General features: G+C 34.5%; 2 protein-coding genes across 4 annotated transcripts; one reads left to right on the top strand and one right to left on the bottom strand.

Annotated features, from left to right (window-relative positions):
- Positions 1–20,369: 20,369 nt before the first annotated feature.
- Positions 20,370–46,555, top strand: LOC109159515 (MADS-box transcription factor 6-like). 3 transcript variants are annotated; one of them, XM_019307619.1, is made up of 8 exons: positions 20,370–20,721; positions 23,756–23,834; positions 24,728–24,789; positions 31,564–31,663; positions 33,855–33,896; positions 35,896–35,937; positions 39,917–39,996; positions 46,371–46,555. In XM_019307619.1, the coding sequence occupies exons 1-8, from the start codon at positions 20,540–20,542 to the stop codon at positions 46,378–46,380; spliced, it is 597 nt and encodes a 198-aa protein (XP_019163164.1). In that variant the 5' UTR covers positions 20,370–20,539; the 3' UTR covers positions 46,381–46,555. The 3 variants fall into 3 exon arrangements, with proteins under 3 accessions (XP_019163164.1, XP_019163165.1, XP_019163163.1); XM_019307618.1 differs by having other exon boundaries at positions 20,377–20,724; XM_019307620.1 differs by lacking the exon at positions 35,896–35,937 and having other exon boundaries at positions 20,375–20,724.
- Positions 46,556–67,778: 21,223 nt separating this feature from the next.
- On the bottom strand, positions 67,779–68,588 carry LOC109159564. Its single transcript, XM_019307660.1, has 3 exons — positions 68,406–68,588; positions 68,056–68,285; positions 67,779–67,963 (listed from the first exon to the last, which is right to left on the bottom strand). The coding sequence occupies exons 1-3, from the start codon at positions 68,563–68,565 to the stop codon at positions 67,817–67,819; spliced, it is 537 nt and encodes a 178-aa protein (XP_019163205.1). The 5' UTR covers positions 68,566–68,588; the 3' UTR covers positions 67,779–67,816.
- Positions 68,589–72,089: the final 3,501 nt, after the last annotated feature.

Below are 72,089 nucleotides of genomic sequence, written 5' to 3'. Positions count from 1 at the left end.
TCTCTATATGTATTGTATTTCAACGCGTTGGAGTGGGTTACCAGCATCTCTCGCTGAACAGATATATTTGGCTTTCAGGCACAGAGGACTAGAGCACTGGAGCGCGCTAGAACTGGAGCGTAGAAGTAGAGTAGTTTCCCTTTCGGCCTGCGTGCCATGTTATGCATTGTGTTTCAATGGATATTAGTTAGACAGCCTGTGCACCTGGGTTCTCTAGTCCAGGTGTGGCATAGCACCCCGTACACTTATGATATATTTTGGGATGTAATGAGATATTACCTTTATTATATAAGCTTAAAATGTCTTGAAAATCTGGGGTGTTGCAGTTGGTATCAGAGCCTAAGTTTGACCCTAGGAAAAGACTCTTAAGACCGGACTTTAGGACGTTAGGCTTGAACTCTAAGTACCTAGGAACATAGGACTCAGGAATCTTAGGACGCGCGGTGAGATTGTGAAACCTACACATAACTTCCCTACACGTTGCCCTTCCCCATTCTAAAACCCTTCCCCACTTATCACTTCACCAGAAGTGCGTCGAACTCTGACTTAACATTCTTATAAACACTGACCAGAAAGACGATAGCATGGCACCGAACAGAAGGCAATCAAGGACTCCGGAACCCGCCACCGACGACCCCTTGACCCAAACCCTACAGCAACTAACACAAGTCGCGCAGGCATTAAGCGACGCGGCCCTTCGCAACGCCAGGCCCCCACCGCCTCCGGTGAATGCAAACTCTGACGTCGCTCGACAAGTCTCGAATCATCGACCACCCACGTTCTTCGGAGAGGAGGACCCCGCAGTCCTGGAGGAATGGATTCGGACTCTTGACAAGATTCTAGGGGTAGTAGAATGCCCCGAGGAGCGTCGTGTAGAAATAGCCTCGTTCTACTTCGGACACGAGGCCGACCTCTGGTGGATCCACGAAGGACCCACCCACCGACAAGAACCAGGGTTCAACTGGGAAAGCCTCAAGGCACGATTACGTGAACGGTTCTACCCAACCCACATAAAAGCATCCATGTATGAAGAGTTCCTTCATCTAAAGCAAGGGACGGCCACCGTCATGGAGTACCATAAACGATTCCTCGAACTGGCGCGCTTCGCACCCGAACCTGTCCCCACCGAGGTGACCAAGGTAGAAAGGTTCGTATCGGGCCTCAACTTCGAAGCCCGGAAGGCACTAGTAATAAGTAGGCCCCGGACCCTCAACGAGGCTTACGTCAGTGCCGCGAACCTCTATCGGATCCAACTACTTCAACGCGGAGCTCAGGAACAAATGCGAAGAAGGAACACCGGAAGTGGGGCACCACCGGTGAAAAGAACAAGGATCGACATCGGCACGAGGTCAAACAACCCGACTAACCCAAGACCGCCCCCGGGAAGCAACGAAGCGAACCCAAGAAACTTTCCTTGCCCGAAATGCAACAAAAGTCACAGAGGCAAGGACTGCGCAGGCAACCCCTGGCGATGCTTCAACTGCGGGGAGGAAGGACACAAGGCCTTCCAATGCACTCGGCCCCAAAGACCGCGTCCCACCACCACAGGCCAACACGGGGGTACCGGTCACCAAGGGGGCTACGGCACTCCCGGAAAAGTATTCGTCATGAGCCAAACGCAAGCCGACCTCGGAAACGAAGAAGACCTAGAAGGGGAAAACCCAATCCCTGAAGACGAGGACCATACGGACCCCGCCAAAGAAAATCCCGAAAGCGAATTCTGTCTAGGATAAGCCATCACCCCCTTGTAACCGCCCCCTGTATCGTATAAACCACTTATTCAGTTTAATTACTTCGGGAGCATTATGTCTACTTAGCTTAGCTACTTAGAAAGTATTATGAATAAAGATTCCTTTTCGTTCAAATTCCGATTCCACTACGAGAGTAAAACACAAGTTATGCCATCCACCCAACCCTTCCTCACTAAAAGACGAAACAAGGGAAAGGACAAAAAAATCACCTCATCAAGGAATGCCTTATGTCACCACTAGAGATTGAACCTTAAACCTCCCATTTATAAGTCCAAGTCCCAACCACCAAGCCATGAGTGTTTCTTGAAACCTCAAGGGGACACTCCCTTATTAAACCCCTCTAAATCCCTAAAACCCACAAAATCCCCAAATCAAAAACCCTTCTTCTTCTTCTTCTTCTTCTTCTTCTTCTCTCTCTCCCTCCCCACACCCTCTCCTCCTCCCTCTCGCATACCCCACTGCCCCACCACAGCCACCATCTCCCACCGACGCCGCCACCGCCCGGACGCACCCCGGCAGAGTCGCTCGCCTCGCCGCCGTCCAGACCAAGCCGCCGGAGACCACCCGCCATCCGCCCGGAGTCCGCCCAGCCAAGACCCGCTGCCGCCTCCACCCGAACGCCAATCCCACGCCACCTCCTCCTCATCGTGAACCCCGCCTCGCCGCCGCCTCCCTCGCAACCGGAAGACGCCCGCCGGAAAAACACGCCGGAGCGCTGCCCACCTCGCCGGAGACTCGCCGGAAATCTCGCCGGAAGCCTCGCCGGAAAACCCACCGGAAAAGTACCACCTATCGCGATGCCAAAGAAACCCCTCGGAATCCGCACCCCGGAGTGGAACAATGCCGATTACACCGTGATCGGAGGTAAAGCACTTGAACCCGACCAATTCTCTCCGGAATTGGTTGATATGCTTAAACACCAAGGACTTTTAGATACGTATCTCACCATCAAAGGGGATACGTACCCCGAATTGGTGAAGGAGTTCTATCAACACCTTGTAGCCACCAAACGGGGTGACAAGGTAGAAATCACCACCAAAGTCCGCGGCAAGGAAATTGTGCTTTCCGAAGGCCGTTTGGCCAAGCTCTTGAAATTGACCACCACGGGTGTGTCCGACTACGACCGGAAGGGGTTGATTGACACCCAAACTACGGGATACAAGGACTATCTCGGGTACTTACTCGGGAAAGAGGATGGGTTCACCTCGGCCACCCGACCAAACCGGAAATGGCTATCGGCGGAGCAAAAGATATTGGTTATGATTGTAACCGATAGCCTCTTGCCCACCAATAACAAGAGCAAGGATGTGGGAAGCTTGGAGTGCACCTTTGCGTATCTCCTAAAACATAAAATCAAGTTCAACCTGCCGGCACTCATGCTAAAGCACATAGAGTTCTGCAAAACAAACAACCGGCTTAGCCTACCATACGGGATGATCCTAAGTTGGATCATGGAGAAAAAGGGGGTAGACCTAAGCCACACCGAGGTCAAAACCGCCAATGGCATGGTTTTCAATGCCCAAAACCTCCGCCGCAACGACATCTACTTCATCGAAGGAGGACACTATCTCACCCTCGAAGAAATTTGCCAAAAACCCGATGAGGAACGTAGGGAATTGGTTGATCGGTTGGACATCTCCAACAAAAAGCTCAAGCGGGCCATGCAAGATTGCGGAGGCACGGAAGAAAATGAAGGACAAGAGGAGGAAGACGGGCCTAACCCGTCAGTGCACCCACGGCCAGGAGGGAACCCGAGGGGGCAAGACGAGGGTTCGGTCAACGAACGCATACTCGCACAGCTCGACCGACAGAATCAAATCATGGAAGAAGGGTTCTCATCCCTGATCCGCACCACACACGCACTCGATCAAAGGGTAGCAGCGATCGAGGCCGCCTTGGGCACTCGCGGTGCACCCAGTTCCAGCGCAGGAAACCGAGGTACAACCGAAAACTTCCCTATCACAACACCATCAAAAGTCCAGCCTACCCCAAGCCAAGACAAACGTAAGGCCGCAACCCTAATCAGGAGGCCGAGCTACGAGGTGTCTAGGGGTGAAAGGATGGACTATAACACCGGGCTTCGGGGACGAAGCCCCTTGTAAAGGGGGGGAGAGTGTAACACCCCGTGTTACGGCCCCTAAAACCATTTAATTAATCAATCAATAAGCCCAAGAGAAGGAATAAATCATAATGATTAATTAGGGAAAAAGGCCCACCATAGTCCATGGGCCCTCATATATAAACCCAACCCCTAAACCCAATCCTTAGTTCCGAAAGGAATAGAATTAGCAAGCCTATAATATTAGTTCCTAATTAGGACTCCTAAATATATAAATAAGGGACTTAGGAGACACCTAGAACTTCCCACACGCCTAAACGCCCCACCACCCCCAAAAAGAGCTCCAAGAATCCCCTTAGGAGAAATCAAGAAAGCAAGGAAGCTTAAAGAAAGATCCTTCATAGCCAAGGAATTAATTAAGGCTAAGAGGTAACCCATGTCTCAACAAAACCTATTTTCATAGTTATGATTCCCCCTTAGGGTTTCCCCATATTGTTGTGTATTAATGATTGGTGATGATTATTATTAATGATTGATGTAATGATTCCATGAGGAATCTTGATAATCTTGATATTGGGAGATTCTTGATAATTATGGTGTTCTTGGTAATTATATGGAGTTCTTGATAATTACGTGATGCTCTTGATGATTATGTGTTATTCTTACCGAATCTTGCAATTAGAAGACGAACCGTATACTTGTTGATATAAAAGTGATTAGAACCCTAGGTTGTATCGTATGATCTTATTCTTGGATTATCGGGTGGGGAAATCACATGTTTGGGTGTTGATTATATTTAGAAAAGCATGATAGGTTATGTGTCGTTCGTTTCTCGTAATTAATCCGTTAATCATCTACGTGTTGTCGTTAATTGCGTTGTAAAGTGTCTAAGCATGGTTTCGGGTTCCACAACGGTTCCCGGGGCGCAATTGATGAAAAAGAGTCAGTGGGGGGTAGGTGGGGGTTAGGGGACCCGCCACCTACCCACGGCCGAGATTTCACTTCCGGCAGCGGGCAGCCGGCGGGTGGCCCCCCACCCACCGGCTACCCGCTGGAAAATTCCCCCACTCTGGAGTTCGGCTTCCCCGTTTGATGTTCCCTCAATCCCCGTGGTGTCCCAATGGACCCCGTTTATCGTGCCTATGTCTAGTTTGATGTTTCGGGTACCGTTCGTAGGTTTATGAGTCTATTATATTGCATGCTAGTTGAATTGGTATCCCGTTGACCTAGGTGGAAGAAAGTATGAACCCCTTAGGACTATTCTTAGTAAGTGATGGATCACGCATAGGTTTTGTTATACGTTTTCTCCCCCTTCCTAATGTGTAATGTGGGTTGCATGTGCTTGCTATGTGTTATGTGTGTGTTACCCCAATTCGGTTGCGATCGGATTGGTTATCCTGAGCTGTAGTTCAGAAGCTGGCTGCGGTCAGACTGATACTCTTGGGCTGCGGTCCACCGTTTGGTTGCGATCAAACGTTTCTATACGAGCTGCGGTTCGTCCTTTTTCCTGGCTGCGGTCAGATGACATTCTCTTGGGCTGCGGTCCACTGTTTGGTTGCGATCAAACACTATGATGAGCTGCGGTTCATCGGTCGGTTGCGATCGACCCCTCCGTGTTGCGATACGGGGCAGGGTGCTGCGGGGCCGTGTCAGAGCTATATGCGCTGACCCTCATGTATGGCCATGCGATTGGTCCTGTGGCGCCAACAAAGTGTGTTATGTGTTGTGATATGGATGAGTTGTGATTATGAGTGTCTTGGGGGATGTGACTATGGGATTTATGTTGGGGATTGTTTATGTTGGGTTGTGGCTATTGTTTATGCTTTGCCTTATCTGCCTTATCTGTTGTGAACAGCATATGTTTGTTATAACTGTTGCTCGTGTCTGGCCTTATCTGTCGAGTCGTCCCCGGTTTTAAAAGCTAGAGTTCGTAGGATATAACTTCATGCTCAAAATGGTTTTTGTATATCTATATATATCTCTATATGTATTGTATTTCAACGCGTTGGAGTGGGTTACCAGCATCTCTCGCTGAACAGATATATTTGGCTTTCAGGCACAGAGGACTAGAGCACTGGAGCGCGCTAGAACTAGAGCGTAGAAGTAGAGTAGTTTCCCTTTCGGCCTGCGTGCCATGTTATGCATTGTGTTTCAATGGATATTAGTTAGACAGCCTGTGTACCTGGGTTCTCTAGTCCAGGTGTGGCATAGCACCCCGTACACTTATGATATATTTTGGGATGTAATGAGATATTACCTTTATTATATAAGCTTAAAATGTCTTGAAAATCTGGGGTGTTGCAGACCGCTTCCAATATTGGTATCTCTTCGGTCACATCGACCATGAATTCTTTGTCCACCGCTCACAACTTTATCAGTATCAAACTAACCTACAAGAACTTCCTGTTTTGAAGAACCCAGGTTGTTTGTTTTCTTGATGTCATGATTTAATGGGGTTCATTGATGGTACGAACCCATGTTCACCGGCTTTGCTTTCCGGTGGTGAAGATGGTACGCCGACGCAACCCAATCCCGCACATTGAGCTTGGGTTCAATAGGATCAGGCCCTCTTGTCCATGCTTATGTCATCATTATCCGATGAGGTGATGCTGTTGGCCATCGGTCATCACACTAGCCAGGCGGTTTGGACTATCATCGTCGTCTCGCTCTCGCAGCTTGAACCTACTCGGCCAGCTGCAGTCTCTGCACCAGGGCGATGCGTCCGTCGTTGATTACATCGGAAAAGCAAGGGTTTTGGTTGAAGAAATTACCCTCGTCGGCCGGCCATTATCTCTCGAGGAGCAGAACCTTTATGTCCTCCGAGGGTTACAGCTTGAGTTTCGGGGGCTCACATCCTCCCTCAGTGTTCGCGGCCAACCCTTCACGCTCTAGGAGATCGCTGATCTTCTTGGTGTGGAGGAATTTATGACGAGTGGTGGTCTAGGCGGTGGCTCACCGGCAGCGTGGAGGGCAGTAGTGCGGACGATGCTCCCAGTCTCGTGGTGGAGGCAGCCACAACTCCCGCCAAAACAACGGCCACTCCGGTCAGTCGCGCGGTGGTGGCGATGGCAGGAATCGTGGCGGTGGACGATGTGGCGGCTGCAGGAATAATAATTGGCAGCCTAAATGAAAATTGTGTGGGTGGTTGGTCATACTACGGTCACATGTCATCTCCGATAAGCCAAAGATCCTCAGGCTAATATAATATATCAAGAACCTCCTTCAGATTCTCAAAGGTGTCATACTTGGTTTCCAGACACAGGTGCAACCAATTGTGCTACCCCAGACATAGCTGCTCTTTCTATCTCAGAGGAGTACAATGGTAATGACACATTACGTGTCGATGACGTTATGGGCTTACCTATTAGTCGTGTTGGTCATGCTACTTTTAATACCCCTTCTAGGTCATTTCAATTGTCTAATATCCTTCATGTTCCGCGTTTGTCTACACCTTTATTATCAGTTCAAAAATTTTTGTTAATAAAGTGTTTTTTGAGTTTCACCCGTTTTTTCTTTTCTTTTTTTTTTTTTTTTTTTTTTTTTTGTGTGTGAAGGATATCAACACCAACGAAACTCTTCTACGGGGCAATAGCTCTGGGGGGGTCTTTACAAACTTCCTATTCCTAATTCATCTCCTACTATGTTTCCTTCAGCTCGAACCTCCGCGTTAGTATGACATGATCGTTTGGGTCATCCACACCATCGTGTTCTTAGTCAAATTCTTTCGTCTTGTACGGTTAGTGGGTCTAGAAATATTATTCGTTGGGCTATGTAATGCATGTCAACTAGGAAAATCTGCACGTTTTTCCGTACCGCTGTTGAGTCTTCTAGTTCATGTATTCTTGATTTAGTTTATACCGACATTTGGAGAACCAGCTCCCATGCTCTTTAATAATGGCTATCGTTACTTCGTTATTTTCGTTGATGACTACTATGGTTACACTTGGTATTTCCTTATGGCACAAAAATCTGATCTGTATGCAATTTTTGATAAGTTTCGTGCTATGGTTGAGCGATCCTTCAATCGTAAGATTAAATCCATTCAATCTGATCTAGGAGCTTAATATAAAAAGTTACATTCCACCTTAGCTCAAAGAGGAATTATTCATAGACAATCTTGTGCATTACACTCATGAACAAAATGGTCGTGATGAAAGAAAGCATAGACACATTGTTGAAAAAGGTTTAGCTCTCTTAAGTCCTGTTGTTGTTCCTTCTAAATTCTGGGATTATGCATTTGGGACTACGATTTATTTAATTAACAGGATGTCATCTACTGTGTTAAATAAATCAAGTCCCCATCACTTGTTGCATAAATTCCCTCGGCCATATTCTTTTCTTCGTGTCTTTGGGTGTCTATGTTATCCTTATCTTCGTCCCTACAAATGTCTTACAGATCTTCTCCTTGTGTCTTCCTAGGCTATCATGAGTATTTTAGGGGTATAGGTGCATGGACTTATAGACTAACAAGATATTTGTATGCAGGCAAGTTCAGTTTGATGAAAGAGTTTTTCATTTCAGTGCTAAAAATGTTGTGCAGGCACCCCTGGTTCAGAAAAATCAACCCTGGGTAGAATCTGTGCTTGTTCCAGTCCTGCCCACAGCTACGGTTCAACCTGCACTAACTAAACCAGCCCCGGCTGACACTGACCAGCCGAAACCGGCCCAGGCCGAGCATGCTGAACCCACTTAAGCAGTGGCTGCCACTCGACCCCGAGGCCGGCCTAGGGGGCGGTCTACGAAGTCCACAGTCCGATCGCACACCATGGCTACTCGGAGTCGTTCTCAGACTCCACTATTGGCTATCTCTGCTCAGGTTTGTCTTACTGAACCCACTTGTTATACACAGGCAGTAAAACACAGTAAATGGCGCAAGGCAATGGACGAAGAGTTTAATGCACTTCTTCAAAATGAGACTTGGTGTCTTGTTCCATCACAGACAAATATGAATGTTATTGGGTGCAAATGAGTTTTTCACACAAAAAGGAAAGCTGATGGATCAATTGAACGGCACAAAGCGCAAGGTTAGTAGCCAAAGAATTTAATAAAGTACCTGGACAAGATTTTTTCGTCACATTCAACCCAGTGGTCAAACCCACAACTGTTAGGTTACTTCTATCTTTAGATGTATCCTCCGGTTGGGTTGTTAAGCAGCTAGATGTGCACAATGCCTTTTTGAATGGGAAATTATTTGAAACTGTTTATATGAAGCACCCACCTTGGTATATTGATAAATAGTTTCCCAATCATGTTTTCCTGTTGAAACGTTCTCTATATGGATTAAAATAGGCTCCTAGAGTTTGGTTTAATCGCTTGCATGCGTTTCTTATGTCAGTCGGGTTTAAAGCCTCAAAAACAGATGTATCTTTATTTCACTAGTTGCAAGATTCGGCTTTCATTTATGTTCTAGTATATGTTGATGATATCCTTGTAATGGGCAGTTATCATAATATTGTCAGTACTCTACTAGCAAAATTATCAACTGAATTCAAGATTAGGGATCTTGGAACTTGGTTTCTTTCTTGGAATTGAAATTATTAAGTGTGGTTATGGAATTTTGCTTTCTCAACAAAGATACATGACAGATATTTTAAAACGTGCTGCCATGAAAAACTGTAAATCATTAGGTACTCCTATATCTGTTTTGAAACCCACTATCTTTGATGCAGATCTATATGATGATACTACACAGTATATGAGCTTGGTTAGAGCCTTACAGTACCTTACGGCTACACGTCCAGATTTGTTATTTCCGGTTAATCAACTCTGTCAACATATGCATGCTCTTACGGTCTATCATTAGGTGCAATTGAAACGTGTACTGAGATATGTCAAGGCAACTATTACTTATGGTCTGCAAATAAGAAAGTCAGTGTCTAGAGAGTTGCATGCCTTTTCTGATTCTGATTAGGCTGGCTGTCCTGAGGATCGTAAGTCAACTAGTGGTTATGCTGTTTTTCTTGGATCCAATCTTATATCATGGGTATGTAAGAAACAAAGAAGTATTGCTAGATCCTCTACCGAGGTTTAATATAAAGCTCTAGCAGATGTCTTTGCTGAGGTCATTTGGATTCTCTCTTTGCTGTGTGAAATTGGCGTGACTGGTGTGTCTATTCCTAAGTTGTGGTATGATAATCTTGGTGCTATATACATGTGTGCAAATCCCATTTTTCATGCTGGGGCAATAAACATGTGGAAATTGATTATCACTTTGTTAGAGACAGAGTTGCAAATTGAGATATATAGTTTAACTTTATTTCAACAAAAGATCAACTGGCAGATATCTTTAGTCTTTACTAAAGCTCTACCTGGTTCTAGATTTTCTTTTCTTAGAGACAAGCTACAAGTCACTACTGTACCTTGTGCTTGAGGGTAAGTATTAGGACTCTATGGATTTGAGTTAGATTATGACTCCATATCCTAGTCTCACTGAGACTCTCTCTTTATATATACCTGTAATCTATACATTTGTAATTACATTCATAAATACAATTCTATCCGTTCTCATCCAACGAACAGTGGATGACCGAAAACCTACCAAATACAGTGCGAGTGTGAGAGGAAAAAATTAAACCTAGAGAGAAAAAACCATCCATCAATATATATATATATATATATATATATATATATATATATATATATATATACACACACACACACTCGCTCATATGGTAGACTCATTCATTAAAATATTTCTATATTCACTTTTTTTCCCCTTTAAATATCTACAAAGTCACCGTTTTAACTAGGTCATTAAAAAGATTAGTCGCATTTGATAAAAAAAAAATTTATATTATAGAAATTGTTATAAAAAATTCTCCATTTTTTCTCCTGCAAATCGCCACATATATCACCCATTACATTATAAATTCAAGGAATAAGGGTCAAAGAAATCATTCAACAACACATAAAACTACAATTGAGTTATCAAACTCAAAAAAATATATATACATTATAATTTGGTCTTTGAACAATGCAAAATCATGCAATTTAACATAATGACATGTTGACTTGGTAGTAATTAAGCTGATGTGGCGGTTACCAAATTCAAAAAAAAAAAATTTAAATTTATTTTAATACATTTAAATAAAATAATTATTTCAAAATTAAAAAAGAAAAAAATCCACCCCACCCCTATTCGCCAGTCATCGTCGAATCAACAGAGAAGGCAACCGCGCCTTCATTCTCACTGGACAAGGCGACCTAGTGGATGTGGGTTTTTTATTTTTAATAATTATTGTATTTAAATTTATTAAAATATAATTTAAAAATATTTTTAAATTTGGTAACCGTCACATCAACATATTACGATGTCAACAGGTCATTTTAGGTTAAATTGTATTATTTTACGTTCTTCTAAAATTTAATTATAATTTTTTTTAGTTCAATGACCCAATTACAATTTGTTATGTAATTGGATAATCTATTTTACCTTTATTCCTAAATCCAATGAAACATCAACTTGCCTACAACAAGGATAAAAGGAACAATTTATGATAAATTTACATATTTGACTTACACTCTAGTGTGTCTTTAATCGTAAGTAATGTTCTACTTCTCATTTTGCTTCTAAAATTAGATTCATCTTCAATTATGATATACAACCATTTAGAGTTCTGTGATTTGGGAAAGAATATTTAGTAATTTTGTTGATTTATTATATAAATATATTTGGCAATTTGTGGGAGAGAAATGGAGAAAATTTTATAAAAGGGAAAATGGCATTTTTTTCCCCTGAGTTGTATACTTATAGCATTTTTTCCCCCTCAATTATTTAAGTGGCTATTTTTCCCCTTGAAATGTTAAATGGACATATTTACCCTTAAAATAAATATTTCATTTATTTTTCTTCTCCAACAAATTATTACTATAATTTGGTTCAAACCAAACAGATACTATAGCAACCAAACCAAAATATTCCAATTACAATTTAGTATCAAAACACGGTATTTAGAGTTTATTAAAATCGCGAACCGGAATGGCCGGTTCATGTTCCGAACTGAAAAAATAAAATACATTTATTATTAAATTTAAACTATTTTAAAATAAAAAATAAAATTTTAAAATAAAGACGGTTCAAAATCGCGAACCGGATCCGGAACCGTCGGTTCACGATTCAGGATCCAGTTTTTTTAATTCATAAATTTAATAAATTGAAATTCAAATATTGGGTTCTAGATCTGAATCATAACCGAAAATTTTTAATTCGATTGCTATAGTGTCCGGTTCAGTATGAACCGAACCATGGTCATCGCTACATATACGCAATGATTTGTTGGAGAAGTAAAATAAATAAAATGTTTACTTTAAGGGTAAAAATGTCAATTTAATATATCAGGGGGAAAAACCACCACTTTTAAAATAATTGAAGGGGCTAGTGTGCTTACATAAATAATTGAGGGGGAAAAAGTACTATAATGATATAACTTAGGGGGAAAAAGTGTCATTTTCCCTTTATAAAATTACTTAGCTTCCTTTTACAATTTATATAGTATAACATTTCCATTAAATATGATGGATTTTATTAGTTGTGTCAGGATCCAACACTTACCATTATGTTAAAAGTTATAAGTAGTAACGAAGTTGTAATTTTACTTCATTATACTTGTGTAGTAATTAGTGTCAATTTTTTATAGCAAAATTTTGAACTTAGCCTTCCAAACTTCCATCCAACAATCCTACACTCTGTAATGTTTTCTTTTATATTACTCCCTCTGTCCCATTTTGCATGTCTTACTTTCCTTTTTAGTTTGTCCCAAAATGTTGTCCTCTTTCTAAAATTGAACATCACCATCATTCTACTTTTTCCCAAATTACCCTTATGACTTTTGCTTTTATTCCCAAAAGTGAAAAAGTGAAGGGCATAATTGGAAAATACATAACATTTACTTTAATTCCTTAAAAAGCGTGCAAAAAGCAAATGAGACAACCAATTCGGGACGGAGGGAGTATTATTATTATTATTAGGATTATAATAATAATAATAATAATAATAATAATAATAATAATAATAATAAAAATAATAATAATAATAATAAGTATAATTTATGTGTTGCAAAGTATTTAGGCTGATTAAGTATTAGAACTTGTCAGGGTTAGGTAATTGGTTACCTACATTTATGGGATGTAGGTACTTAGACTTCGAAGTCCTCTCAGTTGACAACTCATACACTATCTAGAGTACTGAGAGAAGTAAGAGAAACGCTTCTTTGTTTATGGTGATTTCACAGCAACCCGAGGACCTCATCTTCAACAGACAACAGACTCAAGCAATCAAGAACACAAGCTATGGCTGGAGGTTACGTTAGTGAGTTTATGTTTATTGCCACGTATTAAATGTTTAACGTGGATTATGGGCTTACACACTCAGCACCTACCAGCCTCAAGGATTCAAACACGTGACATGCTTTGATACCAATTGTTAGGATCAAACACTTATGACTAAACTAAATGTTATAGCTAATAGTGAAAGCAAAATTTTATTTCCATATACTTGCATAGTAATTAACGTAATATTTCAATGACAGAATATTAGATTCGATCATCAAGTCTCGACCCAACAAGTTGAATAATTAAAGCTACTACTTTACAAATAATTAAATGAAAAAAGTCAATAAGGTAATAATATATTCAAAGAAAAAGCTACAATATAATATGGATATAAATAAGACTAAAATCAACTATTTTTTCTATATTTAGCATTAACATACATATATACATATTGAGTCTTCGCATTCACAGGACGTTTGGTTGGAGAAGGGGAATTATGTGGGAAAGGAATTGCAATTCCATGGGAGATAAATTACTGGGAATAGAGTGGGAATTTAAATTTCAGTGTTTGGTTTACAGGAATAGAATTGCTGGGAATTTCAATTCCAATGTTTGGTATACATGGGAATTAAAGGGAATAAGTAGTATAAAGTCAAAAATGTCCATGGTTGTTGTTAGGCATTAATTTTAGGTTAAAAAATGAATGGGTAATTTTGACTCATCACTATCTTTTTTTCTTCCTAAAATTCGAGGAATTAAAATCCTAAGGGGGACATGGGATTTTAATTCCATGAAAATGGGGGAATTGCAATTCCATGGAATTGCAATTCCTTTTAACCAAACAAGGGAATTTTGTGACTTTTGGAATTAGGTGGGAATTAAGTGGGAAGGAATTTAAATTCCCATCAACCAAACGCCCTGTCAGTGTGTTATTGCTTACAAATAAGGAAAGAGTTAATTCTATTTTTGGTTTTAAATTTATAGGTATTAGTGTACTTTTAATCTTCTTTTTTTTTTAACATTTCATTTGGTCTAGTATTATTGTGACATGACCATTTTTTATCCTCTGTCAACAAAATTGTTTAAATAACGTTGAATACAATGAAATTTTGGTCTATTCAGTTTTAAGTGTTAAGTCATTTTCCTTTTATGGTCCTAGATTTATATGTGTCATTACACTTTTAGTCATTTTTTCTTCAAAACAACCATATTGGTCCTAGCATTATTGTGGCATGACTTCTTTTGTGTCCTCTGTCAATAAATATATTTAAATGACATTTAAAATGATGTTATTAACCACTCAAAATCCTCACTGTCTCTTCTTGGTAATAAAATTATTATCAATACATAAGTCTACTGCAAAATCCAAAAAAGTGCAATTAAAAAAATCAGAAGTTTACTTCATTGCAAACCATAAGTCTAGTGCATAAGTCTACTTCATAAAAATCTACAATACTTGTGGTTCTATTACGAAGAAGAAAAAATGAGAACTTTAAGTGATTAATAATGTCATTTTTAATGTCCTAAACATATTTGTTGACGCAGGACAAAAAATTGTCATGCCACAATAATATTAGGACTAACAAAGATGTTTTACAAAAATTACTAAAAATTGAATGACACATATAAACCTAGGACGAAAAAAAGAAAAATGACTTAACACTTAGCTGAGAACTGAATAGACCAAAATGTCAATGTATTTAACGTCATTTAAATGGTTTTGTTGACAGAGGACAAAAAATGATCATGCCACAATAATACTAGGACCAAATGGGGATGTTTTTTTTTAAAGGCTAAAAGTTGACTGACACTTATAAATCTAGGGAAAAATGGAGTTAACTCAATAATGAAACTAACGGGGGTGTATTCAATCAAGACTTTTAAATACTTTCAAAGACTTTTAAAGAGATAATTTTAAATGACTTTTGTAGAATTTTTTCTGAACTTCCCTATAATCTTTTAAACTTCCATCAACTTTGTACAAGTCTATAAAAATTCGTAGGACAAACATTTATAGACTTTTAAAAACTTTTTCATATTAAAAAGTCTACAAAAGTCATTAAAAGTCTAAATTGAATACTCCATTACAAACATTCCATAACTTCTATTAATACATTATTTATAATTTTCTTACAAAAATATATTTTTATAAATCATAAATAAATTAATTATTGCATAAAAAATTAAAAAATAAATATTGATTGTCAAAAAAAAAAAAAAATAGTGTATTAGATAATTTATCTAACACATTAGATTGATTTGTTTCCTCAGTTGAACTACTATTTCCTTCATATTCAGATCTGTTTCTTTTTCTCTTATAATACTTTGTTGAACTTGCTTCCACATGTATCTCTTGTCATAACAAAGTATTAGATAATTTATCTATCACACCCAAATCTTATCTTATCTTATCTTATCTTACTCTATATAATAGCAAAATGTTTTTGCCATGTCATTTTCCCGCCTAAATCAAATGACATCGTTCCATGGTATAACCTGAATTATTAATCACAATGAGTTTTAAATGTCTTGGGAAATTCGAATTATTAATCACATTGAATTTTAAATGTCTTGACATATGAAAAGTAGCTTGCATATCAGAATTGTTCTTTAATATCACATTTAAGACATTCAATAACATTGAGAATGCAAAATAAATTTAAATGGAAGACAATTATTGCAATCTTCAAGACTAAACATTAATTTTAAAATTAATTTGCATATACATATGATTATATTCTACAAACATACAGCACTATAAATACATCTTCACGATTAAGTAAAAAAAGGCTGAAATGGTGTGGCGAACTAAGCTGTGCAGGACAGCAGTACCTGTCTGTCGTTTGTTGAGCTTTCAAAGAAGCTTTGCAGGGCAACATGGTGAAGCTGTATTGGGCATGTTGGGTAAGTGTCCAAGAAGAGGATGAATACACTTTCACCTTCAAAGATTGCACTTCAGAGAGCTGTGTTGCACTAAAAGAATCCACAATCATAAGAAGCAAGAGGAAGGCCATATCACTAATTCAGGTGCTTAGTCTACCATCATTTCAATCTTACTCCATAATAATATAGTTTATATTATTAATAATGAACAGTATGTATTTATATAATATTTTAAATTAGTTTTCAAGAAAAAATCTAAAATGTATTCAGCCAGAAAAGAAAAAAAACATTTACCATACAAAATACAGAGCACAAAATATATAGACATATTATATGATGTTTTCTGTGGAGTGTGGACAATTTCTAGACAAAAGATACTTAAATTTTATACCGTGTATCGAACGGGACAAATACTAGTTTTTCATTAAGAGCAGGAAGTATCCTCTTCTCCACAATTAACTTACTTAAACCTCCACTATTATCACGCCATCCATTTTTATCGCATCAAACATAAGTTGTAACAACTCGTTACTCTCCTTAGGTGCCCACAATGCATAATTTTCTTTAACTGTATTTTTATCTTTACTACTTTCTCAATAAACATCTCCCATTTATAATTACTATAAACTAAATGAGAATCACTCAAAAAAAATAACTTAACACAAATACATATATTAATAATCAATAAACAGATTAAGGATCAAATGAGAACACTTTCCCCCATGAGAATTGTGGACTAATCTTGGGCATTGATTTGTTCTTGATGAGTGATTTAGATTTTTTCGGTTATTTAATTTTTTTTAATTATAATATATTTAGGTAGGGAGTGTTTAGTAATTGTGTCTTTAATTGGAATCATGTTATTATTATTTTTGGATTTTATGCATGATTGTAGGAGGAGTAATTTTTGCAGGATTCTTGATCATTGTTTTTCTTTATGTGTAGCCATTTTCAAATCTCTGTGTGTGTTATTGTGAATTTGTAGACAACACATTTTGTGCTCCACAAAACGCTCGTGCGCATTGTTTTGTCGTCCATGTGTGCATTCTTTTGTTGCGTATCTATGCATTTTTTGTCACACATATGTGCAATCTTTATGCGTAGCCATATACATATCTTTGTGTGTGCATGTTAGGCATCCCTGTGTGCACTTCTACGTCCGCTACTAATGTAAGTCGTTCTCTATTTTTCTAAGTGCACATTTGTGCATTCGTATGTTTTATACTGGTGCACATGCACCTATATGCATATTTGGCAAATATAATCTCGGATCTAAAAGATATTACTATGAGCCAATGCTTAGGTTACCATTATAGGTTACAATATATTTGGGAAGAATATAATCTCAGATCATATGACAATGCACATCAAATTACCTTAAAGCCCCTCATTCCTTAATTCAATTGCCACATCACCGCACTAATTATGCTTAATTTCTCTAACCTCAGAAAATAATCCAGCCGTAGATCCCACTTAATCAAAGGTAGAGAATAGTCCACAGTTCTCATGGGAGGTAGTGTTCTCACCTGAACCTAACCCTTAATGAAATTATGTTAATTATATAAAATTAAGTTAAAAATTTAAGTCAATTCTGCAACGAACAACATCAAGCAGCAAAAACCTACTGCAAACAGCAGCAAGCAGCAAAAACTGCTGTGAACAGCAGTAGCTTATTGTTGTTGGCAACAGATCTTTGCTGCAAACAGCAAGTTGCTATTCGCAATAACTTTTTTTTGTTACTACGATCAGCAACAAGAAATTCTTATTGTTGTTTGCAACAAAAAATTTTGTTGTGAACAGCATTAAATAATAATTTTTTGTAATAATTTTTTTTTATTATTTCTTTATAAATATGTATGAAAATAAAGAATATATGAGTATTTATGAAAGGTTTGAAACGTACCATAAAATTTGATAGAAATCGATGAAAAGTTTGACTGGTGTACATAGAGGAAAAAAAATTTGTAGAGAAAGTTGAAAAGTTTAGAGTTGGAGGGTTGGATTTTATCTATTTATATTAATGAAGAAAAAGTCTACAAAAATCTTATTCTGATAGAGTCTAAGAAAGTTAATAAATTTTTGAATATCAGTAGATCGACTTTTAAAGATTCTATAAAAGTTTGAATCGGATACCAATATACTTTTAGAACTTTTGAAAAGTCTAGACTGAATATCGGTAGACTTTTAAAGAGTTTTTAAAAGTCTACCACCAAACTTTTAAAGTTATTAAAAGTCTTTAAAGTTTTTGATTGAATACACCCGATATATATATACCACATGCAAGAAATTATTCTCATTAGGAATCAAGCTAAATTCTTAAGGCAAAAATGTCAAATAGGCCCATATACTAACATTGATTGTTCATCTAGCACCATGAATTAAAATATGGTCCATCTAAGCTATTATACTCCCAATTACTTTTCATATAGCATTTATAGCAAGTTTCTAACAAGTAACCCATCTAATTTGCTTACATGAAAAAAGTAAAATAAAAATAAAATGCCGACATGTTATTTTTTTAATCTAACTTGCTATTTTTGTCACTTTTTCGGTAGAAAAAATCAAATTTTTTTACGTATTTTCATATTATGTTGATTTCTTCTACGAATTCTCCAGAAAAAAAAGTTAATCTATTTTTCACGTCGGCTGTGAAATAAGTATGTTACCACTTTTGTGGTTTTTTAACCCATTTAATGGCATTGGTTTTTATTTTGATTTTGGATAATGGTGCATTTATGAGGCTCTTCGGTACACACCTGAGATTGAGGAGCTTGGAAAAAAGATGGTTCCTTTGAGTGTAGATACGAAAAGGACATGTTTGCGTTTACTGGCTGCAGCCACAATCTGACTGAAGTAAAAGTTAAGGAACTTTGCATTATGAAGTATAATGTGCTGCACTAGAAAGAGAAAGAGATAGACATCGAAGATAGGAGACTGTCATATGTCCCCATGGGAAGCGGTCATGTTTCTAAAGGCGATGGGATACACCTCCACGACAAAAATATACATTTTTCAAGGCAACTTTATGCTAACAAAAGCATGGATGCATTCCGCTTAGAATACCCCTACGTGTTTTCACACTCAACACTCGCAACAAAGGAGGAGTTGGAATCTTTCAAGCCATATCAAAAATCAACGTAATTCAGAAATACGTAAAAAAAAAAAATTGAACTTTTCTGCAGAAAAAATGTGATAAAAACAGCAAGTTGTATGAAAAAATAACATGTCAGCATTTTATTTTTATTTTATTTTTTCATGTAAGCAAATTAAATTAGATGGGTTACTTGTTTAAAACTTGCTAAAAATGCTAGATAAAAAATAATTGGAATATAATAGCCTAGATGAGTCATATTTTAATTTAGAATGCTAGATTAACAATCAATATTAATACACCGACCTATTTCACCATTTTACGAATTCATAATAAACTATTTTTTGTTAAAAGTATCACTGGGGTCTCAAATTTAACTACTGCCTCATTCATCTTTTTGTTTTTTTTTTTCTTGGGGTGGGGGCGGGGGGGGGGGGGGGGGTTCTCAAAATGCATGCTAGACCTTAGGTTGACACCATGTTGGAAAAAAATAGCTTAAAATGGCATGTTAAGTGGCTATTTTGTGGTACAATTATCAGGGTTGCAAATCAAATTCCAACTAGCAGAGATTGGAAAAGGCTTGATTCAAGCCCGAGCTCGTGCGCGCCGTCCGAAAATTGGCTGGCCTTGCGGACATAAGTTATGCCAAACTTGTTTCTGTTTGGGAACCGAAACTGAACAAGGCCGAACTTGGCCGAAACATGGTAGTTTCGGCCATGTGGGCACCATGTTTCGGCCTTGTGCCGAAAGAGGGCCGAAACTTTCGGCCTACACGAACCTGTGCAGTCTGTGACCGTTGGGTGTTCAATTCTTACTGTTACAAGAATTAATTCTTTGAATTAAATCCAATCTTAAATTTTGAATTGAAAGCCATGGTAATGGCTGCTGTTACCAGGTGTAGTGGGGGTGCCTTAAAGTGTCCTATTAAGAGCTATTTAATCCTTCAACCCTATACAAAGAGGAGCTGGGCAGTAGAGATTTACACACAGAAATATAGAACACGAAAGTTCAATTTTTTAGCCTCAAAACCTCTCTGCTTCTACTCCTTCTTTAGCCTCCTGTGTTCATAGCCGTGTCTTGCTCGCCGGATTCCTTGTTTGAGTGCTCAAACATTGAATCACTAGCAAGTTTTATCCTGGGAAGCCTAGGCCACAACGCTCCTAACATCTTTGGGATGTGGCAAATAAGGTTTTAAAGAAAGAGTGCTCACTTGACTCTTGCAAAAACCCAACACCAAACACTAGCCAATTTTCTCCATCTTTCTTTCCCTTTGTTTTCCAGAAAATAATAATCTTATTTTTTATTATTATTTGTTTATTCTACCAACGGTTCCTACACACCATTATATAAATGCAGGTAGATAGGATGTATGTGCACCTTCATCCACTCATAGAAACTAGCTAGAATAAGCCTTAGAGAGAATCCAAGTTAAAATAAAAGAAAAGCACAAAGAATAAGAGAAAGAAGCAAAGGAAACAGGGCGGAATGGGGAGAGGGAAAGTAGAACTGAAGAGAATAGAGAATCCAAGTAGCAGGCAAGTGACCTTCTCCAAGAGAAGAAATGGGTTGCTGAAGAAAGCCTATGAGCTCTCTGTACTTTGTGATGCACAAGTTGCCCTTCTCATTTTCTCTCCCACTGGAAAGTCATACCACTTTGGCAGCCATGATGAGTGAGTTTTCTCTATTCATCTCTGCAATTTTAATTTATATATATATGAATGATTTTCTAGGAGTAATTTTTTGAACCAAGTATTCAATATATACTCTTTCTTTTATATCCTCTAACAATATTTTCATCTTCGATAACAAACTGATAATAATTTTAGCTTGAATTAAAAAGAATAACACTACCTGCAGAGAAGGGGCAATGGGCAGTTGCCCTCTAACCACGAGGTGTTCTGGACCTTTTTTATCGGTTTTATAGTTTGGATTCACCTTACTAATTCCCGTTCGCTCCGAGAGGCATATGAGCTGACCTAAGGGTAATTGTCACTTGTGGAAATTGAATTCGGGTTATACCTAAGATCATCTCCACTAAGAAGCTAAGCTCATTTGTCACTTGAGCTACCCGAATTCTACTACATGTACTCCCAAATTTTACTCTCTTAAATTTACTCCTTATGTGGCGGACACTGATAAACTATTTTCTTTATGTGGGCCTATAAAGTGTCTATATTAAAATTTTAAGTATGTAATAGTAAAAATTGAGAATAGAGAATGAGAGGAGATAATATTTTCCAAGCTACCCCTTTAGGTCATATATGCGTGTATGTCCTTTCTTTTCTATGCTTTATATGTTCCTCCAACAATATTTTCATCTGCTGATGATTTTAGTTTGAATTAAAAAGAATAACATTACTTGGACCAAAATCACTTCTGTTTGACTAACTCAAAATGAGGCGGGCCAATAATTCACTTGTAATTAATGAATATAAAATTTTGTAAAATAATATCTATTACAAGTTATGAATAACTACGTGAATATAAATTTATTTGGAGTTAATATCCAAAATCGTCCTCGACTATAGTGGTTTTTCTCAATTTCGTCCTAAATGACTTTGGTGACCTAATATCGTCCCAGACTTTTCTGTTTCGCTCAATTTAGTCATCCATTTGTTATTCCGTTAAATTGGTGTTAAATAAATGGACAATTCAGTAACGTCAATATTGATCTCTCTTTACTTTCAACTTGTGAAGTGCAAAATTCCTCTTTCTTGTACGAATTACACCCAGAATTACTCCCGGACCTACAAAATCAAATTTTATATTCGCAGTTTTAGGAGTAATTCTGGGAGTAATTCGTAAAAAAAAAAAAAGGATTTCGCAGTTCACATGTCTATGAGTAAAGAGATGCCAATATTAAAATTACTGAATTGTCTATTTATTTAACACCAAATGGACAGAATAACAAATGGGGGACTAAATTGAGCAAAAACACAAAAGTCTGGGACTAAATTGAACGAAACACAAAAGTCTGGAACGATATTAGGTCACCAAAGTCGTTTAGGACGAAATTGAGAAAAACCACTATAGTCGAGGATGATTTTGGGTATTAAGTTTTAGTCCAGATTTTTGGTGTAAATTGTAAATTTTTTTTTTTTTTTTGACAAAAAGTAACATATATGAACTTATTTGTAGCATAACTCAAATGGTGTCTAAGTAGCCAAAAGTATCGGCATAATTTAAGCTCGTTCAAGTATCATTTTAACATATTATTCTCTATTTTTTAGTATAAACAAATTCAACATATTAAAAAATATATTGTTAAAATGATCTCGTTGAAAATTTTTAAATAACACTACTATATTGATATAATTTTTCAATATAGCATATAATTATGTGATAAACCTATAATAGTGATTTAATGGACTTCTATTAATGACTTAATCAACCTGCAATATTAACTTATTGAACATAATAGTGACTTGATGAACCTTTAGTAGTAAATTGATAAACGCATAGTAGTGATTTAATGAACATACAGTAGTAACTTATTGAACATGGAATAGTAGTGACTTAATAACATGCAATAGTGCCTTAATGAACATAAAATAATGAATCAATAGTATTGAGTTAATTAACATATATACACTATTTACTTAACAAATCTAGAGTGATGAACGCTAGTAGTAACTTAATGAATTTGTAGTAGTAATATAATGAACCTTTAGTATGACTTAATGAACATGCATTAATACCTTAATGGACTTGTAGGTTCATTAAATAAAAATTAAAATAAAAAAATTAAGCAATATAGATGTCATTTAAAATATTTCAGTTATAGCTTTTTAATGATAAATTTTTTTATATATTAAATTTTATTTGTACAAAGAAAATATAAAAAAATAAATTGTGATATATTTTGATTATAATTGTGATATGATAAGTTTATCTTTATAGAAAATTAATTTATTAAACTTTACATTTAAATTCTAAATAATTTTAATAATCTCTCAACCATACATTTCTCAACTAATTATATATAATAGGTTTATAATACCCGTGGTGATTTGGATTACTATTCTTATTTACTACCAAGCAAAGTATTTTGGGTTTTGGTTTATTAAAATTGTGAATTGGAAAAACAAGATATTGAATTGTTAACCAACGGTTTGAAATCAGACAACTACTAGTATTAGTTTAAAATTAGAATTATAATATTAACAAATTGTGTATGCGCTTTTCCATATTTATTCTTATTCTTATTCTTACATATAAGTATATATGACCACAACTCAATTCTGATTTCGAATCACCAGTTCACAGTTCTAGATCTAGTTCAAATTTTTTTAATTCTATTTTTTATTTTTAAAATAGTTTAAATTCAACAATTAATGTTTGTTTTTTCAATTTCGAACCGGAGTCGACAGTTTCGGTTCACGATTTTGAACCAAACTATTGTCCTCTCTACATATAAGCAATAATTTGTTGAAAAAAAATAAATGAAATATTTATTTTAAGAATAAAGAAGTCTATTTGACATATCGGGAGAAAAGCTGCCACTTTTATAATAATTAGAGGACTAACGTGAATACATTCCAAAAAAAAAAAAAAAAAGTGCTATATAATTCAGGGAAAAAAAAAGTGTCACTTTTCCTATTATAAATATAGTAAATACAACTAATATATGATTTGATATAGAAACATATACTCCGTACAATATATGAATTGATAATATAGCAATTGATACGATGAATGCAGCATTGATGGGACGATTGCAAGATACAAGAGAGAAGTAGGGCTTTCTATATCCAATGAACGAGGCTTACGGCAAACCCAGGTATTCTAAAACACTCTCCCTGACCTATATCTCTCATTTGGCACATCAATTTAATAGTACGAATATACCAAGTGGTTTGTAGTCCATTGGTATCGGATTGCTCCCCTAAGTGGAAGGTGTAAGGTTTGAACTTCAGTTGAGGCAAATAGTGTGTATATTTAGTGTATCTCCTTCCTTATAATAAAATAAAATTTAATAGTAAATTATGCATTTGTACTCGGGTGAAACCAAAAAATTTTATTAGATTTTTTAAAGGAGGAGCATTTTGGCTCCACAATGCTTGCCCATCAACCGATGGGCAAAATATAAGTATTCGGAGTCTTGAGGCTCCTTTTATAGGAGTCTCAAGGCTCTCATATCACTTTTACCACCGATGTGGGAAAAATGAAAAAATTAAGGGAAGTCGCGTTGGCTGCTCTTATGGGTCATTTTATATGTTAATTGCTAATCTTAAAAAGCTAATTTTATATTACAAAATATCTTTTTACAAATCGCTAATATAATTCACTGGTCAAATCCGTTACCACAATCTGCTATTCGCTAATCGCTAACCGCTGATCCGAAACATGGCCAAATGAATTAATAGGTTGATCTTACATGTCAATTCCTTCTTGAATTATTAAATAATACTCCCAGTTTTATTAAATTTAATTATGCTTAATAAGATACTTTGATATTTAAACTTTTGTAGCATTTACATAGCTCAAAAGTCCTTTAATTAGAAAATTGATTGGGTTTGATTCGTACTAAGAATGTTAGTGAGTAGAATTTTTTTCTTATTATTTGATGTAATTAAATTTATTTTTTAATTTATATACTCATGTTTTTAAATAAGAAAAATGTAAAATTCAAAGAGTAAAAAACTTTAACTTCTTGCATTCAAATGGCCTCAGGTAGGGAGGAATGAGATTGAGGACATGAAAAGAACGGTGGAAAGCCTAGAAGAAAGAGATAAGTGTGTAAATTTCACTTTAATATACATACATTATGTGAATATACTGCTCAATTTTTATTTTTATAAATTCTTTTATCATAAGGTTTTGGGTTTAGGTCTACTGTACTTTGAAACCATACTAATAATATTTTAAAATTATATTATTGTATATAAAAATATGGATGCAGTAATGATAAAGTCCTTCACAATTTTTTTTATTTTTTTTTGTTAAATGGACAGAAATCAAACATAAAAAGGTAGATAAATGTCTAAGGCAGTCCACCTGTATGTTGTCCCATCATTATTAGCTGTGTAAATCAATACTATCGAATAATGTATATTCAGTGCACAAATAATATACTTTTAGTCTAATGAAAACATATTATATTAACGGAAGATATATTATTTGAGTACTGAAAGTACATTATTTTAATGTACATTATTTTATATAATGTACATTCAGTACACGAATAATATATTATTAATATATTAAAAATATACTTTTTGTACGTTATGGTTCATACAACACTATATGGACCATGGCCCACACAATAATGTCATTGTTGTCAATGGCAAATTATGCTGTGCATCCGTATGCACCATGCATGGTGCATACGGATGCAAAAACGACGTCGTTTTAATAAAACGCGCATCTCCCCTTAAAAAAAAAAAAATCAGGTTCGATTCCCAGCAACAACATATGAACTAAAATTCCATAATCGATGAACTATAATTCCATAATCGATGAACTATAATTCCATAATCTAATCTATGAACTAAAAATTCCAGAATGAATGAACTAAAATTCCATAATCTATAAACTAAAATTTCAGAATCGATGAACTACAATTCCATAATCGATGAACTATAATTCCATAATCAATGAACTATAATTCCATAATCTATGAACTAAAATTCCAGAATGAATGAACAATATAATGTTGTTGCTGGGAATCGAACCTGAATTTTTTTTAAATGGGAGACGCGCGTTTTTTAATAAAACGACGTCGCTTTGGCATCCGTATGCACCATGCATGGTGCATACGGATGCACAACATAACGATTGGTTGTCAATACATCTCGTGTATAATTCAATTTTATTTAAAGTTGGAATCCATGACCCATGGCAAATTATATTGTGAGCACGTACCCACCATACACATGATGCGCACGAATCTATATCCATAATTTTTATACTGTAGATTCATAATTTTTATATTGTAGATCCATAATTTCTAGAATTTCGATGAGCTAAAATTTATACTTTAGATTCCAATTGTTAAACCATTTTTCACAAATTAGTGTAGTATAGAAATTATGTATCTACTGTATAAAAATTATGGATCTACTGTATTTAAATTATGGATCCTATGATTTTAGAAATTATGAATCTAAAGTATAAATTTTAGCTCATTGAGACTTTAGAAATTATGAATCTAAAGTATAAAAATTATGGATATAGATTCGTGTGCAATATGCAAGGTGAGCACGTGCTCACAGCACCACGATTGCATGACCATTGAACCTCACCTTTAGACTTTAGAGGCATCTTAGCCCAATGGACATAGTTAAGTCAAACCCATCATCCTAACTAGGGCAAATTATGTTGTGCATCCGTATGCACCATGTATGGTGCATACGGATGCAAAAACGACATCGTTTTATTAAAAACGCGCGTCTCACTTAAGAAAAAAAAACCAGTTTCGATTCCCAACAACAATATTATATTGTGCATAATTTGAATTATATATTCAAAATCAATGAACTAAAATTCCAGAATCGATGAACTAAAATTCCAGAATTGATGAACTAAAATTCCAGAATCTATGAACTAAAATTCCAGAATGAATGAACTAAATATCCATAATGAATGAACTAAATATCCAGCATGAATGAAAAAAAAAAACAGTTTCGATTCACGTCTAAATATCCATAACCAATGAACTAAAATTCCAGAATCTAAGAACTAAAATTCCAAAATCTATGAACTAAAATTTCAGAATGAATAAACAACATAATGCTGTTGAGGGGAATCGAAACTGAATTTTTATTTTAAGTGGGATGCGTGTTTTTAATAAAACGACGTCGTTTTTGCATCTGTATGCACCATGCATAGTGCATACGGATGCACACCATAACGATCCCCTAACTAGTAACACGCAGAGTTGAAGTTCACTTTTTCTCACCTTAAGGGACATATTGAAATGTAAAGTTTCCAAGTGTTAGCCCATCATATTTAAAATAAGAAAATCAAATCATTTTAAACTAAGCATAGTCTCCTACATTTTCCAAGTGTTATCCCATCATATTTAAAATAAGAAAATCAAATCATTTTAAACTAGCATAGTCTCCTTAGGTTGATATAGTTGATACCGTGCTAGAAAAGTACTACTCCCTCCGTCCCATTTTATCTGTCTTACTTTCCTTTTTCATCCGTCCCAAAATATTGTCCACTTTCCAAAAATGAACATCATTAGGTTTCTATTTTTCCTATTTTACCCTTTTAATTTAAACTACAACTACTCCATGCTCTGAAACTCATTAATGCCAACAACTGCTATCCACTCAAATAACATCAAAAGCCGTGCCCAACTAGTAAATGTGAAGAACCTATCTCTACATTTGTCATCTGGGTTTCTTCCTTCCATTTCGCAAACAGAGAAGAAATGAAGAACATATTGTTCATTTTTCTTCCCATTTCTCTTCTTCTTCTTCTTCTTCTTCTTCTTTTTTTTTTTTTTTTTTTTTTGAAAAAGAAACGCAATGGAAGGCTTAGCTCTAATCTGGCTTTACTCTCTTCCGCAGCGATGTCACGAAACCTTCAGCTGTTTCTTTAGTTTAGTCTCTACGATTGGAGGAGGCAGTTTTCTTCATTTCCATTTTGCAAAAAAGGGGCTTCAACTCGATGCTTGTAATCCTTTTATGTCTTTTAATTCTATAAACATTACTACTCTCTGATTATTTTTTTTTCAATCTTTTTATCAATTTTATAGTCAAATGTAGATCCGATGATTTTTAGAAGAAACAAACTTGTGTATTTTTTTTTTAATGATTATTTGGTGTATAAAGAATAATAGAATACAAGTTATGGAGTATTAAATGATTGAATTATTTGCAAACGAGATGAAAAAATATACAGAGTAGTAAAGTTTTCAAATGAGACGAAGAAAGAAGAAGAAATGTACTGTAGCAAGTATCCAAACTGCCAGATAGTACAAGGGCATAAATGGAAATAGAGTTAGCTTTCTTTATTTACCTTAAAATGCGTGCCAAAACAAAGTAAGACAGGCATTTCGGGACAGAGGGAGTATATTTTTTATAATGGTAAAGAGTCACGATTATATAATTTCAACTCATGAGGTCTAACCGCTTACAATTTAATATTTTAATATATGAAACTTTTAAAAATTATTTCACTTTACTCATGCAACATATTCACATATCTCATACATAAAGTATATGAGTAGTAAATTCAAGAGTAAATACTCAAAATGGTCCCTCAACTATAGCTAAATTTATAAATTGGTCCTCGATTTTCAATTTCAACCAATTAAGTCCTTAATTTTGCAATTTTGACACGATTTGGTCATCGATCTATTTGACCGTTTGTTGACCGCGATCTTTGAGGATATATATGTAGTTTCACGTGCAAAGCTCAAGAGAACGCTCTTGGAGGTGACATCGTTGTTTCGGAGGGGGGAAGTGCTTCTCCGCTTGCTGCTTGGGGATCACGAGCCGGTTCAGCTTAGAGAACGCTCTTGGAGGTGACAGCGCCGTTTCGGAGGGGGGAAGTTCTTCTCCGCTTGCTGCTTGGGGATCTTGAGCCGGTTCAGCTTGCCTACATCGCTTGGAGTCATGGCTTTCTCGAAGAGCCACTCCAGAGATTTCGGCGATCTATTTATCAAAAGCTATAATCTCTCCGGCATAGGGTGCAGTGCTGGCAGTGGATTCAAATGTAACAGTGCAGTCTAGAAATGCAACCAGAACCTTAAAAACCGACGATGGACCATGAAATTACATATATATCCTAAAAAAACGCAGTCAACCGACGATGGACCATGAAATTACATATATATCCTAAAAAAACGCAGTCAACAAACGGTCAAATAGACAAAGGACCAAATTGTGTTAAAATTGCAAAGTTAAGAACTTAATTGGTTGAAATTAAAAATCGAAGACCAATTTGTGAATTTTGCTATAATTGAGGGACCATTTTGGGTATTTACTCTAAATTCAATATCTATCATTGACTTCTAAATGGGCAAAATTTGAGCTAGTGACTTTTGACTATGCACAATAATTTGGGAAAATTAAATCTTATCTATTACATATATAAGATTCCATCATACATATCCTTCGGGTCTTCAACTCTTGAAGGCTTCAGAATCTTTTTACATCCATTTTCTGTTTACCATAAATGGAGCACATATTTCGGGGGAGGGATTTGCATTAAAATAATAGAAAAAGAGGCATGCAGACCCCAATTTTAATTAATCACAAAAATAGTGCAGTACCCAAAATAAATCACATTCGGACATTCATTTGAGGGTTCTAAGTCAATGACCAAATCCACATGCTAGGCAATCCATAAATAGCAAAAACTAATTAATAAGTAATGCATTAATTAGTGACTTTATAAGAAAAATGATTTCTTGACTATATCAAAATTATCAATTTAGTCCTTGATTTTTTTTTTGATCAATTAAGTTCATCAATTTTAAAAATCTTAACCAATTTAGTCATCAGTTTGTTTTGCTATTAGGGTTCTGTTAACTCGGGACCAAATTGGTAATTTCGCAATAGTCAAGAGAACATTTCAGTAATTAACTTTTGAATTAATTTTATTTTTGGCCCCACGACTTTTGAGGCTTATCACTTTTGGTGCACAACATTAAATTTTTTTATTTTTTTTTTTAGTTTTTGGTGCCTAACTTTGTTAGTTATTTTTATCAGTTTTGGTCCTTCCGGCCAAATTGACTGCGAAATGTTGCCAGATTTTATATTTTAGGGACAAAATCATTATTCAAAGGAAATATCTTCAATATCTAAACAAAAGAAAAATCATATTAAGAGAAAAAAAAAAGAGTTTGTCAATCGTCGACGCTATAAATTCCATGGATCTATGGCTAGTTTATGCTCGTCTTTCCCATTATTCTCATCGATCGAACACCTATAAATATGATTTTACAGTGGTTTTGTTTAGATATTGAAGACGTTTCCTTTTTATGGCAATTTTACTCCTAAAAATATAAAATCCAGCAACATTTTGCTGTCAATTTGATCAAAGGACCAAAACTAATAAAAATAACAAAGTTAGACACCAAAATTGAAAAATTTTTAAGTTGTGCACCAAAAGTGATAGAACCTCAAAAGTTGTGGACCAAAAGTGAAATTAATTCTTAACTTTTCTAAGAAATAGTGCATGTGATGACCGAAATGGTCCCTTGACTATAACAAAATTACTAATTTGGTCCCTAATTAACGGATGTCTAACGCCAAAACAAACGGAATACCAAATTGGTTAAGATTTTTAAAGTTGAGGGACTTAATTTGTCAAAAAAATAGTCAATGACCAAATTGATAATTTCGTTATAGTCAAGGGACCATTTCGGTAATTAACTCTATAATCAAATTATACCAAAACTTAGGTTAATCTAATTAAACTTTCATTGAAAACAAATTCACATATAATAAATCAAAATTTTCCATTAATCAATTAATTCCATACCAAAATTAAATTTGTATAAAACCAACCAATTATTATTATAATACTATCTTAAATTAAACACTTCGTCTGGTTGGAGGGATTTTAAATTCCCTTCCCACTTAATTCCCACATAATTCCAAAGACCATTAAATTCCGTAGTTTGGTTGGAGGGAATTGCAATTCCATGGAATTGCAATTCTCTCATTTTCATGGAATTAAAATCCTATGTCCCCCCTGGTATTTTAATTCCTGGGAAAAAAAGATAATGATGAGTCAAAATTACCCCTGCCTTTTTTTATCCTAAAATTAATGTCTAACAACAATAATGGACATTTTTGACTTTATACTACTTATTCCCTTTCAATTCCCATGTATACCAAACATTGGAATTGAAATTCCCAGTAATTCTATTCCTGTCAACCAAACACTGGAATTTAAATTCCCACTTTATTCCCAGTAATTCAACTCCCATGGAATTATAATTCATTTCCCACATAATTCTCCCCCTCCAACCAAACGCCCTGATCTAGAATATCATAATCATAAAGGGTGTGTTTGGTTGGCAGGTTTAGCACTCAGGTATAAGTATGAAAGTGATTGTTATTGTTTGATTGCTTGGTTTTTAAAACATTATTATGGGTTTGGAATACCCCATTAATGGAAAAAATCATTCCCTTATTTTATAAAGGTTCCATCCCATTATTCATCATTAACCTAATCATTCACATTCCACCCTACTACCAAACATGAAAAATACTTTTACCAAAACTCATTATCATTACCAAGTATTTGATACTCATTCCGATTTTGATTCTCATGTGCGAACCAAACACACCCAAAAATTTTCTAAATAGCATTCAATTATCACATAAAGAAAAAAGCAAAATACTGTTTTCTCAAATTGAATTGAATAGTATTATATTTGAGGAGCTGAGTTAGCGATGAATCTTGTGATTTCTTAATATAAAGTTGCTAACTTTTCATTAATCTTCAAATAGGCAAAGACCAATCAGAATTTCCTTATAAATATGTATTTATATATATGTTGGCAGATAGAGCATGATAATGTTACGTTATTGATTGTATAGGCATTTTGCTGGAGAGGATATATCAATGCTTGGTATGAGAGAACTGAAACAACTAGAGCGCCAGCTCAGAATTGGTGTCGAACGCATCCGTTCTAAGAAGGTAATTTTTATTTTTATTTTTTGTTTTAAAGAAAAAATTGATAAATAGATTTTTTTTTTTTGGAATATTTTATTTTTAATGAGACGCACTTTTACATTTCAATAATATGTTTTCACATCATAAATTGACTAAAAAAAATTTATAATAAAACATTTCAATATCGCTTCCATAACTAAAAAAAAGTTTTAGCCTTTTGAGTGCTCTAACAAAAATTTTCTTTGTAAAAAGGAAACACGAATGTTTATTTCTCAATACGAGAAGAATCAAATTTACTTACGGAAAAATTCATAGGTAAATTATTAAAATTCGTAAGTATTTAATTTATCATTGGATTTTTGTTCCAATAAAGGTCTATTTGGTAATATAGTTAGCTTATCAGTCAATTTTGACTTATTTGACCACTATTAGTTGTTTGACTTGGTTAAACAATTAATATGAGCATTTGATTAATTAGCTTTTTGTAACAACTTATTGCTCTAAAATGTTAAAATTCAAAAAGCTGTTCAGAGTAGTTTTGATAAACTTTTTGAGAAAGTCATTTTGCATGTAATCAGCTATAAGCTAACAGCTAATTTACCAAACATTTTTCTACAATCAGCTAATGTTATCAACTAGTCAAACCCACTAACTCAATCAGCTAACAGCTATTTACCAAATACCCCAAAAATTTGTAGGTATTTAGTTTTTTTTTTTTTTTTTTTTTTTTTTTGAAGCACTCATGATTCTTTATAAGGTAGTGGCCCTCTTTGGTAAAATAGTTAGCGGCAAATTATATCATGCACCATGGTGCATGATCAATCATGCACCGCGCGTCAGACACTACAATTTGTCTAAACCGACACTGTCAAACGACGTCGTTTTATTTAATGAAAAGAAACAGAATCTTTGCAAAAAATAACTCTGTTCTTCAGTTTCATTTTGTATACACTGCAGTTTCAGTTCAACACAACTACAGTTTCATTTCGATATAACTACAGTTTCATTCAATATTTATACACTCAAATATGTGAAAATGTTATTTAATTTTATTTTATATACACTATAATTTCATTAAAACACAACTACATGATCATTTCAATATAATTACAGCTTCATTGTACAATATACACTCAAATATGTGAAATGTTATTTAGTTTCATTTTATATATACTGTAGTTTCATTTCACCACAACTACAGTATCATTTTAATATAACTGTAGTTTCATTTGATAATATAAAAATAATACGTGAGACAGTGTCGGTTTAGACACACTGTAGTGTCTAGACGCGCGGTGCATGATTGATCATGCACCATGGTGCATGATATAACAACCCATAGTTAACCTATCAACCAATTTTGACTTATTTGACCACTATTAATTATTTGACTTGGTTAAAAATTAATATAAGTGTTTGGTTAATTAGTTTTTTGTAAGTCCAAAATGCTAAAATTCAAAAAGCTGTTCAAAGCAACTTTTTCAATTAGCTTTTTGAGAAAAACAAATTATACCGAACAGCTATTAGCTAACAGCTAATTAACAAACACCTTTCTACAATAGCTAATATTATCAACTAATTATATCATCTAATTAACTCAATCAGCTAACATCCATTTACCAAACAGGGCCACTAGTATCTATTCTATTTCTCAAGGTATTTGGTATTTATTTCGTAACTAAATCCGTAGGTTTTTTTTTTTTTTTTTTTTTTTTTTTTTTTTTTTTTTTTTTTTTGGTAGTGTCTTGCTTTAAGGCTTATAGTATATTCATTGTAATTATGAAACTAATAAATAATTAATATTTATACATATTTAAAGAAATATGTTTCTAAATATATATACCCTTTATATTTATACATTTCTCAGAATTTCACAGAATACTTAATTTTTTTAAAATTTAAATTGTTGTTTCGCATGTCTTGTGTCCCATTTCTATATGCTACGATTGATTTAGTCTCCAATCTGTACGAATGGTTAACTTCGAACAACTAAGAAAACTCTATCACTTTAATATATATATATATATATATATATATATATATATATATATATATATATATATATATATATATATATATATATATATATATATATATATATATATATATATATATATATATATATATATATATATATATATATATATATATATATATATATATATATATATATATGAATTTCTATCTTATGATTCTTTTTAATTGTAATTAACAGAGGCGAATGATTTCAGAGAATATCAACTGGCTCAAGAGGAAAGTAAGTTCTTCTAAATGTCATCATTAACCCATTGGATTTTAAAATGTTAATTTTCTCCTCTTAAAATTACTTTATACAATTATTTCGGCAAATTATATCTTAGACCATGACACACCTTGTATAATGAATCATAATTTATTATTATAATATTGTTGGTTTACTAAAACGGATCATTGATCATGATTCATTGTTATAACATTATATGTTTATTATAACAATATTGTAGGTTAATTACGATGACAACAATTTGCATATTATCATTTACACATATTATTCTTTATTTTTTTTATACATAAAATCAATGTTACAAAATACAATATTAAAATGAGTTAATTTCATTTTTGGTCATAAATTTATAAGTGACAGCCCACTTTTAGCCCTTTTTATAAAAACATCTCCTTTTAGTCCCAGTATTATTGTGGCATGATCATTTTTTGTCCTCCGTCAACAAAATCGTTGAAATGTCGTTAAATACAAGGGCATTTCGATCTTTTCTATACAAAGTGGGTTGATTAGTTATTTTTTTTAATTCATAATTGAAGACCAAAATGAATTTATATTTAACAATATTTTAACTAATTTGTTGATAGATAACCAAAAATTGTCATGCCACAATAATACTAGGACCAAATGGGATGTTCTGGAAAAAAAATGACTAAAAAGGGACAACCACGTACCTATTAATTTAAGGCTAAAAATGTAATTAACTCTTATTAAAAATATATCATCTTTTGAATAATAATCATATTAATATATTTTGAACCTTCGTTGTTTATTGATGGACTTGCATTATTAATAAAATAAACACTTTTGCATTGTGAAAATGAACATCCAATATTCTTTTAATGAAGATATTTTAGGTTCATCAATGTTATGATATAATTGCATTATTATTGCTTGCATAGATAAACATTCAGTATTGTAAAAATGAGCTAGCATTTATATTGTGAAAATTAACCTGCAGCGTTTCATTAATGAATATATTCATTTTTATAATGTATATAATTGCATTACAATTATGAAAATGAACATGTACTTTTGAAAAGTAATATTGTGAAAATGAACCTCTTGTGTTTGTTTAATGATTTTATTTTAATGTTTGTCACTATAATATTGTATTTGCATGAGCATTATAAAAATGAACCTACATGCAGCATTTTGGAAATGAACTAGTAACATATTGAAAATGAATTTAATATAGTGATTAATATTTTTTTGAATGCTACTAGCTTTATTACTAGGATTGTGTGGTCTAATGATACCCGGGTTGGACTTCTATTTGGAAGGTTGTGAGTTCAAGTCTTAGTGGAGGCGTTATTGACTCTTTGTATTTTAGTAGTTTAATATAGTGATTAATATAACTATATGTTAATTTAAAATATTAAAATAAAATTATCAAAAAAAAAAACTATCAATATTGGTGTCATTTAAAATATCGTAATTATAGTCTTTTAATGATATTTTTATATATTAATTTATTTATATAAAAAGGAAAAAAAATAAACTTAAGTTGAAAAACAAAAAAAACAAAAAAAAAAAGAATTTAATTTAGTTCACATTGGTCAATGGTATAACAATCCCAATTACTTCTTGATGGTTATTACCTATAAGACATCATTTTCTTTTATATTAATTGACTACTATAAATTAGTTATATATTTATAATTCTAAATTATACAAGAAAAAATAGATAATTTTCAATTCTGTGAACTAGCTAATCATGAGTATACCACCAATATATATATATATATATATATATATATATATATATATATATATATATATATATATATATATATATATATATATATATATATATATATATATATATATATATAAAATAAAGATAAAGATCGGATATCATTAAATTAATGGAAGGAATAAATATTGACACATGATATATAAAGATTGTTAATTATAATTAATAATTTTGAAAAAAAATAAATATAGGGTAATTATCTTAAAACTTCACTTGAATTTATTTACTGGCTTACTGCAGCATAAGCTACTTAAGGAGGAAAACATCCATCTTCAGAAGCAGGTGAGCATATTCATTTGAATTTAAAATTTGGAGTTAATTCCAATATTTTTAGTCCTAAACTTATAGGTATAAATTCACTTTTAGTTCTTTGTTTTCAAAACATTATTATTTAGTCCTAGTATGATTGTGGCAGGACTATTTTGTGTCCTCTGCCAACAAAATCGTTGAAATGACATTAAATACAAGAATATTTTGGTCTATTTAGTCCTAAATGTTAAGTCTTTCTTCTTCTTTTTTTTGTCCTAGATTTATATGTGTCATTCCATTTTAGTCTTTTTTTTTTTTCAAAACATCATTTTTTTTAGGGGGTGTTTGGTCCAAAAATTGGCTGATTTGACCAAAATTAGTTGATTGACTGGTCAATAAGCTGTTTATAAGTCTTTGGTAAATGGTTGATTGGCTTTGGCTGATTGGACCAATCAACCAAAAAATGAAACGCTAGAGTGGGCAGCGTTTTGAGTTATTAAATGACAATTTTAACCTTGTAATCTCTAATCCCTAATAACCTTCTGCTGCTTCACCATTTCTAGCTTTGCTTTTTACACAGACAAATGGAGCAGCATTTATAATGGATTACACCTCAAGTTTTCCATGTACATCTTCATCCTCAAAACTTACAAATTTTTTAATTCACTAAAAAAAAAAAATTAAAAAAAAAAAAACAAAACAAAAAAAAACAACAACAACAACCAAATTCAAAACTCACAAAATTTTTCCCATCACCGTCTTCTTCATCTCTTCTTTGCCATTATTGTCATCTTCTTCATCTCCATCGCCACCGCCAGATGCTTCATTTTCTTCGCCATCCTCATCTTCTTCTCCATCGCCGTCTTCTTCATCTTTTTCGCTATGGCCGTGTTCTTCATCTTCTTGCCAGAGATGTCTTCGTCATCTTGTCATCGCTTCTGTGGGTAGGGATTTTGACATGTGGGTTTGACACGGCTTGCGGTCTTGTGGATTGCCATCGACTTAAGTTTATATAATAATCCTTTATATAATAAAGCTATATGGTTTGAGAAATAATTAATGTTACAATTAATGCCACAACATCCTTTATTATTATTAAAAAAAAAAAGCACAACATTTAAAAAATAAAATAGCTATATATTATATAATCATTCCTTTATGATATAATAAAGCTATATGGTTTGGGAAATAATTAATGTTACAATTAATGCCACAACATCCTTTATTATAAAAAAAAAAAAACACAACATTTAAAAAATAAAATAGCTATATATTATATAATCATATAAAAAATATACTTTTGAAAAATAAAATAGCTATATATTATATAATCATATAAAAAATGTGTTCAATTAGAGTTTAAATTTACACATACAAAATTTGAAATTTGCTTTCCAAATGTAATTATCTTAATTATTATTCGTATTATGAAAATTATAATATAGATGAAATACAATTAAGAATAAATCAATGTAATTATGTAAATTCTCTCTATAAGTTTATTTGAATATTCACATAATTAGAGATTATATTAATTATTAACCATACAAAATTATAATTATAATTTTAATTTTAATTGTAATTTTGTATTCTATAAAAATAATAAATACTTGACTAATGAAAGCTCAAAAATATTATTATATTAAATAATTTAAAATATTTTAGTTTTTCTATTTTTTATTTATATTATTTATAATAACATATTTTTTTCCCGTGCATCGCGCGGGTGAATTACTAGTAATAATAATAATAATAATAATAATAATAATAATAATAATAATAATAATAATAATAATAATTATTATTATTATTATTATTATTATTATTATTATTATTATTATTATTATTATTATTATTATTATTATTATTATTATTATTATTATTATTATTATTATTATTATAGGTTAAAATAACATAATACACTCATACTCTTAAAGGTCGTTTTACATATAATCAGCTATCAGGTAATAGTTAATTTACCAGACACATTTCTATAACCAGCTAATACTACCAGATGGTCAAACTAGCGCAGCTAACACAATCAGCTATCAACTACTAGCTAACATCCAATTACCAAACACCCCCTTAGTCATTTTTTTCCAAAATATCTCTATTAGTCCTAACATTATTGTGGCATGACCATTTTTTTGTCCTCAATCAACCAAATATGTTTAAATGACATTAAAATAATGTTATTAACCATTCAAAATCCTCATTTGTTCTTCATGGTAATAGAACCACAAGTCTTGTGGATTTTTATGAAGTAGACTTGTGCACTAGACTTAAAGTTTGTCATGAAGTAGACTTGTGATTTTTTCAATTGCACTTTTTGGATTTTGTAGTATACTTATGTATTGATAATAGTTTTATTACCAAGAAGAAAGAAAAAAAAAAAAATTTGTGTGGTCAATAACGCATTTTTTTAATGTCATTTAAACATATTTGTTGATGGAAGAAAAAAAATGGTTATGCTACAATAATGCTAGGACTAACGGGGTGAAAAAATGACCAAAAACATAATGACACATATAAAACTAAGACAAAAAAAAAAAAAAAAAAAACACTTAAAAATTGAATAGATCAAAATTCTCTGATCTTGTATTTAATACCCGCTATTTAAATGGTTTTGTTAACTGAGGATCAAAAATGGTCATGTCACGATAATACTAGGACCATAGGGGATGTTTTGAAAAAAAAAAAAAAGAATTAAAAATGAATTGACACGTATAAATCTAGGAACAAAACTGAAATTAACATCTGTGATACATGCATAATTTTTAACTTTTACATGGGGTTTGTTCAAAGAATAAAAGTAATCAGAATAGAATATGATTGCAACATAAGAATGAAATAAAATAGAAATGTTATTCTACTATTTGGTTCCAATTAAAGGAAGTAAACATGGAATTATAGGATAAATTATATTATTGTGTTTGGTTAAATCATAAAATAGAAAAAGGAATATTATTTTAAAAAATACTCATATTCGAAATAAAACACATACAAATATATACATATTTATCTAACATAAAATAACAACATACAAAACATAAAAAAAAATTATTGTATTACACGTACATTGTATACGAATTGGGTTTCTTTAGTTCGTGTCTAGAAACATATGGAATTGGAAAAAAAAACAAAAAAAAAAAAAAACAAAAAAAAAACAAAAACAAAAAAAAAAATTATATATATACACGCACATATGAAAAAATAATAATAATAATAAAAAATTGAAACACATTGTCGTGTCTTAGCGCTGATGGAAAGTTGATAGATTAATCGTAGTAGCTTGAATGAGACCTAGAAATATATGTATTTTTATATAAAGAGTTGATAAGGCTATTTTTGGATTAATAAAAGATAGCCATTCATAATAGGCTATGAATAACTAAAATCAAGGAGAACCTTGAGAATGACAATACCCATTCTAAAAGAAGTATCTCATTCCAGTTGAATTCCTTTTCTTGCTTTAAAAATTAAACCAAACAACGAAATAGATCTATTCTACAAAATGATGTACATGATCATTCTCACTGTATCTGTATTGTATATTGTATAGAGTAAACATTTTTAAAATATTGTATATTTATAAATTTAAATAATTTATAAACTAACTAATAATTAGTTGAATTTTTCTTGAGTAAGATATTAGGTACGAAACATATCTATGTCATTAAATTGCTAAACTTTAAAGGTCGATCGTTTAGGTATATAACTATTGTGCATATATAGTTGGATATGATGATTGTCACATTCACAAGATACAAACGTTTAACGTTAAATTCATAAAATTTAAGTGTTTTGATATAGTTTTAGGTATAACAGTTTGATTTGTTTTTTTGCCAATAAACCTTTAATTTAATTAAAAAAAAATACATCTCTTATTAATTTAAATTAAATAATTTGATAACAAATATTTGTATCTTTGATATTTTTAATAATAAATACATCTCTTAATTTAATTCATTTGATAACAAATATTTGTATCTTTGACATTTGAATTATTTAGGTCAAGATGCATGAGCATCAGGAAACAGGATCCAATGGAAACTCAAACCCTATATTGCTTGATCCAGAGGCAGATGAAATGTACGTTGAAATGTAACTTCCAATTTATTTCAAATATCTTATTTTAATCTATTTGGTTTATTTTTAGGCTCAAAAATTGATTTTGGTGACTACATGTTTAGTATTATACCTAACATGACCCTCTCATGTACACCAGACCACCAGTTATTATTAATTTTTTATGGGCAAATACGAGAATATATATAGTAATATAGGGAAGGCATAAGGTGCGGAAGGGGCTTTCCGTGCGGTTGTACGGTTGGACGCACATTATGCATTAACTGACACACTTTAAGTACACAACACATGCACATTAAACACACAAACAAAACACCTTCAGAACACAAACTCAAGCACGTTAAGCACAAAACTCAGGCATGTTAAGCACAAGCCTCACGCATGTTAAGCACAAGCCGCACGCACCTTAAGCAGCAAAATACACGCACCTTAAGTTTCAACAACAACTCAAATCAAATACACACTCACGCACATTAAGGAAAAACCTCACACACAAGACTCACGCACCTTAAGTATAAAACTCACGCATATTAATCACCCGCACAACCGCACAAGAGACACTCAATCGCACTGGAACTTATATATATATATATATATATATATATATATATATATATATATATATATATATATATATATATATATATATATATATATATGTTCAGGTTCAGGTGCATTTAAGTGTTTCCCATGCGGTTGTGCGAGTGATTAATGTGCGCGATTTTGTATTTAATGTGCGTGAGTCTCGTGCATAATGTGCATCAGATTTGTGCTTAATGTGCGTGGGTGTGTAATGTTTAATGTGCGTGAGACTTGTGCGTAATGTGCGTGAGTTTTGTGCTTAATGTGCGTGAGTGCATACTTAATGTGAGTTGTTGTATGAGTTGTTTTTGAAACTTTAAAGTGCATGAGTTTTATACTTAATGTGCGTGAGTTTTGTGCTTAATGTGCGCGAGTCATATGGTTAAGGTGCGCGAGTTTTGTACTTAATGTGTGTGAGAGTGTACATAATGTGAGTTGTTTTTAAAACTTAAGGTGCGTGTGTTTTTGTGCTTAACATGCGTGAGACTTGTACTTAACATGCGTGAGGTTGTGTTTTGAAGGTGTTTTGTTTCTGTGCTTAATGTGCGTGTGTTGTGTACTTTAAGTGCGTCAGATTAATGCTTAACGTGCGTCCAACCGCACAACCGCACGGGAAGCCTCAAATGCACCTAATCCCTTCCATATATATATATATATATATATATATATATATATATATATATATATATATATATATATATATATATATATATATATATATATATATATATATATATACTATATACTAATAAGAGCCCAAGAGAGTTAGGCCTATAATGGGTAGAAAAAATGGCGGTAACATTAATTAATTAAATGAGTGGCTTAGATTGATCAGATTTTAATTTTTCTTTAAAATTTCCTAATTTATCCTTAATGAATATGATTTTCCGTTAACTTTTCCGTTAAATATTATCTTTTCCGTTAGTTCACCCTTAACTTACTCATTGATTTCAATAAGAAAGGTCTTAGGTTCGAACCCCATCCCAATCAAAGTTGGCATAATTAGTACTCTATTTTACTCTTATTAAATTAAATATAATAATTTAGTAGTTACAACAAAAAATAATACATATACATTTCTTTAATTTAGAATTATATGTCTACAATGTCTTTTTTCAAAAAAAAAATTATTCATTATCAATAAATAAGAGAAATAATTTCATTAGTTATATTGTCTTTATTTTCTCCAATATAAAAATTCTTTACATTCAAATTCATCAATTGATTATATTCGCTACATTATCCCTACAATGTCTTTATTAAAAAAAAAAATATTCATTATCAATAAATTAGTTAAGAGATATAATTTTATTAGTTATATTGTCTTTATATTTCTCCAATGTAAAAATTCTCTACATTTAAATTCATCAATTTATTATATTCACTACATTGTCTATTATCTTTTTTGTGCACTGATTTTTAATTAAATATCAAAGTTATAATACAAAATAATGTTATATATTTATTTACCAAGTATTTTATTAATACCATGAAAAAAATTAAAAAACTATAATTAATAAAGCCAACATATTAACTACTTGAGGGATTTGTTAACAAAGAGAGTATTCAAATCACAAAACAAATTGAAGTGAGAACTACCTCGCAATGTCCTTGTTTGACAATTAGCAGTTAGCGGTTAGCGTTAGCGGATTTGACCAGTGAATTATATCAACGGTTGGTAAAAAAGTATTTGAAAAAATTTAACTATTTAGATTAACATATAAAATGACATAAGGGTATACGTAGTAGTAGTAGTAGTAGTAGTAATAATAATAATAATAATAATAATAATAATAATAATAATAATAATAATAATAATAATAATAATAATAAGAAGGGAAAATGGCACTTTTTCCCCCTGAGTTATATACTTATAGCACTTTTTTCCCCTCAATTATTTAGGTAAGCACATTAGCCCCCTCAATTATTTTAAAAGTGGTGGTTTTTCCCCCTAATATATTAAATTGACATTTCTACCCTTAAAGTAAACATTTTATTTATTTTACTTATCCAACAAATTATTGCGTATACGTAGGGATCACCACGGTTCGGTTCGAACTGAACCAGACAGTATAGCAATCGAATTAAAAGTTTCCGATTATGATTCAGATCGAGAACCCAATATTTGGATTTCAATTTATTAAAATTATGAATCAAAAAAATTGGATCCTAAACCGTGAATCGGCGGTTCCGGATCCGGTTCGCGATTTTGAACCGTCTTTATTTTAAAATTTTATTTTTTATTTTAAAATAGTCTAACTTCAACAATAAATGTATTTTATTTTTTTCAGTTCGGAACATGAACCGTCCGTTCCAGTTCGCGATTTTGATAAACTCTAAATATCGAGTTTTGATTCTAAATTGTAATTGAAATATTTCGGTTTGGTTGCTATAGTGTTTGTTTGGTTTGAACCAAATTATGATCATAATTTGTTGGAGATGAAAAATAAATGAAATATTTATTTTAAGGGTAAATATGTCCATTTAACATTTTAGGGGGGAAAACAGCCACTTAAATAATTAAGGGGGAAAAAGTGCTATAAGTATATAACTCAGGGGGAAAAAGTGTCATTCTCCCTAATAATAATAATAATAATAATAATAATAATAATAATAATAATAATAATAATAATAACAATAATAATAATAATAATAATAATAATAATTGTTTTAAAAAATAATAATTTAATAAAAAAAATAAAATAAAATAGTAAAATGACCTAAGGGTAGTAATAATAATAATAATAATAATAATAATAATAATAATAATAATAATAATAATAATAATAATAATAATAATAATAATAATAATAGTTGTTCTAAAAAAATAATAATAATTTAATAAAAAAAATAAAATAAAATAAAATAAAATAAAAATAATAAACATATGGAGAGCCAAACATTGAGCCTCTTTGTTTTGCCACTTTTTCCACATCGGTGAGAAAAGTGACATGGGAGCCTTGAGGCTCCTATAAAAGGAGCCTTAAGGTTCCAATTTAAAAATTATGTTTGCCCATCCGTTGATGAGCAAGCATTTTTTAATTAAATATCAAAGTTATAATACAAAATAATGCTATATATTTATTTACCAATTATTTTATTAATATCATGAAAAAATAAAAAAAAAACTATAATTAATAAAACCAACATATTAACTACTTGAGGGATCTGTTGACAAATGGAGTATTCAAATCACACAACAAATTGAAGTGAGAACTACCTCGCAATGTCCTTGTTTGACAATTAGCGGTTAGCGTTAGCGGATTTTACTGGGCGAATTATATCAACGATTGGTAAAACTATATTTAAAAAAATTAACTGTTTAGATTAACATGTAAAATGACATAAGGGTATAATAATAATAATAATAATAATAATAATAATAATAATAATAATAATAATAATAATAATAATAATAATAATAATAATAATAATAATAATAATAATAATAATAATAATAATAATAATAATAATAATAATAATAATAATTGTTTAATAAATATATAGTTAAGCTAATCATAGTAACTACTCGGAGAATTTATTGACAAAAAGAATATTCAAATCATACAACAAATTGAAGTGGGAAACTACCTTGCAATGTCCTTGTTTGACAATCCGCAGTTAGCTATTAAATATTAGTATATATTTAATATTTTATGCCCTAATTTTTATTTGTTCTCCCTTATGTCCCGTATTCGGTTCCAACCATACCTATACAATTATTTTATTGACAATTATAATAAATCTTGACTATATTATCTTGCATTTGTAAATTTAGAATTACCTATTTAAATACACAAATTCAACATTCAATTATCTATGCATGAACAATTCCAATATAATATTGCCTTGATATACATTAAAGTACTTATTTAAAAAAAACATTGGGCATTATCCCAATCGCGCAATGCGCGTAAAAATCTAGTATATATATAAAAGGGGTTGATTCAAGTGAAAATAAAGTATTTTACTTTTGGTCGACGACTATTAGATCTTATTTTCATTTTTGGTCAACGACTATTGAACTATTTCTATATTTAGTCTCTGATTATTAATTTTTATACCTTTAATTTAGTCCTACGACTCTTAAAATCTTGTCATATTTGATCATCGGCCTAATAATGCTCAGCAGCACTTCAATAGGTGTTGTTACACATTAACTTTTTGAATATTACACATCTTGTTTATGAACATTGAGTGGATTTAATCTTGCAACTTCTAAAAATAGTGGATGTGTTTTTTATCCGCTATTTCTTTGTGTCATGCCAATGTTGTTGGTACATTTAAGGGGTTAAGATCAAACTTGGTATCTATTGCCACCAAGATCTTAGAGTGTGTTTGTTTTATGGGTTTACACACTATGAATGAGAATCAAAATCATAGTTAGTGTTTGATTGACAACTTTTTAAAACATAATCCATTTAACTTAAAACTTCATTTCCTAATTAAAAACGAGTATCATTTATTGCGGTAATCTAATTTTTAAGTTTGGATTAGTACTTTTAGATTTTTGTTTTGATTTTTTTTTTGTTCATATTGGTGCTTTGCATGATATTAAATTATGATCAATTGTCTTGATTTTTGTTTTATATATTTTTAAAATCTTTATTCTCATTATAGTGTCATACATAATCAAACATCAATATTGGTAATAATTCTAATTTTACTCTACTACCAAACATGCAAAATACGGAGTACTTTCACTAAAATTCATTATCATTACAAAGTATTTGATACTCATTTCATTTTCGATTCTCATGTTCGAACCAAACACACCCTTAAATTGTACTTTAGATTCATACTATAATTCGATTATATAGTATAGGCCGCATTATTTGGTAATAAATAACTTTTTAGAATAGTTTTTAGTTGTTTCACCACTTTAACTTTTTAACTTGATTAAAAAAAATAAATAAATTCACATCATTTTAGAAAACACTTTTTTCCTTCCACAAATACCCTTAGGGATTAAATAATACTAATCACTCTCCCAAGGGGGAGAGTGATGATCACTTTGCAGTGCGGGTGTGCTGCATAGCATGAGGCTGTCTCTTTTTCTTCTTTTTTTTTTTTTTGTTTTTTTTTTTCTTTGTTTCCTTTTTTATCTTAATTTTTTTCACAGTCATATATCCCACCGACTAATCATAAGTTCACAGGATCCCGCGCCTAGAATTACTCTAGAATTAAATCGTGAATTGCGTAATCAACAATCTGTTAGATATATCCAGGTCTTCATGTACACACATAATCCATACCTTCCATTATCCTGAGCTCCCCATTTCTTTGAAACCACTTATGTGTGATGCCAGGATTTTCTTTACTCTTTTCTTTTTTCATTCTTTTTATTTTTTTATTATCATATTATATTAATAAATTTATTAATAATAATAAATTATTATTTAAAATAATTAGGTAAAAGTATTATATAATTAATAATTAACAATTATTTTTATTTATTTGTTTAAATATCTATATTGTTTGTTAAACTTAATTAATTATTTTATAATTAAAAATTATTAAATAATTAATGAATTGTTTTGATAAAATATATGCAAGTCCTTATATGTCTTTAGACATGTTAACTGCTAACTATAAATAACTAATTTTATTAAACGTCTCTCTTTATGAGACAACCCGTTAGTCAAAATAATTAATACTAACCAATTTGTTATTCGCTAAATGCTAACCGTTTATTGCCAAACAAGGCATATGTGTACTTGATATATTGCATTTTTAGAATATGACATTTTATCATGTAATTATTTATTTATTTAATTAACATTTTGTTTTGTTAGGGTTGATTAAAATGTGGTCGGTGGTTGAATGGAGAGGGCTACATCGAAATCCCTGCTGTATAAATGTTGAAAAATAGATGGGTTTGTGTAATTTGGTGTAAGAATTTAGTACTCTATGAGAACTTAGAGTTGATTCCTTGGTAGCTAATGTGGATTGTGGAGTAATCGAATATATAGATTTGGAATTTCTTGCACTAATGAGTAATGTTTGCATAAAACATATTCCAGAATGCTAGTGTGGCCATTTTGCCATTAGTTTATTATTTAAGAAGTGTCCCTTGGAATTGAATAATAATAATGTGTAATATCAAAATTTATTAAAATATTTTTAAGTTAATTTTCAAAATGGTCCTCCGACTATGGAATTTTTCTAAATTGGTCTCTTGACTTTTAGTTTTTTCAAAGTGGTCCTCCGACTTTTGAATTTTAAGTCAAAATGGTCATCTGTTAGCTTTGGCGTTAAGTTGGTGTTAAAATGAAAGGTAAAACTGGAAATTTAGGTTTTGCACTAAAATTTAAAGCAATATGTGACTCCTTTTAGCAATCTGCGCATATATTTTTTCAAATTAGGTTTTCGTTCTCTTAAATTTGCAATCAAAATGTGGGATAATCAACTAGAAGGCCAAAAAAGTTCATCTTCAACTTTATCCACAAACTTCCCAATGCAAAGCTTCCCTCTTTTCTATGAAATATTTTTACACTTCACTCATTGGCTTATCCTTTATGCTTAACGAATTTTTGTTGCTTAGCCGTAGTATCATAATGGTTCGGCCTTCCAACATTCATTTTTGCATTTGCTTGATAGCCAAGTCTTCATTTCGTTGTGCTATCCTGACTTTTAACAAATTTTACCACTTGAACTTTATTATTTAAAGTAGTAGCAAAATAGTTAGTTTTTAGGGACTTGAAACATGTGGAGTCGTAACTAAGTCCGGTCTTGTCCCCCGATGGCTTTTGCATGCTTACCATTTTATCCATTATTTTGGATGAATTTGTAAACGTAGCAATGGTAGCTCTTAGTTTATGTTCTCTAACCTTCATTGCTTTACACTCTTCTTGAAGACGAATATTTTCACTTTTCAAGTTACTCACTTCAAGTAAAGCATTTTGCAATTTTTTATTCATTTCTTCTTTTTCAAGAATTAGAATATTATTGCGCTCCTTGAGTTGAGAATGAGTGGCCAAAATCTCTTGATAATCTCGCATTAGACTGCCAATAGATTCGCGAGAAAAGGAAGAACTAACAGAATTAAATGAGTTTGATGTTACCTCTTCTTCCTCAGCTCCAAGGGCCATAAAACAATCTTCATTAGAACTCAACTCAATTGATTTGCATACTAGTGACATGTCATTATCCGAGCTGGAGCTGTCATCGCTTGATGATTCATCCGATTCATCATCTTCATTTGGCTCATTGCTAACTAGAGCTTTCCGTTTGTCACGTTTGAATCTCTGGTCTTTGTTGTCGAATTTATTCGGTGTAGATTCAAGGTTCTTGCCTTGATTTTTGCTAACGATCAGAAACGGACAATTTATTTTGAAATGTCCGGGTTTGTAGCAGTTATAGCATAAATCTTTCATTTCTTCATCTTTTTCTTCGTTAGGCTTCCACGCGGCATTTTGGTTTCCACAAAAGTAATTTTTGATTTCCTCGTGACGAATTTTTGTTGTCTCTTTTTCGCATAAATTTTTTGGATTTCCTAACAAAAAGAGCAAACTGTTCATTAGTCATAAAATCAATATTTTCTACTGACCTTGAAGTTGACGGTTGTTCGGCTAGTAGAGCGGGAATTCGAACTTCATGCTCTTCTTCGTTTCTACTCTTCATTTCGAACTCGTACTCCTTTAGATCGCTAAACAATTTATCTGTTGAGACCATTCGTAAATCCCTGTGATCACGTATGGCAGTGACTTTCATATACCATGCAGACGGTAAGTCTCGTAGGATCTTGAGATTAATTTCTTTTTGGTTAATATGTTTGCCAAGATCATTAATCTCTCCAAGAATTTTAATCATTCCTGCTTCCATATCAACAATGCTTTCATTTGATAGCATTTTGAAATCTTTGAATTTCTTCATTGCGACAGTGAGCTTATTGTCTTTCTCTTGTTCATCGCCTTCACCGATCTTGATGAGAGTATCCCAAATTTCCTTCGCGCTTGTGCATTTTCTAATTTTTGGGAATATGTATCATCAACGGCTTTGAATAGAATATCCTTGGCAATGTTGTCAAGATTATTCCGTTTTCTATCATCCGACGTCCATTCCGATTTTGGCTTTGGTACAAATTGTGGAGCATCTAGAGATAGAACAAATGTCGTGTTCATTTTCAATATTTCAATCGGTCCATTGGAAATAACTTCTCACATTTCATTGTGTAAGGCCGATAAATGAACCTGCATACGAACTGTCCAATCATCAAATTTATCAAGTGAGAATAACAAGTTTTGTGCTAAATCCTTATTCATTTTCACGGTCAAATAATCTAATCACACACTTGGTAAAATGGATCTGCTTAGCAGTCGAAAACAGGTTCACCCAAATAGGCAACGTGCTCTGATACCAATTGTTGGTCCCAAATAAGGTGAGGAAAAGTCTAGAGGAGAGGGGGGGGGGGGGGGGGGGGGGGGGAGGGTGAATAGACTTTTCAACCGATTTTGCCGATAACAAAATTAGCTAAGGCAATTAGAGAAACAAAACTCCTAGCCGATTAGTAGAGTCTTGTGCACAGCGGAAACTTTAAATAAGTGTTTTGATTGTGTCAAGTATATCCACACGAGAAGCAAGCAAGCAAGAGTAAATGTAACACCCCGTGTTACGGCCTCTAACCCAAACTAATTATTTAATTACCTACCCTAAAAAGAGAATTATATCCCATTAATTAATGAGGGAGGGTCCACCATAGACCATGGACCCTTATCCCTAAACCAATTCCTTAGTCCTATAAGAAATAGAATTAGCAAACCCATACCATTCAGACCCCAATTAGGACTCTTAGATATATAAATAGGGACATAGAAGGCACATAGAAGTCACACCACAATAGATTTCACCACACAAGAATTCCCCTATCACCAAACGTAGGAGAAATCAAGAAGAGGAGATCTTAGAGAAAGAACCTTAATAGCCAAGGATTCTAATTAAGGCTAAGAGGTAACCCATGTCTCAACAAAACCTATTTTCCTTGGTATAATCTTCTTCTTTGGCTCCTTCTCTATGCTTGTGTCTTGATAAATCTTTTATAATGATGATGATATGATCTTGATGATTGATGAGATGATCTTATGTGTTGATCTTGATAATCTTGATGATTATAAGAGGATCTTGATAATTGTGTGTTGTTCTTGATAAATCTTGATGTTCTTGATTTTAAAGATAAACTATGATTTTGATGATTTAAATATGATTAGAGCCCTAGGTTAAATGGGGGTTTTCGTATTGTGATATTCTTGATATAATTGGGTGGGATTTCGCATGCTCGGGTGTTAATTATGTTTAGAAGCCATGTTAGGATTGTGAGTTATATTAATATTATTATTTTGTTATGTTTATAATCTATAGTTAATATTATATGGTTAGAATAAGTCTTCTGCTTGTAACCTGTTAGATAGGAACAGTTAGAGATAGACTCAGATATACTCTCTTGTAATCCTATCTTTCTGTAATCAATTGAATTTTGAATTCTCATTTGGTATCAGCCTAAACACGATCCTCCACCGCAAAACACCGAACCCCCTCCTTACCCCACCATGTCGTCGAATTCTTCAGAGAGGACTCCGTCCGCCGCCGCCGGCGACCGGAAACCCTTTGGCAGGAGCTCACCATTTTATTTCAATGAAATTAACCTCTAGGAACTTTCTATTTTGGAGAACCCAGCTTCTCCCGTTCCTCAGAGGTCAGGACCTAATTGGTTTTGTGGATGGCACTACACCCTGCCCGCCGGCGTTAATCTCCGGGACTTCTGGCGACTCTGGCTCCGGCGCCACCACTACCGCGCTATCGACCCCGAACCCGGCGCATAAGGCCTGGGTTCTCCAGGACCATTCCATCTTGAGCCTCCTAATATCATCAATGTCCGATGAAGTCTTGCACCTCGCGGTTGGTCGGAATACCGCCGCCGATGTTTGGAGATCCATCTGTGCAGCTCTCGGGTCCAATATGCAGGCGCGGTGCTTGAGCCTGCTCGGCCAATTCCAGGCGCTCCGGCAAGGGGCGTCGACGCCATGTGACTATCTCGGCAAGGCGGAGCTGCTGGTGGAAGCTCTTGCGCAAGCCGGCCAACCCATGTCCTTGGCGGAGCAGAATCTATACGTCCTACGAGGTTTGCGGTCGGAGTACAGGGCCTACGCGGCGTTATTAACTGCCCACGCACCGGTGTCTCTTCCAGATTTGGCGGATCATCTGCAAGCAGCAGACTTTATTTTGGCGGACGACTTTGCAGATGGAGGAGCACCGACGGCGCTGTACGCCGGACGCGGCAGTAGCGGTTCTGAACATCACTCCGGAGGCAGTGGCAATGCCGGTGATGGAGGCCGGCAGTCTGGATGGCATGGCGGGCGTGGCCGGAATCAACGCGGTGGCCATAATCAACACGGCAGTCCACGGTGCCAAATCTGTAGAGCACAAGGACACACTGCGGTTTATTGCTACAAACGGTACACAACCCAACCGCCCGCTCAAGCTCATGTAGCTGTCTCTGGTGATCCGTCGGTTACATCCGCACCGCCGGTTGATGCGTGGTACCCCGATACGGGTGCCACGGCCCACGCGACTCCCGAAGCCGGCATGCTCACATCATCGGAGGATTATAATGGCCCAGACACGCTCCGAGTGGGCAATGGTACAGGTTTAGTGATTTCACGGGTTGGCCATGCATCGATCCCCTCTATGTCCAAACTGTTATATCTATCTAATGTGCTTCATGTCCCGAAATTGACTGTCCCATTGTTATCTGTACAAAAATTCGCTAAAGAAAATTGTGTTTTTTTAAATTTCATGACAGTTGTTTTGTTGTGAAGGATTCCAAAACCAAGGCGGTGCTCCTTAGAGGCCCGACTTCTGGAGGTCTATACAAGCTACCCATTTCCCGGAGTCATTTTGCGTTCGTCAGTTCCCGTGCAACGCCCACAATTTGGCACTGCAGGCTTGGTAATCCACACAAACTTGTCCAAAACAAAATTCTACAACACTGCTCAGTTTCACAAAATAGTTCTAGTTTCGGGTCATGTACGGCTTGCCATCTTGGCAAGTCTTCTCGAGTCTATTCCTGATTTTAAAACTAGAGTCTCCTAAGTATATATCTTCATCCTTCAAAATGGTTTTCCTATATATATATATATATATATATATATACCTATATTGTATTTTAACGTGTTGGAGTGGGTTACCAGCATTATTCGCTGAACAGATATATTTGGCTTTCATGAACAGATGAGTAGATCCAGAGCGCGCTAGAGAACCGATGCTTAGATAGTTAGTTTCCCTTCGGCCTGCGTGCCATGATGATGTATTGACATTGCTTTGAGGATATTTAGTTAGTATTGCCTGTGCATCTGAGTTCTCCAGCTCAGATGTTGCATAGCACCCCAAACTCTTGTGTTTAGTAATGCTCTATTTTTTATATTAATAATAAAATTACCTTTATTATATAAGTCTTAAAAGTTTCAAAAATCTGGGGTGTTACAGTTGGTATCAGAGCCTAAGTTTGACCTTAGGATAAGACTCTTAAGACCAGACATTAGGACATTAGGACATTAAGCTTGAATTTTAGGTATTTAGGGACATAGGATTCAGGAATCTTAGGACGCGCGGTGAGGTTGTGAGCCTACCTATCATCACATAACTTTATCCTGCATTAATTTAACGAACTCCCCCCCCCCCCCCCCTTCGCTTATCACATCAAGATAAGGGTGCAACACACTAACCCATTGTTACAATAAACATTGGCCATGTAGACCGACGACATGGCACCAAACAGAAGGAGATCAAGGAGCCCTGAACCCACCACTCACGACCCTCTGGCTCAGACTCTACAACAACTGACTCAGGTCGCCCAGACACTGAGCGACGTAGCTCTCCGTAACAACAACCGACCCCACCACCACCAAACGGGAACTCAGAAATCACCCGGCAAGTCTCAAATCATGGGCCACCCACCTTCTCGGGGGAAGAGGACCCTGCAATCCTCGAAGAATGGATTCGAACCTTCGATAAAATTCTCGGGTTGGTAAAATGCCCGCAAGAACGCCGTGTAGAAATAGCCTCATTCTACTTCGAACACGAGGCCGACCTTTGGTGGATCCACGAAAGACCCACCTACAGACAAGAACCGGGATTCAACTAGGAAAACCTAAAGACGCGACTACGAGAGCGATTCTACCCTGCACACGTAAGAGCATCCATGTACGAGGAATTCCTTCACCTAAAACAAGGGATGGCCACCGTCATGGAGCACCACAAACAGTTCCTCGAACTGGCCCGTTTCGCGCCCGAATTGGTCCGTACAGAGACGACCAAGATAGACAAGTTTGTGTCGGGCCTCAACTTCGAAGCCCGGAAGGCACTAATCGTGAGCGGACCCCGGACCCTCAACGAGGCTTACTCCAGTGCCGCAAACATCTATCGAATCCAACTACTACAACGTGGAGTCTAGGAACATATTCGTAAGAGAAACACGGGAGGTGGAGCGCCACCTGTGAAAAGAACAAGAAACGACACTAACACAAGGCCAAGCAACCCAGTTGGCCAAGGGCCGCCTCTAAGAAACAACGAATTTAATACGAGACCCTCTCTTTGCCGAAGATGCAATAAAGACCATATGGGCAAGGACTGCATGGGAAACCCCTGGCGATGCTTCAACTACGGGGGAGAAGGACACAGATCCTTCCAATGCACTCAACCCCCGAACTCGCGCTAACATGGGGGCACTAACAATCAAGAAAAGTACAATGCTCCTGGAAAAGTATTCGTGATGAGCCGCACACAGACCGATCTTGAAAACGAGGGCAACCTCAACAAAGAAAACGCGGCCCCGGGAGACGAGGACCCCGCAAATCAACTAGAAGAAAATCAAGAAGAAGAATTCTGTTTATGCTAATCTCTAAATCCCTGTAAACCACCCTCATAGTGAAATTACTTGTTTAGTTTAGAAATTATTATAAATAAAAGACGAAGTCAAAATAAATTAGCGTAAAAAGAAGGACTAAACAGCCCCGAGAACCCATGAGTCACCAAAATCAACATCCAATAAAGGCAAAAGTTCAACAAGGAAGACCGGTCAAACCTCTTACCACTAGAAGACAAAGGAAAGATAAGAAAAGATCTAAAGGGTGCACAACAAAAAACACTAATGTTACCACTAGGGATTGAACCCTTAACTTCCAACTTATAAAACCAAATCCTTAACCACTAAACAATGAGTATTTCTCAAAACCTCAAGGGAACACTCCCTTTTTAAAACCCCCTAAGTCCCTAAAACCCACAAAACCCAAAATCAAAAAAACCCATCTTCTTCCTCCAAACACACAACACTCTCCCTCTCTCTCTCTCCTCCCCTCCAACAAGCCGCCGTCACCTCCCTCACCTCCACAAAACTGCCGCCGCACCACCATCCACAGCCCACATTCGCCGCTCTGCTCCCCGCTGACAGGCCGCCACCACAGCGGGCCAACGACATTGTTCGCACGCCGCCACCACAGCCCGGTCGCCACCCGTCACTCGCCCACTGCTGCGCCCGGTCTCCTCCCGCTGCCAGCGCCACCTGCTCCGCCCAGGCCGACGCACCCCCGCCATCGACTCCGGAACGACAGGCCTCGCCGCCCCCTTCGCCGCCGGAGAAACCTCATCGCCGGAACCCGTCGCCGGGGCCTCGCCGGATAAACGTCACCGGAAAAATACCACCTTGAAAAATCTCAAAAATTCCGAAAAAGTCCCTCGGTATCCGAAGCCCGGAATGGAACAATGCCGACTACACCTTGATCGGAGGTAAAGCCCTTGAACCCGACCAATTCTCCCTGGAGTTAGTCGATATGCTTAATTTCCAAGGGCTTTTGGATACCTATCTCACAATCAAAGGGGATACGTACCCCGAGTTGGTGAAAGAATTCTATCACCACTTGGTAGCCATCAAACGGGGTGACAAGTTGGAGATCACCGCCAAGGTCCGAGGCAAGGAGATAGTACTCTCCGAAGGCCGCTTGGCCAAACTCTTAAAACTGACCACCACGGGTGTGTCAGACTATGACCGGAAGGGATGGATCGGTACCCAAGGCACGGGGTATAAAGATTACCTCAGGTACCTACTAGACAAGGAAGAAGGCTTCACCTCGGCCACTCGGCCAAACAAGAAGTGGCTAATCGCCGAGCAAAAGATACTAGTCATGATTGTAACTGATAGCTTGTTGCCCACAAACAACAAAAGCAAAGATGTGGGAAGCCTAGAGTGCACCTTTGCCTACTTTCTAAAACACAAAGTCAAGTTCAATTTGCCGGCCCTTATGCTAAAACACATGGAGTTTTGCAAGACTAGCAACCGACTTAGTCTACCTTACGGGATGATCCTGAGTTGGATCATGGAGAAAAAGGGAGTGGACCTAAGCCAAATGGAGATCAAACCCGTAAGCGGGATGGTTTTCAATGCCCAAAATCTCCGCCGCAACGACATCTACTATGTCAGAGAGGGACAATACATCACCCTCGAGGAGGTTTGCCTGAAATCCATGAAAGAACGAAGAGAGTTGGTTGATCAACTGGATATCTCCAACAAAAAGCTAAGGCTGGCAATGCAAGAATGTGGAGGACCGGAGGAACATGAGGAACAAGAGGAGGATAGCGAACCTAACCCACCTGCGCCCGCACGAGAAAGAGGAAACCCAGAAGGCCGAAATGAAGAGACTGTCAATGAGCGCATCCTCGCGCAACTTACTCGGCAAAACCAAACATGGATGAAGGGTTCTCATCCCTAATCCACGCGACACGCGCATTAGATCAAAGGGTGGCAACAATCGAGGCCATGTTGGGCACACGCGGGGCGTCCAGCTCGGGAGCAGGAAACCAAGGTAGACCCAAACTTTCCAAACACCACCTCACCAAAGATCCAATATACCCCCGCAAAAACGACACGTGGAGCCACATTTCCTAACCAGGAGGCCAAAATACGTGACGTCCAGGGGTGAAATAATGGATCCACGCACCGGCTTCGGGGACGAAGCCTCTTGTAAAGGGGGGGGGGGGGTGTAACACCCCGTGTTACGGCCTCTAACCCAAACTAATTATTTAATTACCTACCCTAAAAAGAGAATTAAACCCCATTAATTAATGAGGGAGGGTCCACCATAGACCATGGACCCTTATCCCTAAACCAATTCCTTAGTCCTATAAGAAATAGAATTAGCAAACCCATACCATTCAGACCCCAATTAGGACTCTTAGATATATAAATAGGGACATAGAAGGCACCTAGAAGTCACACCACAATAGATTTCACCACACAAGAATTCCCCTATCACCAAACGTAGGAGAAATCAAGAAGAGGAGATCTTAGAGAAAGAACCTTAATAGCCAATGATTCTAATTAAGGCTAAGATGTAACCCATGTCTCAACAAAACCTATTTTCCTTGGTATAATCTTCTTCTTTGGCTCCTTCTCTATGCTTGTGTCTTGATAAATCTTTTATAATGATGATGATATGATCTTGATGATTGATGAGATGATCTTATGTGTTGATCTTGATAATCTTGATGATTATAAGAGGATCCTGATAATTGTGTGTTGTTCATGATAAATCTTGATGTTCTTGATTTTAAAGATAAACTATGATTTTGATGATTTAAATATGATTAGAGCCCTAGGTTAAATGGGGGATTTCGTATTGTGATATTCTTGATATAATTGGGTGGGATTTCGCATGCTCGGGTGTTAATTATGTTTATAAGTCATGTTAGGATGGATTCAATATGATTCTTGGTTTTGATCCATTATTTGACTGCGTGGTGTCGTCGTTTATGTTTAAAAGTGCCTAAACATGGTTTCGAGTTTCACGAAAGATCCCGAGACCAATATATTTAAAAAGAGTCAGTGGGGGGTAGGGGAACCCGCCACCTACCCGCTGCCCCAATTAGGGCGTTGCTGGCAGCGGGCAGCCGGCGGGCAGGTGGTTTCTCCAATTGGTCCTCCACCCGCCGGCCACCCGCTAGATTTTCCCACTTCGGGATGGTGGTTTCCCCGTTTGATGTTTCCCCGACCCTCGTGGTGTCCCAATGGACTCCGTTTATCGTGCCTAAGTCTAGTTTGATGTTTCGGGTACCATTCGTAGGATAACAGAGTCTTATGTACTGCATGCTAGTTAAATCGGTACCCCTTTGGCCTAGGTGAAAGGAGTATGAACCCCTTAGGGTATTTCCTAGTATGTGGATGACCACGCATAGGTTTCATTATACGTTTTCTCCCCCTTCCTAATGTGTTAATGTGGGTTGCATGTGCTTGCTATGTGTTGTGTGCATGATTCCCCAATATTGGCTGCGGTCAAATTGGTTATACATGAGCTGCGGTAAGAAATACACTTTTGGGCTGCGGTCCACCGTTTGGCTCGCAAACGGTTTACATGAGCTGCGGTTCATAACCTGGCTGCGGTTAGAGATACACTTTTGGGCTGCGGTCCACCGTTTGGCTCGCAAACGGTTTGATGAGCTGCAGTTCATCGGTTGGCTGCGGTCAACCCCTTCATGCTGCGGTATGAGGTAGGGTGCTGCGGGGCCGTGTTAGCGCTATATGCGCTGACCCTCATGTATGGGCATGCGATTGGTCCTGTGGCGCCACCAAAGTGTGCTTATGTGATAAGATAATGATTGAATGATGATATGAATGATGTGAAATATGCTTGTGACCTTAGGATATATGCTAGTGTCTTTATATGCTTGATATGGAAGTTTGTATATTTCTTGCTTGGAAGTCTATCTTCACATCTTCAAATCTTCATCCTTATATAGCCATTTTTAGAATTTGTTGGTTGGAAAAAGACAATCTCAAATTTGAAATCTTGTTAGCTAATCTGTAGCCTTTTAAGAAAATCTTATCACATCTTTAATGTGTCTGGCAATTTTGGCCGTTGCTTTGAGTTCCAAGTCCACACAAAATAGGCTCCTCAAATAATTCAGATGTAGATCACGCCTTCTGGGATTTTTATCCTTCAAATTAACCCCTTTCCTTTTTTGGACTAGTCAGTTTCCCTTTATAACTTGAGCTCAAACTTCTTCTCAATCGGCTACTGACTTGAACTGGATCTCATACTGGTAATGAAATCTCAGCCCTTGATGCTTGAAATCTCATCTCATTGAAACTTTTGCTCATTCCATATTTAGTCTTGAAACTTCATCCCATACTATATTTGTCTTAGAGATTTTATCCCATACTTCAGCTCCCTTGACTGTTGACTTGGAAACTTCCTCCCATACTATTTTTGGAAACTATTGCAAACTTCATCCCATACTAATCTCTTCTCTTCACCTCATTTGACTTTGACTTGTAAACTTCACCTCATTTGACTTTGACATGTAAACTTCACCTCATTTGACTTTGACTTGTAAACTTCACCTACTTCACCTCATTTGACTTTGACTTGTAAACTTCATCTCATGGTTCTCGGCCAACTCCTCAATTAATTTCAAAAGTTCAAACTTCATCTCATAGAACTGATTTGAGATCTTAGAGTTAAACATTAAGCTTCCAACCATCTCATCTGTACAGATTATTAATTATTGTAGCATTCTTCGTGATGTACTTCTTTCCTTCCATAATTGCTTGAAAACTCCAAGACATCTTCATGGAATCTAGTTTGCTTCTTACTTTACCTTCTTCGAATTTCTCCAAAATTCTTCCATTGCTATTTCTTCTTTAGGTAGGGCGTGTAAGTGGGCATTTTCAAGTATACATATCATATGCATACATCTTCGTCTTATTTTCATATGCATATATCTTCATTTTCCCTTTTCGTTAATTTCCTTTGTTAATTTCTCTTTCATGGTCTATGATAGTCTAGACTTAGACAAAATAAAATTGGGGATTCCAAATACAATTTGACATATGAAAATCTATTACAATTTATTCCTAACAGTATGAGATATGACGGCGATTGGATATGTTACCTCTATATTATACGTATACAAGTCTATCATAAGGATTTAACTTATGATTCCAGTTTATTTGTATGTATCTAATGTTATAATCTAATTGAGTTTCTTTTGTCTAAACTCACTTATGTAAGTACCATGAGATTGTAGATTGTGTTCTATGTTTGAGTCTTGATCTAATTGAGTTATGTCATTTGATCGGTAGTGGATTCTATGTTATAAAGAAGATGGGTTTGTTACGAAGGTTTTTCAATTATGCGTGACTAGTTGTATCTTTTCAATGTTGATTAGTTTGTTGTGACACTTTGACCATGTACTTAGCTAGCACTTTTCTACTTTTAAAAATCTTATTTCTTTCTTACATGTTTTGTCATAAACTTATAGTAATTTTCTAAACTATTTTATAAAGATATATATTTATTTTCAAATTACAAATGTAACTATGTTATGGTGTCGAGTGAAACTTATTTTAAAAAGTTGTATTATAGTGTGGTTATTGATACTTGCTGTGTACCTACAGTTTCAAATGTGGTTCTTATGTAAATCTTATCCTTAGTTCAGCGTATGTACTTTTGAATTATAGTGTGGTTAGTGATCGCTTGACTCTTGCTAAAACCCCAACACCAAACACTAGCCAAATTCTCCATCTTTCCTTCCCTTATTTTCTAGAAAAATAATAATCTTATTTTATTAGATTATTATTTGTTTTCACCAACGGATATCCAATAGTAGAGTCTATCTCTCACTCTCTCATGTTGAAAAACCTTCTTAGCTAATTTAGTGTTGATTCAAAGTATTCTGAAAACACTTTTGAAAATGTTCTTTCTAAGTCCTTGTCTAAATGTTTTCTTAATTGTATTCTATCCGACTTTCAAAACCTATTTGCAATATATAAACTATTTTCAAACTAAAAATGTACTTATTTTACAGGACAGAGTAAACCTTAACATTTTTATGCTATTTTTCAGGACTGGAGTTTGATACTAGCGTGAGAGCGCGTTGTAGAGGCGTAGTACCTCTTGGTTGGTAGTAGCTTAGTGGATTGTATAAGGTTGTAGTATAGTAGAGATGTTACTTTGAATTGTTTAATATTGTAGAATTGTAGATTAAATGATTAATTATATGGGTTGTATAGTAATGCATGTTGATGTTAGATAGAACCTTTTAGCCTGTGCGTTTGGGCTTGGTTGGTAGCTCAAACATGACAGTAGCACCCCGCATAATTCAAATGTTATTTTCGCTTCCGCGTTCAAATTTCCTCTTTTCAGTCAACAAAATGTTTTTTATTTTAAACATTCCGATTTATAAAAATGAGGGTGTTACAACCATGTGAACCACAGTCCAATAAGAAGTCATTTTGATGTAAAAAGAATTCATTGCTCCGCACGCGTTGTTAGAATAATGAACATTCTAGCGGAAGATAATATATTTTATGAGTTAGAATAATGTAAGTTATATCTGTTAGAATAATGTACTTTATATATGTTAGAATAATGAAATTTCTGTTGGAAAAATAGCATTAAAATGGCATTTTAAGTGGCTATTTTATGGTACAATTATCAGTGGGTCCACTTCCGAAATGGGTCGGATCAAAGTGGATTCGGGTTCTTCGTAGTGAGACGAAGAGATTGATATATTGTACGCTCAAAACGGATAATGAGTGAATGAGATATTGATTCTCAAAGTAGACCCATTGAGTTGGAAACATGAAGGGAAGAAAGAAGAACTTTTGTCCCACATTGGTTTGGGAAGAGGATTTACCCCAATATTTATACAAGAGTCTTTAAAAGGCTTATTGAATTGTAGAGCATAGAGGCTTGAGTGATTGCTTGACTCGCGTTAAAAACCCTACACCCAAACACAAGCTATTTCCTTGAATTATAAGTTCCATTTTTGGTTATATATATATATATATATATATATATATATATATATATATATATATATATATATATATATATATATATATATATATATATATATAACCGTGGGGGTCTGATTTACATATATTTGTGTGTATATATATATTTCGGATATATATCGAATAATATTTTATATATTTTCGTGTGTATATATAAATATTATTATATATATATATATATATATATATATATATATATATATATATATATATATATATATATATATATATATATATATATATATATATATATATATATATATATATATATATATATATATATATATAACCGTGGGGGTCTGATTTACATATATTTGTGTGTATATATATATTTCGGATATATATCGAATAATATTTTATATATTTTCGTGTGTATATATAAATATTATTTTGCGATATTAAATCGAGTTTGGTTCATTATTCCCAACAATCTTAAAACCTTATTTCTTTAATGAACAGTCGTTGGATTCCGAGAGTATTGGAACCGTGAATGTTGCTTGTGGTGTACATTCAAATGGTCGGAACGGCAATGATGTTGCACATTTCGTGACGCCGGTTGACGGCAGCAACGTTGGAAATGAAATTTCCATGGGAGTTGCAAAAACATACGATGGTGCTCCAGAGAACCTAGGTTCACGAACCGGTAGACCAGTGGCTGGTAGCACACAATTGGTACCTATTGTGTTGCCTAGTGGATCGGCTAAAAGCCACGAAGGATCCAGTGACTACGTAATCACTACATGGTCTGAGGATTATTGTAGTGTGAACAACGACCTCAACTATAATCAAAGGAAATGCAAACGAAAGTTTAGGCCTGAAGATGATTATGACGAGGAAGTGAGCAGCCACTACGAAGCGAACTGTCATCCTGGTGTAAAGGTTGCGGACAACTTCTCTAGGGTTAAAGAATGTCGATGGTTGGACGAGTGAGGTCACAACCGAGGTTTCTTTAACAGGTACCCCCGATGTGCGCTATGGGAGCACCCTTCGTGGAGTGGACGGTTGGAAAATGGAATAAGGCACAGGGGTTTGAAGGATTACTACGAGATAGGAATAAGGAATTTGTTTCCAATTTATTTTTCCTATTTATTTATTTGTGGAATAAATATTGTAGTATCCTTGTAATATTTTTATTTGAATAAAAATATAATCGTTACATTGAATTATTGAATCTTGGTACATACGAATTACTTGTTAGAATAATGTCAAATGTATGAAATGATTCAATATGGATTCCTAGTGCATCACGTAGCATTATGTGAAAAATGCTAAAATGGCTTAACGGCCGGAATGAAATTTAACAAACGTGTTACGTGTTTGAAATCTCGTAAGGACTTCGGGTCTAGTTCATGTTGAAAGATATAGATTTCAAAGTAGAATCAATTTGTCAAAAATTGGGATAGCTATATAATCGTGAGCGTCAGAGCTCAATTGTTGAATATTTTAAATAATATTCTTGATACGATTATATTAAGCTTGATTCAACTAGTTGGAAATTTGGTTGATTTGTTCTTGTTAATCGTGTTATGATTAACTTGATCAAAAATCTAAATTATACTAGTATGAACTATAATTTGAGACAAATTGTTGGGATGTCGAATTAAGCCTGAGCTTAACGGAAAATACTAATTGGATTTAGCATTGTTGAAGTGCTAATTGTAGTGCTTAATAGCACTGGATGTCCAAAATGTTGAATTAGCACTGTGCAAGGGGCTAATTAAATTTAGCGTTGTAAAGTGCTTTGTGACTAGCACTTAAGGAGGTTTGGCTAATTGTGTAATTAGCTAATAATCTTAGTGCTAGGTAGCACTGAAATTATAAATTAAGCAACCGAATCTTGCTTTGAGTTTATAATGTAAAGCAATAGAGATTGCTTTGGAATCGGTGCGTTAGTTTGGCAGCAATGATTCGTGTTTGGTATAGCATGATTCGTTCTTCATTCCTAAGCACTGATTCGTGCTTCAATTTCGGAAGCATTGATTCGTGGTTTTGGCTTCGGTCAATCCCAAATGGATTCGTGAGGGCTAATCTGTAGCACCTACGAAATGTGTTAACGTGTAACACATGTTTATTCTTTATAAAAATAAAAGAGAAAACTAAATTAATTATGGATTAATGCAGTTACGAGCGATCGATGTGGTGAACATGAAACACCTATTGGTGTCTCTACGCAAGAATTGGTATCGTACTCGAGCGTACTATATGGTATTCATCCCAATCGAACGTTGTTTCCGAACAAAAATATCAAGACGTTGATAAGTTTGGGTCTACCTCAAGGTGTGTGGGGTGAGACAATACTTTGGACAAGTAAGTACCTTTTAAATAAGGTTACCCGCATGAAATTCTTATGAATTTTGGGTACGTAGGAAGTTTTCCTACTAATACCTAAAATGTGGGGGTGTCTTGCCAAAGGCGCTTTGGTTCTTAGTACACAAGTCCTATGTTTTCGAAGTACATAAGAACACGGTAAATTGAATCAAGAAATTCATCGCTCTTTAGAAGATGCATTTCTGTGAAGGTTCAATAAAATGACCTAGCACGGTGAAATGAACTTTCGACGTAGCTATGGTTGGAGGATATGAAAGAGAACCCGAGCTCAAAGCTAGACGTAGCAAGAGAGCTAGGATTGGAAAATCCTGTGGTCCATATTTTATGACGTACATGCTAGAATGTGACGCGCATATTCTAACTTGTTTACTAGAAAATAAATTGGATTTTCTGACATGGTTGTTAGAAAATGAGCCTCGAAAACGTATGTAGAAGTTGTGACTTCTACGGATGGACCAATATGAAAGAGGCTACGAAAAAGTGAAGTAGATTCTATCTCAGAGAATCATACTTGGAACTGGTTGTTCTTCCTCCGGGTTGTAAAACCTCTGGATCCTAAGTGGATCACTAGTCGGAAGATAAAACCGGTTGGTTATATTGAAGTAAAATGGCCGTGCTTGTAATTGTAGATTACATGCAACACGAGTGCCACGGTTACTTCGATATATATATATATATATATATATATATATATATATATATATATATATATATATATATATATATATATATATATATATATATTCTCTTGTGATGAGAATGAAATCTATTAGTATGATACTTGCCACAGTCGTTTAGCGAGACTTGGAAGTTCATCGAAATGGATGGATTGCTTTTTTAGTAGACATAGAAAACGACCTGAGGGTTTGTGGTTCCACGCTGTGAAAAGAAAGTGTGTAGATTGGTGAGATCATTGTATGGTTCAAAACAATTGCCTTAGTATTTGGCATATAGGTTTGATCATGCAATGATGACCAATGAGTTTAGTATAAATAAAAGTGACAAGTGGGTCTACGTAATGTATATGAGAGACGGTGATATCACTGTTTGTTTATACACGATAAACTCATCATGGGTAGTAACGATCAAATGATCAATTCTACCAGGATCATGTTAAATTTGAGATTTGACATGAAGGGCATGAGTTTGGCGGATTTAATCATTGGGATTAAGATTGTGAGAAGACCAGATGGTCTGTGGTAATCCAATCTCATTGTGTTGATTAAATCCTTGCAAAGGATGTTAATCAAGTGGCTTGGACACCGTTAGATACTAACGTACAATTAGCCAATAATCACGGAGATTGTACTTCTCACGGAGAATACATTTAGATTATCGGTAGTTTAATTGTATCAAATGGGTTGTACTAGGCCGGATATAGCCTTTGCGGTTAACGAACTCGGTAGACATACGAGTAACCCTAGTGTTACGCACTGAGATACTTAAGGTATGCTCGTGACTTTGGACTGCAATACGTGGGATATCTAGCTGTACTTGGAAAGTATAACACATTAACGGGATATCAAAGGACGCTAAGTCCATTAAAGGCTACGTGTTTACGTAGGCCAGTGCAATTGGTTGTATGGAAATTCTCAAAACGATTTGTGATAGCTAAGATCCATGACGGGATATAAGCTGAGAGCATTAGACTCGTGTCACGAGCGAGTACGCCGAATGACTATGCCAATTTTTCAAGAATGTTCCTAGAGTTAAACTCGTACCTCCAATTTGTGTGCGTTGAGATAGTCAAGACAAAATTGGTTAAGTATAGAGTTAGATGTGGAATGGTAAGTCTAGACTTATAAGTCGTAGACATAAAACCATTAAACAATTTCTCACAACAGGGGTTATCTCTATTGACTACGTGATGTCAAAAGATAACGTAGCGGCCGCTAACTCGCTAACCCGAGGGTAAGCAAATGGTTGTTGAGAAGTTGGAACGAGGAATGGGTCTAAAGCCCTTGGTATACAAGTTCTATAGTGGATACCCAACCTAGCTAGCACCTAGGTTCAATGGGACAACTAAATTATGGAACGGAGCGAGTCACTGTGGGGATCTCGGACTCCCTACCACTCCTCGTTAGAAACAGTGACTCCCGCACGAGGCTAACACGTTGGTGTTTTAATGATTCGAATGTCGGTTGACATGTGTGAGTATGCAGGATACTCGAGAAAAAAAATCACCTATGTTAGAAAGAAGTGAGGGTCGCTTCAAAGGAGAATTGATAGGCACAATTCTTTAGAAACTCTCGCAAAACCAGGAACGGTGATCCACGACTAAAATAGGCACAGTCATGAGAGCAGAGCATGGTTGGGAGGTTCCTGTGTGAGATATGTCATCATCTACACAAACGGAAATCGGTTCAAAGACATCGCGTTCTACCGTACAGCCAGTAGAGTAAACTTGTCTTCACAAGGAAAGGTTCAAAGGGTAACACCTACCTATCCTATGCAGGATCGACCGTTGAACACAGTTGTTTCCGATTTCAAAATACCCTGAAAATCAATTTTCATTCATGTGGGGGATTGTTGGAAAAATAGCATTACAATGGCATTTTAAGTGGCTATTTTTGTGGTACAATTATAAGTGGGTTCCATTTCCGAAATGGGTCGGGTCAAAGTGGATTCGGGTTCTTCGTAGTGAGACGAAGAGATTGATATATTGTACACTCAAAACGGATAATGGGTGAATGAGATATTGAGTCTCAAAGTAAACCCATTGAGTTGGAAAAATGAAGGGAAAAAGATGAGCTTTTGTCCCACATTGGTTTGGGAAGAGGATTTGCCCCACTATTTATACAAGAGTCTTTAAGAGTCTTATTCAATTATATAGCATAAAGGTTCTCTCTTGCGTGGGGGGAAGGGGGGAGGGGAGGTTGCAAATCAAATCCCAAACTGAGAAAGGTTCGTTTGACTCACGCTAAAAACCTGAGGATTATAAGTTCATTTTTTGATATATATATATATATATATATCTACTATACTAATAAGAGCACAAGAGAGTTAGGCCTATAATGGGTAGAAAAAATGGCGGTCAAATTTTTTAATCAAATGAATGGCTCAGATTGATCAGATTTTAATTTTTCCTTAAGATTTACTAATTTATCCTTAATGAATATGATTATCCGTTAACTTTTCCGTTAAATATTATCTTTTCCGTTACTTTATGTTAGTTCACCGTTAACTTACTCATTAATTTTAATAAGAAAGGTCTTAGGTTCGAACCTCATCCTAATCAAAGTTGGCATAATTAGTACTCTATTTTAGTCTTATTAAATTAAATAATAATTTAGTAGCTACAACAAAAAATAATACATATGCATTTCTTTAATTTAGAATTATGTGTCTACAATGTCGTTATTCAAAAAAAATTATTTTATCAATAAATTAAATAAGAGAAATAACTTCATTAGTTATATTGTCTTTATTTTTCTCCAATATAAAATTCTTTACATTCAAATTCATCAATTGATTATATTCACTACATTGTCCCTACAATGTCTTTACTAAAAAAATTATTTATTATCAATAAATTAATTAAAAGACATAATTTTATTAGTTCTATTGTCTTTATATTTCTCCCAAGTAAAAATTCTTTACATTCAAATTTCAAATTCATCAATTGATTATATTCACTACATTGTCTATTTTTTTTTTGTGCACTATTTTTTAATTAAATATCAAAGTTATAATACAAAATAATGCTATATAGTTGTTTACCAAGTATTTTATTAATACCATGAAAAATTTTAAAAAATATAATTAATAAAGCCAATCATATTAACTATCTGAGGGATTTGTTGACAAAGAGAGTATTCAAATCACACAACAAATTGAAGTGAGAATTACCTCGCAATGTCCTTGTTTGACAATCAGCAGTTAGCGTTAGCGGATTATATTAGCGAATTTGACCAGCGAATTATATCAACGGTTGGTAAAAAGATATTTGAAAAAATTAGTTGTTGTTTAGATTAACATGTAAAATGACCTAAGGGTATACATATATTTAATAATAATAATAATAATAATAATAATAATAATAATAATAATAATAATAATAATAATAATAATAATAATAATAATAATAATAATAATAATAATAATAGTTTTAAAAAAATAAAAAAATAATAATAGAATATAATTAAGCCAATCATATTAACTACTTGAGAGATTTATTGACAAAAAGAGTATTCAAATCACACAACAAATTGAAGTAGGAAACTACCTCGCAATGTCCTTGTTTGGCAATCAGCAATTACCTTTTCAATATTAGTATATATTTAGTATTTTATGCCCTAATTTTAATTTACTTTCCCTTATCTCCCGTATTTGGTTTCAACCATACCTATACAATTATTTTATTGACAATTATAATCAATCTTGACTATATTATCTTGCATTTGTAAACTTAGAATTGCCTATTTAAATACGTAAATTTAACATTCAATTATCTATGCACGAACAATTCCAATATAATCTTGCATTGATATACTTTAAAGTACTTATTTAAAAAAAAAAAAAAACATTGGGCATTATCCCAATCGCGCAATGCGCGTAAAAAACTAGTATATATATATATATATATATATATATATATATATATATATATATATATATATATATCGGATATATATCGAATAATATTTTATATATTTTCGTGCGTATATATAAATATTATTTTGCGATATTAAATCGATTTTGGTTCATTATTCCCAACAATTCCCGGGGTATGATAATGTATATTATGAGTTAAGAATAATGTATTTATGTGTTAGAATAATGTATTTTATGAGTTAGAATAATGTATATTGTACTTGATGTGTTAGAATAATAAAATTTCTCGAGTAAGATAATATATTTTATGAGTTAGAATAATATACTTGATGTGGTAAAATAATATTTTGTATGAGTTACAATATATAATACATTTTATGTATTTTTTTTTTTATCGTAGTCCACGTAGCTTTGTGGACCACCATCTACGCAATAACGCCAATGGCCAAAAAAGAGTGATATGTGCTAGTAGTAGATGAATTCAAAACCAATAAAGCACACCAAGTGAACCTCTTCTTAGTCAGCTTGATGACATTGATGCATGGCTTCTTGTTTGTAGTTTATGGAACAATCTTCCAATGCAGGCCGGTCCTTGCATTCCACCTCATATTTCTTCAAAGCCTCAATCAAACGTTGAGTCATTTCCAGGGAAGTTGTATACCCCTACAATTTAATAAAAATGACATGTTAATAGACATACATTACACAAAACACACCTAGCTAGCAAGCTAGGCTAGTCTAACAAAGTCCCATACATCACTCTGGACTTTGAGCATATGCAATGCTATCAGTTCTGGAGTGGTGGCCTCATTGTTCAAATCCTTAGATTGCAAGAACTCCAAAACGCCCCTCTTCAATTCGGAGCCCTCTGCCACAAGTCTAGTGGCCTCATCAACCAATTTCTGAATTGGCTCTGATGCGTGGGCGGCCTTAGCGTTAGAGTCTAATATTGGAGGAGGAAGTAATGAAGGGCTCGCCATCTCACCTGCAATTAAGTAAGCATATAACTTCTTAATTAAAACCAGTAATGCCAAAGGTCTTGTGGTCGAGTGACATAGGTGTGACCCCTCAAATGAGAGGTCAGATACTACAAAGTTAATTTGACCTTGTACTAGAAACCGGGACTTTTGCTTTTCCTGGCTTGTTCCTCTCACTCTTCTTTCATTCTGGTTCTGGAGAAGTCCCCCAGCACGCCTAAATTCTGCTATTTCATCAAATTCTAGGAGCCCCTTTGTGCTTGGAAAGAAATGCACTTGACCATCCATGTCTCTATGCAATACACACAAGCAATAATATATCTTCAAAGGATACAAAACTGCGTACAACTCCAGTTCTTCTCTAACTTTTATTCCGACCTTAAAATGAAATCTTTCAGACGTGTTTATCACAATATCATCTTCCATTCTAAAGTGAAATGTTAAAGGGTGATGATGCTTTAAGCATGTGCAATCTGCATGGCTGACTTCCTTTACAATCAAAGCACCACTCATTTTGTTTTTGACAATGATACGAGCTTCACAAGAACAATTAGGATCAAATCCCCCGTGGATAATATCAAAGAACTCATGTGTCAATAGCGACGGAATAGTGCAATATAAATATGATCCGACCATTTGAAGCCAAATCTCGACATCATCACCTTTACAATGCGCCTACGTTATGTAAAAATACAATATAAAGAGCATTACTTGTTAGGGATAATTGTATTAAATAAATTTTGATGACACATGTTGTTGATATTAATGAGAACAAAATACAATAACAATGACATTCAAAAAAAATACAATAACAATGACAGAAAGTAAACAAGACAAAATTTACGTGGTTCAGCAAAGTTTCATGGTTCTTTTATTAATTGGTGATGGTGATAAAAATAAAACCAATGTATTTATAGATATCTCTAAACATGTATATGTATTAAAATACCCTTTGTACAATTGTACTGTATTGACATTCTGTACTTACAGATATACTCAACAAATCTCCACTGCATGTGGTGAATATGTGACCCCGTAGGACAAAAACCTATCTCACATATACTGATGAGTCAGGGTAGCCATGCTCATCTAGCACATTGAAGCACCCATTAACAAGTCCAAATAATGCTTGAACTTGCCAGTAGTAACTATCTTTGTCAACATGTTTGATCTGCTGCATTCTCACTAGTATGATATACTTCATTTTTAGCCAAAAAGATGGCATTCTGATTGTCATATGTAATTGAACTCCACCTATCTCAATATACAATTCCTCAATCAAACTTAAAAGTCACAAAGCCTTTTTAGTTGCCTTAGTCATAGCCAAATATATCTTTTGCTTCAGTTGTAGACAAAGCTACAACAAACTAAACTGATTATCTCCAATAAATAGGACCACCACAACAAGAGTAGTATAGACATATCCCATTGTAGAACATTTGTTATCCATGTCATAAGTATAATCAGAATCCACATATCTCACGAGTACATGCTCACTCTATTAACTTCCAATTACAATATCATGTCCCATAGTGTCGCTTAATTGAGTACCAGAGAATCTACTTAACTGTGTCCCAATGTTGCATCCCAAGTTTGAACATGTACTTACTGACTTGGCTAACAGCATATATATGAGCTAAATCAAGTCTAGTACAAACCATCAAATACATGAAGCAGCCAATTACACTAGCATAAAAAACATTTCACATATCTTCAATCCAACTAACTGTTTGGGGACGCTGACTAGATGAGAGCTTAAAATGATTAGCCATAGGAGTGCTAATCAGTTTAGACTTACTCATCCCAAACCTTTCAATGACATTCTCAATATACCTCTATTGAGTTAGCCACAACTTCCTTACACCTTTATCCTTGCGAATTTCCATGCCAAGAATTTCCTATGCAAATCCTAAGTCATTAATATCAAATTCCTAACTCAACAAAGCTTTTAATAAAATAATATCATTCATACTCTTAGCTGCAATCAACATATCATCTATATATAGTAATACAAAAATAAAAGAATCATTATCAATGCTCTTAACATAGACACATGAATCACACTCACAACATGTCTAGCCAATTTGGATTATATAAGAATCAAACTACTTGTACCATTGTCGTGGAGCCTGTTTCAACCCATACAATGACCTCTTAAGCCTACAAACTAGATGCTCACCTACGGGTTTAACAAACCCTTTAGGTTGCTTCATAAAAATTTGTTCATCTAGATCACCACGTAGAAAAGTGGTATCACATTCATCTGGTCCAAATGCAAATCACAAATAGCTACCTAACCAAGAACTAACCTGATAGAAGTATGTCTAACAGTAGAGAAAACCTCATCATAATCAATCCCCTTTTTGTTGAAAAAAACCCTTCGCAACTAACTGAGCATTGAATCTTTCCCCTTCCTTTTCTAATATTACTTGTTTCTTCCTATAGACCCACATGCACCCTACATCCTTCTTGCCTTGAGAAAGATGAACTAGCTCCCAAGTATATAACTCTAGTGCAAAAGACTCCATATATATCCTCAATCATAATTACAATCTATTCATCTTTCTCCTGGCTAGAAATAGCCTCTTGAAGGTAACTAGATCATTATTAGTAACAAGAAGTGCAAAAGAGACCATATCCCCAAACTCATATATGCTAGGTGGTTTGACATTGGAATACCTCGGTCTATCTCTTGCCAAACAATAATCCTATAAATCCTCTAAAACTGAACATGTTGCAGATGTGGAACCTACTGCATATGTGGAACCTGTTGTAGATGTGGAATCTTCGACTTCTTGAGTCTAAATCGTAAGGGGATTATTTGATCTCTTAGTCAAAGGAACTCCATTTATATACACTTCTACTATGCTAGAACCATCAACTAGTGCATCTTTTTTCTTTGGCTGAAGCACAAAATGCTCATTAATACGACATCTCTGCTAGTCACCACCTTCTTGATTGTAAGATCCTAAAACTTGTATCATTTTACAACTTTCTTGAAGTTCAGAAAGATGCACTTCTTTTAATTGGATCTAATTTTGATCTCTCATCACCTACAACAATAATATAGCCAAGACAACCAAAAACTCATAAGAGATCAAAACTCACAGTCATAGGATTACCTTACCCAACCTCTTCAAGAACCTTGCCACCAAGTGATTTACGGGGTGATCTATTGATCAAATAACGTGTCACGTTCACTGCTTCTAAAAAAAAAAAAAAAAAAAAAAAAAAACACTTAAAGAGCCCAACATTCAATCTGAGACACCTTGTTTTCTTATAATGCTCATATTAAGCTGCTCAGCAACACCATTCTGTTGTGGTGTCTTACGCACTACATAGTGACTTTGAATTTCATGCTATGCATAGAATTTCTTGAATTCTTTCTTTGTATATTCCATCACATTGTTAGACCTCAAGAACTTGATTTTTCTACCAGTCAAGTTCTCAACCTCAGACTTCCAAAACTTGAATTTCTCATACACTTCATGTTTTTCTTTCGAGAAATACACTCAAACTTTCTTAGAAAATGGTCAGTAAACGTAACATAATATTAAGAGCCACCCAGTTAAAGTTCCTTGGTGGGTCCCCAAACATTAGAATGAACATAATCAAGAATCCCATTGGTTTATGCTTCCTAGTAGGAAACTAACTTTAAGCTATATCCTAAGGATGAGAGAACGAATTCAAAATCAATTAAATAGATGAGAGAGATTACAAGATAGGAACAAATATAAAAGCTACCACCTAAATCTCCTATACAATAGGCTAGAGTAACAGACTAATCTAAGACCACAAAACATAAACCATAT

The sequence above is a fragment of the Ipomoea nil genome, unplaced genomic scaffold (genome assembly GCF_001879475.1).
Source record: "Ipomoea nil cultivar Tokyo-kokei standard unplaced genomic scaffold, Asagao_1.1 scaffold2833, whole genome shotgun sequence".
NCBI lineage: Eukaryota > Viridiplantae > Streptophyta > Magnoliopsida > Solanales > Convolvulaceae > Ipomoea > Ipomoea nil.
This window is presented reverse-complemented; position numbering and strand designations above follow the sequence as displayed.

Bases quoted from the DNA above. Each gene is read 5' to 3' on its own strand.
- LOC109159515 (XM_019307618.1), top strand. From the start codon at position 20,540: ATGGGGAGAGGGAAAGTAGAACTGAAGAGAATAGAGAATCCAAGTAGC. The intron at 23,835-24,727 runs GTATTCTAAAAC...AAATGGCCTCAG, and splicing joins GAGGCTTACGGCAAACCCAG to GTAGGGAGGAATGAGATTGA. The intron at 24,790-31,563 runs GTGTGTAAATTT...TTGATTGTATAG, and splicing joins AGCCTAGAAGAAAGAGATAA to GCATTTTGCTGGAGAGGATA.
- LOC109159564 (XM_019307660.1), bottom strand. From the start codon at position 68,565: ATGGATGGTCAAGTGCATTTCTTTCCAAGCACAAAGGGGCTCCTAGAA. The intron at 68,286-68,405 runs GTCAAATTAACT...ACTTAATTGCAG, and splicing joins GTCCCGGTTTCTAGTACAAG to GTGAGATGGCGAGCCCTTCA. The intron at 67,964-68,055 runs GTATGGGACTTT...ATTAAATTGTAG, and splicing joins TGCTCAAAGTCCAGAGTGAT to GGGTATACAACTTCCCTGGA.